The sequence below is a fragment of the Cebidichthys violaceus genome, unplaced genomic scaffold, assembly GCF_023349555.1.
Source record: "Cebidichthys violaceus isolate CVI_PGR_0920_01 unplaced genomic scaffold, fCebVio1.0.p SCAF_59, whole genome shotgun sequence".
NCBI classification, from domain to species: domain Eukaryota; kingdom Metazoa; phylum Chordata; class Actinopteri; order Perciformes; family Stichaeidae; genus Cebidichthys; species Cebidichthys violaceus.
The window spans coordinates 376,739-427,253 of record NW_027176805.1 but is presented as its reverse complement, the minus strand read 5'-3'; the positions used below and the strand labels follow the sequence as shown (position 1 = coordinate 427,253).

Here is a 50,515-nt window from a genome sequence, read left to right as displayed (position 1 = left end):
GACACGACATGTATCATTGCAGATGCTTGTGTATTCGCCAGGTTTTCCTCAGAGACTGCGGCCGAGAGCACTTGGCTGTAATCAGCCTGCCTATTGGAGGAGCTGAAGAGTGTGGATTCATTTTCATCCACACACTCTTGAAGTATTCAGTCATGTTTCCCTTACGGAGGCGCCGGCGGCGTGCTGCTGTCAGAGGAATTACGTTACGGGCTTCCACGGCCTCGCAGGGATAAACCCTTCCTCGGCTTTTTTTTGTTGTTGTTGTATTTCTTCTCGAAACGGTTGTTGCTAACAAGCTTAAAAGGGGGAAAAAAAAGAAGCAGAACAGGAGCTGCAGATTATTCTCCTTTAAGAGGAAACAACCTTACATTTGAAATAGCACTTATATGTATTTTAAGGACACTATAAGGGGCAAGATGAAAATACAATTCAATACAGAATAGGTTCTAAGAATAAATTCTTCTGGGAATAAACAACAGCATATGAACTCAACAAAACTAACTAACCGTTGTCTATTTTTTAATAATACATCACATATTAGAAGAGGACTTTTTCTGAAAATTAGATGAAATTACAGACTATAAAATAATTCATTAACATAAACTATTAGTCCTACTTAGGAACATTTTTGTAATGCTGGTGACCCTCTGACTTCAACGTGAGTCAATGTAACTTTTACTGAACAGTGAAAGGCTCCAATTGACATTCATGAAATTATGCTGAATGCCAAACTACTCAGGGCTTCACATTTTCAACCACTTGCCTGGACCAAAAGTTACTTGTCCAAAATGGAAAATGTGAGCCTGTTAATAAAAATAAATGAAATCATACAAAACAAAAAATGAACATGCTCTCCTGAAAGCCAAAAGACTCCATCGACAGAATCAGCCCCGCTATTCAGACACGCAGCACTGTGCTGCCCACTGTGCAATAACAGCAGCATACCGGTCATACCAGACCAAGTGAGACCAATATGTGAAAAGAAGAATCTGCCATTTGTTTCCCATAAGTTGCATTGTGTTGCTTTAAGTAATGTTATGACTCAGCAATACATTATGATCTACTCACAGGCCAGAGCCACAACAAGCTTCAGTAATGCTCCATCACTCCAACTCACACAGGAACAATTAACCCTCTCACGGCTCTTTTCATCAATGCAATTAATACTTTGTTTCCTTTAATTAAAATCACTCTGTCGACTCAGCGAACTTCAGATCCAAAGTTATACAGTTTTGAAAGTGTGACTTGTTGTGTTGATGGGGATCCTGTAAAACACGATTGCTGGTCATGCGCCAGTGTCTCTCCCGCAGCTTTGAGGAAGCAAAAGAAGTCTCTGCTGTGAGGTCGTGATGTTTCTACGGGGCTCCTCCAACAGCAATGAAGTCACGACTGATGGCGTATACGTCTTTATCAAATGAACTTCACCAACCCGAGGGCGGTTTCGTCTGGTGCGGTGGCCCTGCATTTGAGCTGAACTGAAGTAAAAGGAAATTATCATTTACATCCGAACTTCAGCGGTGATGGTCCGGCTTCGGTATTTCAATTTTCAAATGTTTTTCAATGTTTTTGCTCCTTCAGAAGCTGCTATCCCCCGTATTTTAATTCCTCTCTCAAATCTTAAAGGGTGGTCTGTTTTTGGCTCCCTGAGCCCGACCCTGCTCACCCTGCAGCAGCTGTCGCTGATGTCACTTTGTTTTGGAGCATTCATTTTAAGTAAGACATCAAACAGAAGCTCAGTGTTTGTTGTCTTATGGTGTTTTATAGCCACTGCAGGTGTTTCTTCTCTGGATGTGTCAGCTAATTGCATTTACTGAGAGTTGCAGGTGAAAATATGAAATGCAAAGTGATGCCAATTTTCAAAATGTTATTATTTTGTCCACTCATTTTTCATATTTTGCTTATTCAAAAAAATACACACATTCTCAAACAAATTTAAAAACTTGTGATGGATTGGTGACGCTTTACTTTAAGCCCCCCCTAAAATTAGCACTTATAAATATTAAATATACATTTAATAAATGAAAAAAACACTATTAGGTAGTTATATGCAGCTATAAGGATATTTTAAGTGTATCTTTCACAGTATATGACAATAATTGATACATTTTATATCATTACAACTGTGTTTTACTCTATTTTTTACTTTCATTCAGCAGTGCTCCACTTCTGGCCACAGGAGGCTGCTATTTTCAACATTTGTATGTGCTCACAACCACAGTAGTGTGTTATACATCTATTACATGTTTATATATAAAACCAAGCACTACATTTTCTGTCTTATAAAATTGAGGGGAAGTATTTGACTTACTATAGCAGGACAGTGATGTTGTTCGGGCCTGCCTGACCAACATTATGTGTCCAGAACAAGACATCAAAATATACATTTTTTTCTCCTTTTTACTCTTATCTTTGTATGTTAATTAATTTGCCTTGAGAGGAGAACCATTATTGTAGCTGAAGCTGAAACATTTTCATCTTGAGTGGGTGTGCCATTAGCTCATTAGCTGGTCAAATTAGTGTCTATTTGTCTCTTTCCATTGATTATGTAAGCAATCGTCTCTAAGATTCACTGAACAGCTAAATCATCGGTACGTTTGTTCTGTCCAAAACATAGCACCCTGTAATGAATATAGCAGCCTATAGGGGGCTCTAGTTGGGCTTAAAAGTTGTGGTCTTGCTGGACATGATCTGTCTAATTCTTCTCATATAGGAGACATAAATGCGTAGAAATGAATAATATTTTCACGCCACTGTTGATGTGATCACTGAGAGGGGACTATGACTGTTAAACAGGCAGTGAACATATCTCCCAGGGTTTGTTCATGAACTCATCGTGGTCAGTTCCTACATAGTGAAACCAGATTTTGAATGTTTAAATAACATCACAGAACATTTTAAAATGCCAAAAGCACAGCATCATTTGAAAACAGCGAGCATGTGTCACTTGGCAGAGCAATTTCCAGATGTCCTCACTCAGCGTTATTAAGGATGGATCAATGCATGACATTTTCCATCTGCCTCTTGAATCCGAAACCCAACTTTTGGAAGTTTGAGGTTTTGTTGTTCAAAGTTGAAGAAGATTTTGACTGCATGATTCCACTAGTATCTGAGATTTGCCTTTCTCTTATGGCTAAATATCATGCAGATTGTAAGATCACTATGTTAAAGGATAACTCTGAACATATTCCATCATTTTCTTACTGTCAATAAATCATATAAAAAGACCAAAACCACCCTACTATAGCGTATTGTCTGCATCAAATGCCTGATATATGTTATGATCCACAGGGGTTCATTGTTCCCAAAAGCATGAAACATTAAGCTTTAGATGTGTATCGTATTTATTCATATTAAACAGAGAAACTCTGATGGGATGAATGTTGAGAGACTAAAGAAATGTTATGCTGATTTGATCATGACAACAGACATAACATAGACGTGTGTATGTGGAATAATGATCAGAAAATGTGTTTTATATTGTGTTTAGAACTCTGTATCTTTGCCATGATGATAGAAAATATGTTTTTAACTTCACTACATTTAGGTGGCTGTGGTACATTTTATATAATACAAATTTCGTCCCTCAGGAGATGTGTCTATATAGAGAAATTAGTGGGCCCACGCATATTTATAAAATTTACGATGAAATATAAAACATAACGTCCGCATGTGCAACTCAATTGACGTGTTGGCATTAAAACTTCCATGGAAACTGGAGTCTTTAAACCGACAGTCCACAAACCAATAGGTGAAGTCAGAATGACTACGTCTACTTCTTGTATACAGTCTATTGTCTCAACTCAATAGTCAATCAAATTAAACGTACACTGACGTCATCAGGAGACGTCTCGCCTCCACTTCACCGTTTTACCATTAAAGGAGTTGTTTTGGTAGCAGGGGTGACGACACTGAGGCCAAATTGGAAAAAATGACCATTTCCTCTCACTGTGGCAGCAGAGATGAGAAGAGGACAGATGCAATTACCAAGAATCTGCACTTTGAGTCAAGTGCTTCTGGGTCATTTAGGGAGTCAGCATCAGATTGATGAACCAGCAGAGTGTCAACTATAAAACAAATCTGTTCCACACAAAACTGTACAACAAGGACACGCAGTTTAGTTAAAGGTATCAGGAATTCAGAGCACATCTATATCCTCCAGATATACTGCAGGACAAACCGGAACATTGACATCCACAACCAAAACTAACTTGGATCAAAAAATGTCACACTGCCCAGCATTTCCACAATAGATGTAACAATAAACCCCGACATTGGTCGGGAATAATTGTCCTTCATTTTGGAAAGTCTAATAGGAGTAATATAAGCTCTGCATAAAATGGTATACCGATTCACCTTATGTTTCATGATGCAGATTTCCATATTTTCCCAAAATGTATACAAATCCCATTCCTAAACTGGATGGAGAAGTGGGCGTTGGCGCTGCACAGGAGAATCATCTATACATTGGTAACTGTAGTTTTGAAGGCAGATGTCTTTGTAAGGCAGGAGCAACCATCCCAGAGTTTCTTCTCAATCATTGTTGATAATTGTACATAAATATGAAAAGGAGAGGAGGCGGAAAGAGACGGCGGAGGGAAAACAGCGCGTAGAGCCGACATATTTTCACATCTCACTCCGTGAATTAAGGATTTATTCAGACCAAACAAGCGTTGATTGTCGGAACCGTGGAAAGACTAACAGACTAATGGTCTTGGTGTGTTTAGATTTAGTTTCTGAGCAGTTTGAATGATGTGTGTTTTACAATGAGGTAGTGTCTTAGATCGTAGTAAAAGATCAACTTGAATTCTGAAGGTGTACGGTTGTATTTTTTTTGGTTTAGGTGTAAAAATATATTTTCTGAGTTCATTAGATTATTTATCAGGGCGATGCTTGTGCGCGATGCGTTACGCACTATGTTTAGCATCAGCACTGACTGACTGGACAGCCACATAAAAGGTGGTGAATTCTCCCACCAAAGAACGCTCAGGTGAGCTGCAGACGGAAAAACAGCTCCCTCTGGTGGAGAAACTGCAAAATGTGAATGGACGAGTGAGTGAGTGAGTGAGTTAGTTAGAAAACAGTTCTAATAGGTGCTTTAAGTTATACTATACATGCATGAATTGCATTTAAAAAATGTAATACCCACTCGCTTATGAGAACCAAATAAAATCGATGACGCTGTATAATTTTTACCGCAGTATGAAGAGTTTCTATGAGCATTCTAAAATGGATAAATAACATTTGAGATGTAAACCCCCAATTAATATTATTCAGATCCAGAACACAAACACATTCATATTAATCCTTCCATGACCTTCCCTCGTTTTATTTAATTGCAGCAGCCGTATATTGTTACAAATGTCTTTCCTGCTCAGCTTACAACCAATTACGAGACAATGCTGCAGTACATGCACAGATTGAATTAACTGGCTTTTAGTATGGAGACAGCGGCCTCGCTAACGGACTTTGATACAGAAGAGACTGAGGAGGAACGGCACACGAGGTCTCCGTTTTCAGCAGAAAACAACAAACAAGCGCCAACGTAAAACAGCGTCCCTCGTGAATTTACAAACTATTGTTGAATTATAAATGAGAGGCTTGCTGGGTAAACATTGTTAAATAAAAAGAAAATTCAACTTAACAGCTTGTTAGGGCCAAGGTGGATGCTCGGGCTGTCCTATCAGCAAAAGACAGATGTGGCCTGTGTGTCGGCTGGGCTACTTCAGAGCACGATCGATCTGTAAATGTCTCAGTCTGGTCACCGAGGAACACATTATTAAGATGTTGCACCTGTGCTAATTGTATCTTTGTTGTACTGTGATTTTGAATGTGTTAAAGAGACAAATGAACGATTTAAAATGCATGTCTGAGATTGTGAGAATTGTTTGAATAAAAAAAACAAACATCTTCTGAGTCATGATGTAAGACTGTCAGCGAAGGAAATGCAAAGTAAGACTGCTACAGAGAGAGAATCAGAGGAAACACAGAGAGTGGTGTGAAACGGGGAGGGAGCCTGCCATGGAAAAAGCGGCGGAGGAAATGCCTCCCATTTGGGGAAACAATGGGCTCTCCTACAATGATACCATTGAACAAATGAAGACAATACATCTCAGGAATATTAATGAATTCATAAAAATGAAGCTACGCCAACAAACCAAAGGTCAGGACTCTCTCACAGATAATATATTTGGTTGCGAGGCATTACGAAGAGAGAAAGTTTGGTCGACTTGTATTCTTTAGTTGCGGAATGCAGGAACACCTTCAGAGTTCACGCCGCATGAACTTCATATCAGGTTTCTCTGACGCTGCCCTGTGTTGCGCCATCATTTATTAATTCATCTTTCATCACTGACTCTTTATAATTACATATGATAAGTCCGGTCAATTCAAATTGTCCCGTTCTCACAAGAACCATTTCTTCTTTTCATTTGGAAAATACACATATTCGTTTGCTGGTGAAAAATAAAATGAGAAGATACCACTCTAATATTTATACGCATAAAAAACGATAGCCTCTCTCTGTCAAATTGTAAATATATATATATATATATATATATATATATATATATATATATATATATATATATATAAAACAATAGCTTGCCGATTTACACAAGGTTATGTACCAAGCTACTTTTTGACAACTTTCTGGAGTCTCCATTGGTTGCCTTGCAACTGCTTAGAGCCTTCACATCTAATCCCAGATCCTTTAGGATGATGAGCTGGCAGCTGGTCGTTGACTTAATTCATCAAATGAAGTTGGTAAAAACAATGTTAGCTAATTCCCGGCATGCACTGTATTGTGGTTAAAGTTCTCCAGAAAGTCTACTGTTTTACAATTTCTGGAAAGTTCCACGATGTAGGTTTCTCTGACTTAATTTAAAACAAACCATGATGAAGATTAGCATCTCTCAAATGTAACCAGTCCTCTCTCTACATAACACACTGGAGTGACAGGTGTAAACCTCACTGATCTTGGTCTGAAAGTGATCGGTTAACAGAAGAGCAAAAGCTGTGGTTACTGTATTAGGTGTTGTAGCACATGAGGCATCAGCCGTGACACGCTGTAACCCTACCAGCAACTACTGATAACTGACAATCTGTTCCCGAAGTTGCTATTAACAATATAAACCAAAACACTAAAGATGATACTGGAGACTGTGAGACTCTCAATGATGAGCACTTATCAAGGCAGAGCATATAAGCATTCACTTTCTTATATTCCTCCAGAACAAGTGTCAGAAAACACGGGAGATTGGAGAAGTTCTTTAGGGAAAGAGACTTCCACTGTAGGACTGTCACATACTTCTTCCACCAGTCTGAATCTAGATACAACTCCAGTCCCCAATGGAGCAAAACATAATTACAGATGTTTTGCTCCTATCTGTAATTTTCTTGCAGAGGTCTGGCACAAAGTCCAGTACTTGTTAAAGGATAGTACACAGCATACTGCAAATACAGCATAAAGCACTCTAACCAAACACTCAATCATCTACGGGAGATAATCAGTTCGTCAGCAGTGTTTCTGGTAATCACCATGTTGACGTCTCCAGTCATGTTCTGCCTCAAAGGTCAGAGAGATGAGTGCTCAAAAAGGATGACTTTGGATTGGTTGGAGAGGCTGGAGAGCCTGGAGGGCCTGAACGCTCCGATCCGAGAGTACACATCTGCGTCCGAGCAGGCGCCCCACGACAGGTGAGGGCTGGGCGGGGTGGTGTGGATCGCAGGCAGGGGGAGAGGGAAGGCCAGGACGGGAGGCGTTGGAGCGAGAGCGGGTGGACTCTGCAGCAGTGGTGGAGGCAGGACAGGATGTGGGGGGAGTGGCAGAGGGGGCGGGGAATGCACCGGTGGGGGCGGAAGTGGAGCGATGACGGCGTTTGTCACGGTGGTAACGGTTCGGTCAGGTGGTGTGGCTTCAGGGACCGTCCGTTCCTTGGTTGGCAGGTCCTGACACGACGCAGCGTGTTTGAGTGTGTAGGTGGCGGAGTGGTAGAAGCTGTAGTACTCTAGCGCGTGCCTCGCCCTGGCCAACATCAGCCTGCAGGACACAACACAAGTCAGACACAAGCCAGCACAAGTTTTCCTTTATTTATATACATAGACTGTATATAAGAAGTGGGCGTAGTGACCGAGATGTCTGGCATTTTAGATGTCGCCATCTTGGTTTTTTTTTGCAACCAGAAGTGACACGAGAGGGTGGAGCTCAGTGCAACCAACCGCTTAATAAGACGTTTTTTTGGCAACCAAAATGTTATAATTAACTTTCGTGAAGCCCAAAAACACACGACGAAAACACAGATAACTCCGAGACCGGACAACGCTGTGGAAGCAACCTGTCAATCACAAGTTAGCTGCTATATTAATAATGCCATGTGTGTGTCTCAACTATAGAGCCCATACTGTAAAACCTGAAAGCAAGCCAATCAGACGTGAATTATTCTTTGATTAAATGCACAAAAAGCTGTGAAGGAAACAGACTAACAGCAAAGAGGGTGTAAACAGCAGAACGGATTTGGTCTCACGGGATGCGGATGGAGTTGGTTTTGTTACATCACGCATTGCTCCGCGACATGCACACACCTGTGTCTCAGCTGTAAGAGTTTGTACAGCAGCAGCAGAATTAAAGCTGCAGCCAGAATCACCAGGAGCACGGCCACCCTCGCATCCAAGCTCCAGCATGACTTCCCAGTGAGTCCGGGTGAGCTGCAGGTCCTGGGGGGCTGCGGTGTCTGGAGGGGTCCCTCCATACCTTGCTTAGGATTGATGATGGCCTGGGACAAGACTGGCTGGAGGGAGTCCAGCAGGTTTGGGTGTCGGCTCCTGAGTACATCGGTCTCAGGCTGGGGAGGGATCTGGAGAGAGGTGCTGCTGGTTGCCCGATGACCAACCGGCATCGCTGCCGGGTTTGATCCAGAGGGGCTGAATGTAGTTGGATGCGACACACTCAACAATGAGAAGTCTCTGAGGAAGCGGCTTCAGAAGGCTTTAAGTGTCGGACGCTCTGTAACATAAAAGACTGCCGATCACTGCATGTTTCAAAATGAAGCGTCTAACATAAGATGAAGACAAATGTGGCTTTTGTGTCATTTTACATCTACTGTATACTCTATACTGAAAACAGCTGCCTGCTGTGGTCGAAAACGACACTATGAGAGCAGTGAGAGTGAACCAAAACAGTAAAGTTGTGAGCCGGACAGCTTTACAATAGTCTGAAAACTCACAAACTTTGTTAAGACGAGGGGAGCTGCAGATTCAGCTGATGGGTTCATCACTAGGCTGCAGGGTACCTAAATGATCATGATTTTATGAACAACCCTACGCTAAATGGCTAATAATCTCAATTTATTTCAATTCAACTGTGGTTGTTTTTGAACAAGTGTATTGATCTGTGTTTTATTCAAATGGGATTTACTGTCTATCAAGTGGAAAAATATAAGACAGAAAAACTAAATGCTACTTATAAAGGAAACCTGTCTTGAATTCAAGTAATGTTTGTCTGAAAATGCTACCAAAATTGAAACTTACTTCATTCAAATGTGACGGCGTTGTAGCAGGTACATTCAGAATAGAACGAAATAGAAAAACTGAACACAACAAGAGCGCTGGGTAAGAACTGAGTGGCTTTCCAGGACCAAATGCAAAGTCCTGAGCACACACCAATGAGAGGAAGCCAGTGAAAACAGCAGGAAACAGTGCACTTCCCTAACTAAGTATACAGAGACATGATTGGAGAGCACTTCCTATCGCCATGGATACAGGAAACTGGTCAAGGATGTCTTTTTTTCCCCCCCGAGGACTACATTTTGAGTTGTGTGGATCTGAAGAAAACACACACGAAAGCACTCACAAACTCAGATTAGTAGCGTACAACGGTTCTGCCCGTGAAAAAAAGTGAAACTAATTTTTTTAAGGCAAGTCTTTCAGACAAGCTCTAATCCCTGCTCTGTAATATCATCGCACATCATCCATCCATTTAAGATAACAAAGCAAATTGAGCCTCATATCAAGTATCAGCTGTTAGGATGAAAGTCTAAAACTTAAGCTACAAAAAGAAGTCTTGTGTTAAGGCTTCTTTACTTTGATGAATCAGGGAACAAAACACCAAATAGCGTCTCTGGAGTAGTAGAGCCACACATACAGATCTGACCTTCAGATCGGAGCTTTATCTGGGGGGGAAAATACGAACAAATTGAACAAAAGCAGTTTCAAAGCGAAAGGGAAACGGCTGTTTCAGTGCCACCGATGCAGCCCACATTAGTCCCCGGCTGTGCCAGTGCAGGTCAACGGATGCAGAGAGATGGTGGCTGCCGTGAAAGGCTGGCCTGCTATCTGATTGAGCCAGTATTCAGGGGACGAATAAATGACACGCGGGCACAGAAAAGAGGCCCGCTCCGACGCAAGTCCAGCTCTCATTTATCTGTCTAATAAGTTTTGATGGCGGGCCAAAGCCGAGAGGGACACACTCTTAGCTCCCACTCAATATCCCTGCCTGGCACCCTCACAATCCTCTGATATTGGAGAACAGAGTAATATTAAAAGATCTGTTATCAGAAGCCCAATTGTAGTACGGTGGGAGGGAGGTGATCCGCCCAGACAACCTGCTAGAAAGGGATTCTGGACCTGTACTGTTTCTTAAAACCACAAAGACGATAATAGCAACAAGTGTCTTCATTCTGATACCTTCAATTAGTGTATTTATTCTTCATGGCTTTTCAAATTCAGGTCTTTGGGTAGGGTCACAAGAACAGGGGATGGACAAGAGAAAATGAACATCTCATTGCCAGGGTTCTTGCATTAACAGTCCTTGTCATCTTCATATGCTATGTTAAACGACGAGCAGCTGGAAAGTTCACATTGCCTGGATTGAATTTGTTATTTTCCCAACACCAGTGAGTACTGAGAGGAGCGGCTAGTCACTAACATCGGAATAGCTCGTCCACCTTAAAGGTCAGTCCACCTTTAGTGAGCCTGGGCCCTGGCTTGAGGAATTGGAACATAAATTTAGCGACAAATAACTGTACACACACTGCACTGCTACGTTCACAGCTGGAATTCTAATTTCTAATGTCTCGAACGCACACTCGCTTACGTTACACACTCAATCTAGGAGCTATTCCTTAATGTAGTTATATTTTAGTAAAAAGAAAAAGGCAGATGCTACCCAGGTGTCAGAAGCCAACAACATTATTTGCAGCATTAGATACTGTGAATATGTAGCCTACTTTTCCTGAACCTAACTAAGTAGTTTTGTTGCCAAAACCGAACCAAACTGTGACTCAAAACTGATGATAATAATAATAATAATGAAACAAACTTAAATAATAAATCAACTGAGTGTAAAAACAAGCTTCTCCAGGGAGCAATTCCAAAGTTTGACCATTTCCTCGACTATACTCTCTTACACACTTGTGGCAAAAAGCCTTTCAGCTAGCTAACAACTGCTAAATTAAGTAGCATTTTCAACTTGGCCGGGTTAAAATAGCTGATATATACAAAAAGTGTTTAAATGTGTAGTCTATACATCTAATAAATCTTCATTTTAAAACCAAATTTAGCCAGGTTTTTATGCTTTTTTTTACAGATCACAAATGAATGCTTACTGGCATATACTCTATACATGTGTTGTATTATTATTGTTAGGGATTCCTTTTCTGTGTGATGATGACGATGATGTGGCGACGATGACAACGCACTAAAGAGGACGAAGGCAATGACGATGAGGACGGCGATGTAAGGATGATGTTGATGAGGAGGAGGAGGAGGAGGAGGAGGAAAGTGAAAATGAGAAAGATAGTGGTGATTGTGACAGTAATAAAGAAGAGAAGGACGACGATGCTGACAATGAGGAGGATGAAGATGCCGCTTTAACGTTGATTGCGCGCATATTAAAGACAGAGTGATGTGAAAGGAGTTGAGAGAATCGTCTACTTAATGATGATCAATCTATTCATGAGCTCTTCATGTGGAGAGCTCATGCGGCTGACGGAGCCAGCGGATGAAGTAGGAGTTCAGTGATTGGACTTTTGTTTTTCGTGTGTATGACTAAAGACTACCAGGGAGCTGTTAAGTGCTATTTGACTGGCCGTCCACCGTTAACCTACACTGTTAAATACAAAGCTGTTCATCACATCCCGCTCACTGCAAACACCTTCAAAAGTCTTTAAGTATAAGTGAGTGTGGGCGAGGAAAGATAGGAAATGGAGCTTGTGAGCATATAATCACATAATAGACCGTCCATGGGGGTGCATGGAAGTTTAATGAAGAATAAATCATCAATGTTTAGTTATGCAACGGCTTTATGTTGTTAATAGAACATGTGGCTTTGAGGGCTTGCACGATTTGACCCGTTGGTACGGTGTATATATAGGGGCTTATTAAGGGGATCGCATATTGGCCAGATGTGACCAATCCATATTAAGTACAGTTTTCTATTCTGCTCCTCAGCTAAGGTTGATCGAAAGCTGCTGATATACAACGTCGCTTCCTGCTCCCCAATAAATTCATCTGAATGTGAAATTCATAGGTCGTAGGCCTTTAAAGTGAAACTGGATGTGCAGACAATGGCATTTACCGATAATATAAACCTCACCAAAAACGTACTAGATATAGAGCGGCTGTTCAGTTGAATATGTCTCGTCTACCTGATCCTTTATGTGACACCCTAGAATCTATGGCCCCTGCCACGGCTCTGACATATTAGTAGCCCAAATGTGCTGCGTATTAATAAATCCATGGTGCTAAAGTGGCAAACGGATTTGTAATTGAGACTTTAAAATATATATATATATATAGCTGGGTGGGGTAATGTGCCCCCTAAACCTGAACTTCATGTGAAGAAGGAACTATGCACTATGTGTGTACTTAGCGTACATCGACACAACCATCCCTGACGGCAAAACTGCCACCAGAGGGGTTCGTGGATCTCCATAGTTTGAGGCTTAGTGCCACTGACCAAGCTACGTTGTTTGACGCATTGGTGTGAGAATGTGCTGCCATTGGGACAACCTTGGGTAGCTGTTAGACCATCTTTCCTTAAAAGGTACAAGGAGTCAGCACTTACCATGAAGCACCTGAAGATAACTGCTCATTTAAGCCCTAAAGACAGGACTCCTGAGCCATCCGTTCACGAAAGAAGACCACAACAAGTGATTGAAAGCTCCAGAGAAAAAAAAAGCTAATAAGTGAACCTTTAAGTTGAGAATATTCTGTTATACAAGCACATCATCCATTTTCCCAATGCATTTTTGTTTTGTTGTCAGAACAACAGAAAAGACAAGACAACCTTTCCTAAATAGAGAAATAGCATCACTAAATAGTGATGCCATGGCTAAACAATCAGACCTACAAAGTAAAAGCCTATGACATTTATTCTGAAAAACTGGAAGTTTTGAGTTGCATTCAAAATCTGATGTATTTATTAATAGCAGTACTGCATTTTTAATTAAAGAAGACTCAATTGAAGAAGTAATTTAGCGTACTCTTATTTCTTTTAAGTCTCAATAGAGTGATTAGGCATCATCGTGTCAAGTTAACCGCGAGAGGGTAACATGACTTTACGATGTAAAGTCCACCCCAAAAATAGCATCCAGCCTGACAAGCTGCAACGACTGCTGCATCAGGGACTGAGCACTGAGCTTTAATTGTTAATAATATCAAGTACAGTTCATAGATAGATAATGTGTTTGTGGAAGGAAATTATAAACTCCGTGATGCATCTGTTACATTGATATCAGGAAATTGAAGCCATTGCTGGAGCTCCGGCAGCTCAGGAGCAAAGTGTCCGTTAATGTTGGGCTCAATAACGAAGCGCAGGGCTAGCAGATTAATATCGGAGGGCTAAAACCGTTTGAGGCAAATTTGCGATTGAGGCATGTCTAAATTAAATTGACTTGACAGGATTAGATGCTACCTTCTTAATTAAAACATTATTGTTTTCTAAAACCAAAGCTAGATGATTCATAACCAGGAGAAATAACGGGAAATCTGCTTACATTCATTGTTCATATGATGTTTATATTGAACAAAGGGTTAAAGACACTTGCTGTTTTTGATGTTAATCCTAATCCTAATTATTGAAAAGCGCATTCCAATGAAATTAATACCTTTTTTGTGTTGCTTCCAGATGTCTGGTCTGTGCTGACCCACACTTTAGAGGAACAATGACGGTACTTTGCTGGTTAAGAATTTAAGATAATTATATTCTGTTTATTGCCAACACCAACCAACAATGGATTGATCCTATAGCTCGTCTGCCGGTATTCATGTTAAACAATGTCTTCGTCCATCATCAGGCCCTGCAGTGGGCTGTGCTGCATAAATCTAGTGGACCCCTTGACAGGCGACACTATTCTCTGACTGTGGCTGGTCCCATGGCTTGATTAGGCTGTTTCATCTGAATGCGTTGTCAGTGGGATAATACACTTTTCCATTCCTAAATGATATCCCTTTGACCTGTCTTACCGAAAAAATGGTCTCAATATATATTTGTGTGAGTGCTAGAGTGAAGGCAAGTCTACAGGTTGATGAAGTGGGCACCCTCTCAATAACTGGTGTTTTGTTGAGGTGGTCCTATACGTCTCAACAATGCGTTCCAGCGTCCAACAAGCTAATTAGCATGTTGTCGTCTCTGGCAACTAAACAAAATGTGGTTGTACCAGGGCTATGGGCAACCCCATGGTAACCACATTTTCGTATGCGATATAGATATGAGATATATAATACTATTTTTTCTTTTTATTAATTCAAACTTTTCTAATCATATCTCCTGTAAAAAGTATTTCCCCACAAGAAAATTATGTTTCTTTACTATGGTATGTAATTCTATTGGAGGACAATAAATCCCATTAATTGTAATCTATTGAGTGTCTGCATTAAAAAGAGCATAATTTTAAGATACATAGCCAAAAAAAACGATTAGAATCACCTTTAACAATGTGATGTTATCCATTTGATGTTATGTATGTAAATTGCCAGAAATATTACTTACAACATGAACTCAGAGCGACGGCCCTGCAGCCTGGTGAACTTGTCAAAACCTGCTGACGAAAGAAAGAAATGCAAAGAATATATGAAAAAAACTTCACTACTATAAATTAAATTATAGGTATTTCATTGTTCAGTAGAATTCTTCACCAGTGATACACACAGAGATTAACGCTGTCATCACAGTGGCGTTAAGCAGAAGATAAAATGGTTTGTATCTTTCCATCTGAGCCAGCTTTTGACGGGCAGGCAGAGTCAGGGCTAACACCTCACCAGCTCAATATCTCGCTCCCGGACGTCTCAGCGCTGACTGACCGCAGGGACTCAACTTGACCCGCCGAATGCGTCACACCCGCGACTCCCCACCAGACTAACTCTGCACTGCCGGTTTTTTAAAAGAGAGCACTAATTGCTTAATTGACGTGCAAAGTGCCGCTGTTAATGGCACGAGGCTTTGCACAGTCCTCGCAGTCCTCTTAACGCCGCGTCTGTCCGTCAGTCGGTCTGAGTCCTGGTGGCGACCCGCGCTCGCGCGCGTGTGTCTGGCCCCGGGCCGCGCGCTGTCAGATCAGCTTTCCACGGCAGACAGCACAAGGTCATCCGACGACGACCCTCGGCCGGGGCTTCCCCGCGGTCGCTCAGCTGTCCAGATTCATTGTCAGTCAGCCGGCGTCCTGCACTCATAGAGCAGCCGTCAGGGTGGCACCATTCTAAAGCCACACGAACACACTCACAGCTAAATATCTTCCATCTAAAAGCCCCCTCTCGACATTTTGGGAAATTCACTGATTTGCTGTCTCACTGACGGTGAGATATCGATATTTAGTTTCATCTCTTAGCACTCAAGAGACAGCTGAGTGCTGTAGGAGCTGATGACGGTATCGCTTCTTCTATTATAGTTCTGCAACTCATTATTTTCATTACTGATTAATTTGACTAATTGTTTCCACACAATCGTTTGATCTTTAAAAACAATGCCACGTCACAGTTTTCCTGGAGACACAATTGATGTCGTTGATGAGGTTGCTTGTGTTATCCAAAATCCAAATATATTAGGGCTACTGAAATATAAGACAGAGGAAAGAAGAAGAGCTTCATCATTGATCATTTGGAACTATAGGGAATGATTTTGCCTGTTGATCAACTGGTCGATTCATCGACTAAACATTGAGCTTAAATATTTGTGTCAATACAGAAATGTACACAACCGGCCTGTCACACATTGCACCATCATGTCTCTTTTATGTGTTAAGAATTGTCAACTATTATTAGTCGGAATATAATAGTACGTTCCAGGTAATTGTCTGACATGTGGACGTCAACACAGCAGTGAGGAGTCCATCTCTGATCACCGGGCCATGACCCTCCCCCCTCCCACACCAAGAAACAACACACAGGGAATGAACAGACTCTTAATAGACCGGTAGAGGACAAAATGCGAGCCGTTTAGGACTCTTGATTGCAATCATTGGACAGCTTGGGCGGAAATTGGTGCCGCCGCTTAATGTGTCTCCGTGTCAGACAGAAAACACTGAGGAGGACTGAAGAGGTTCACCTTCCAAACCCTTCAACCCACACAAACAACCCTCACATACACACACACACACACACACACACAGACAGACAGACAGACAGACACAGACACAGACACAGACACACACACACACACACACACACACACACACACACAGACAGACAGACAGACAGACAGACAGACAGACACACAGACAGACAGACAGGACGGGCTGCTAATGTCCCCAAGAGGCTGCTCTGGTCATTACATCCCAAGATGAGAGACATAATGAAAGAGGTTCAAAGCAGAATTGATCGTCATTTATTCCATTCACAACACTCAGCATGGAGGGGAATGGAATCCTGTACCTTCAGTGCTCCGGTGTCAGCAATAAGAACAGATACAATGAAACACACAGACAACAGTGCAAGTTATTTCATTTTGATTGGCTGTTTGCCAAGTACTGTTCTACATAAAGTTTGAAGAAGATAGTTAATGGTCACCATGAATGATGTGGTTTATATTTTACAGCATAAATTAGAAAGTCTGCCTTGGTGCCAAGAAACCGCAGGATGCTGTTGTTAACCAAACCTCTGGTAAAAAAAAAATAATCAGATTTAGTGCGGCTTGGTTCTCAGGATCTCAAAGGATCCTTTATAGAGGATTTTCTGGTTTTGCATCAGTTCAAAGCAGTTGCTGTGATATTACTTTAACACTTTTTTTTCATAGTTTTTGTCCAGTGTTTGAGTGAAATAGTGAAATAATCGCTACCAAGCAGAATAACATGCAGGAACGTGCTCGCACCAGTCAGTCACAATAGCTCTCTGAGCCTCTTGTTCTTTCCTCTGTACTGGGCTGCTTTGCTCTCAGGATTGTACATCATTTCATTCAAACCTTTACGTCCATTTTCTTAAACGCACTTTCACTGAAATGAAGAGTTTTTTTGCTGTGAAGGTTTAAACAGATTATCCAAACATTGTATTTGGAGTTTAAACTGAAAAGTCTGGTATGATTACTCAAAATCCACAGGAAAACTCTGTGATGGGTGGTCGTTCTGTTTTGGAGGTTTTTAGTGACCTTTGAAGAACATCATTTCCCACAATATCGAGACTGCAGTGGTTACTCATCACCACCTTTGACACGTTGAGGCCAGGTCGACATTCTTTTAGACGGCAGAGATTAGAGCTGATAAGCTGTGAAATGAAGGATTAGTGGTGTTGCCGTGTTGCTCTATTGGCTGCTTTTTTTGTCATTGTTGCAGCCTGGTGTGCTTCATAATGATTTCAATGAGGATTTGTAGAAGTATGAGGAACTATAAAAACACACATTTACAAATGTGAGAATCCATTAACACAACTTTTATACCATGGTCGGGATGAATACTTGATCCTGATTGGCTGCAGGGTATTACTTAATTCCTAGAAGTGGACACCTAAGTTGTTTTCAGAAAATATTGATATTGATTTGGGGACGATGACATGGCCAGATAGCTAGTCTTGTTGTTTAACGTATCAAATTATTTGTACTGTTTGTCAACCATTTGCAATGTTGCTGACTTTGAATCTTGCTAGCATAACAATAACTTTCTGGCTCGTAGCTGAGCCAAAGGGTTCTATGAGCTGAGCTGTTAAACATCTCCCAAGTCGTATCTACGGTCTGTCCTATTTACTGGAGCAGTGAACGTTTCCGTTGCATAAGGACCTTGTGTGATGGTAACGATTGTTCCAGGTAGTAGCAAACCCCTTAGGGTTACCAGGGAAAGTGAGTGTATGGCTTGAGGAAAAACATTTTTGGTTGGAAAACGTATGAAAATAAAAATGAACAATGTTAACCGCAGTACAAATGAGATAATGCCCTTCAAGGTGTACATTATCAGGAATTAGCAGACTTCACGGAGGCAACCGTCCGGCATTATCCCTTAGGATGATTGTCCCGATGTATGGTCACAGTAATAGTCCACATTTGTACACTTCACAACTCGATAAGACGGTTTAGTTCCACAATTTGTTCAACACTTAGAACCTTCGAGATCTGAGTGTGTACTTTGGGATCAGATTTCACGCCTCGTGATTCAAAGTGGACGTTAGTGTCAGACTTGGTTTGGCGTGAATGTGGAGATGAGGTGTGGGTTAAAAGGCTTTCATTAGTCTCTAACCAAATGCTTAATAAATGCTTCACACTCATTTAAGCTTTGGTTCAATCGACTTCATCATTTAGAAAGCTTATTTCCATATTCATGTTGGCGACGTAGGGGTGAAGGTTTGAAACATTGTCAAGGTGCCTTTGGACAGATCTTATGTTGAGGATGTCTGGTTAGTCTTTACTGTTCTGCTGCGCAGTAACAATGTTTGTTCAGAGAGGTGAAACAATCTCAACTCAAACTGTGATACGAATTCTAAAAACTCAACTAAACTTTTTAAAATGTTTCTTTTATGTGTTCCCAAGGTTTAAGGCCAAGGTCTAATTACTAGATTGTGCCAGAGCTTTTGACCGTATCACATGGTTGTCATTAGTGGATGAAGTTTGTATATGTTCAAACAGACGAGAAGCCCTGCATTTTCATAGTTTCATAACGAGTTAGGAGTTACTTTGTAGTACCTTTAACAATGTGTTTGCATTACAAAAACGCCAGTAGAATCACTTGGTATGTAATTCAAATTAGTAAAATAGAAACAGCAGAAAAGCACATGAAAACAAGAATTGTTGGCTGCTGAAGGATATACGACAGTGAATGATCAATAACCCTAAAAAGAGCTGAATTCAGTGTAAAATACAAATGTTTGCTGTTACATCACAATACACACAAAACGTATAAAATATACATAAATAAAAAGAAAAATGGTCTTTTATTGGGAACATTATCAATTATTGATATCTTTATTTCTATTTGTAAAGCTGTCAGAATAGGCTATATCGGTAATATCGGTCAGACAAGGTCGAAACTTAGCGTTCAAACTTTCCAAACTACCTCCTGTCCTTTGTCGTGCATGAATCACCCGATCACCAAATCACTTCCAACAAGCCTCTACAGTGTGTCTGCGTGTCACCGAGGCGGGCTGCCGACCGACCTGCAGTCACCTCCACGAAAAACAATTAACGTTCTCATTTCCAGCCAGACGCATCCTTCTCACTGAATGAACTGAAAAGCTCTGAATCAAATGGCTCTCTGCGGATCTGACTCATGACTTTCATAACTTCAGTGGCACTTTCAGTCACGCAGGTGGCCGAGCGCCTGTCGGCTTCTCTGTATGCAGTAGTACACGCTTAGCGATTCAGTCACAGTTACATACGCAAAGGTTGAGGGGAAAAAAATAAAACTTTTTTTTTTACCTTTTACCCAGCAGGTAACAAACTTTAAAGGTTGTCTTAACGTCAACAGTTTTGCCCAGGACAAAACCAACGAATCACAGAGTAACGCACAGAGTGCTATGGTCACCAATACATATATTACAATACATATATCCATGACAAAGATGTCACAAACACAGGTTGTCAATGCTGCCTAGTTTCTATCACTGTCAGTGGAACGCTGGCTGTTGCCCTGACTTCAGCCGACCGGAGGGTGTAAAGCTTGGGGGATGTTTTGGAACAGAGCCTTTGGATTTGTCACAGTGTGCCGCCAGCCTTTTGCTTGAGCCAAAGCAACAGGGTTGTTTTAGCAATTCAGATAATCTTCAGACGAGTCCAAATCAGTTCAGCTGCAAAAAAAAAAGATGCCCATCTGCGAGTATAAATACGATAGGAGCACTAATCTGAATCTAGCTTTGTAAGCCACAAAAAAACCCAACTGCTTAAGAGAATAAACATATCACCTCACCGCATACTACCGCATACTAAAAAACATCCTCTCTAATCCTTTTAACGGCGTCTCTCTCGTTTGCTGAAAAGAGACATACGGGCTATTGTCTCACCGAGGGCAACATGAGGACACAGGAAGAGACGGCCCAAAAGCGGAGTGATTACAGTATGTTTGGGAGCAAACTCAATCATTTTCTCTGGATGCATCGTAGGTGTTGAATTTAGATGTGCGCCTCCTCCTCCACCTCCTCCAATGATGGCTACACAAAGTGAGGGAGTGGGGGCCGTTAGAATTAATGCAATTTAAAAAGCCCACTTCCTGTATGAGAGATGAAAAAGGATAATTTTGTCAGCAATAGTCACTGTTGGAATATTGATTCAACGAACACTTATAGCTACTGTATAGCTATATTAAAGGGATGCTCAGGTGATTTAGTGTTGCACTTCCAAATAACTTGGGGGCTTGTGAGAAAAAGAGAATTCTAAATTGACACATATGCAGAGAAATAGAAAAAAAAACTGAGGCTCCAAAAATAAAGATATTTTATGAAAGCGTCCCTAAATTTCTCACGTGAGACTTTCATCTGAGGGAGCTCATGTTTCTGTCAGGGGAGCCGGACTGCCCGTTGCCACGATATACAAATAAAGGACGACTTTGAAGAAGGGCATAGTCTGAGCAACAGTGCTGCAAGAAAAGGAGTGGAAAGTAGGGAAGGGGCCATCACTTTACGCTTTACATACACTTTCATCTCAGAGAATAACCACGTTTTTTTCTCATAAATGTACAACTTAAATCTAAAGTTTCTCTGATTATTACCACCTCCTCTGGCTCTGTAATTATTGTTTCTTGCTTGTTTTTGTTTTTTTACCCTCAATGACCTTAATACGCCTTCGTAGGTTTGCATCCAGACAGCCTTGTTAAATCTTAAAATATGCTCTTTGTCCCGTGCGGAGTAGGAATGTAAATGCACTGACAGAGAGAAAAAGTCATATGCTTTTAGTCGCCATGGTTACGGTGGTTACATATATTGAACTTGGGTCACGTGGTTCATAATGCTCGGAACAGAAAACGTCTGACAAACATGGGCCAAGTGGGGAAAAGTAGGACAGCACATGTTAAGTGCATCCATTTAAGTTCATGTAGCCACAAGAGGCCTGGAAACACGGCCTCAACAGCAGTTGTGCGAGCAGTGAGGACGAGGGAGTGTACCGCAGACTTGGTCTGAGGATGAGGAGAACAAGGCTCAGGAGGAGAAAACGCAAGAGAGAAAGAGAAAGAGGGGGAACGGAAGCTCTAATAACCCCTTAACATTGAAATCTTTGAGGCAAATGATGTACCGACAGCGCTGAGAAATAAGCATAGAGGTGTTATTATGGGACGAATAGATGGAACCATACAGTTGCTAAAGTATATAAACATCAAGTAGTTATACAGCGTCTACAGAGTGCAGACAAATTAGGTTTGCTTGAATACTGTATGGATTGTACAATGAATTATGTATAGATGTATGGTCACATGCAGTTATATTCAATAATGCACAGGGATATGTATATATAACTTATATTTGCTGAAGTCAATTTATTTATTTATTAGGTCTCCGTCTTGATTGGGGGCCATATGCATGCGTGCCGATGGTGTCACATGGTAGCTTAACTAATAAGTGAGCAGGAGAGGTTTTTGGAAATGTTGCCCGTTTGTCTGCTCCTTGCCAATATGAATGGAATAAAAATACAGATCTGTTGGAGAATGAAATTGTTATGTGGTGCCACAATTAAACTTGACGTTAACCTTAGTGTTGATTTGGCACACTGATGAGCAAGAAAATTGGAAAAAATGCCACTTCATATCAAAAAGGTCGCCCACTTCTGGACTAGACAGAAAATTAATAAATTACTATTTTTAGACAAAAAGGGAGAAATGGAGGTGCATTGGCAGCAGACAAATATAATGTAACATAAATTATGTGTGGGAAATATGATGAGCTGTAGTTCTTCCTGAGGGGAGGGGTTCATATAAGTTGTTCAGATAGATTGAGGGATGATGTGCAGTGACTTTTATTTTTGAGTCAAACCAGACCGTGATGACTGGGCTGGATCCAGCAGAGGCTCGTCGGACAAATGGTGCCCCAGGCAAAGACCCGCCTAACCACCGCCCCACTGTGTGTGCGCGTGTGTGTGTGTGTGTGTGTGTGTGTGTGTCTAATATGCTATACCATGGGGGAGAAGCGCTGGCCTGGCACCACGGTGTGTGAGTGATGTTGCCTGGAGTGTGAGGCTGCCTTTTTTTGAAAGACGAAAAATCTGTGCTCTCTCTTGCTCCATCTAACCAGTCTGCATTCAGCTGCAGTGATGAGCAAATTGTTTGACGTTTCAGCTCTTCTCTCAAATCTGAGAATGTATGTACACAATGTCCATGTAAAGGCCTGGTCCCTGAGAGTGGAGGGAATCCACGCGTCTCGACCGAATATGTGCTTCTAGACGAATGGTGAAGTGACTGCACACAGGCCAAGCTGGCGAACGAAGCGCTAACACGCTAGCCAGCCTGGACATGCTAGCACTGGACAGTCACATTAGACATGAACAAATTAACAAACAAACAAAAATAACTGTATATAGAATCCAGACATCCAGACACAAATCATTCAAAACGACGAGTTTGTCTTTATTTAAAAAAATATATATATGTTAGTTTCCTGTATCCACATTCCAATAGAAGGTTTATTCATGGTCTTCCATAATAGTGCAATTAACCTTCTGGCTTTTAAAAGCCCAAAGTCAATGAGCAGTGACTGTTCCACTTACAGCAAAGTCTTCTGGGTATATTCCCAGTACTCAAAGTTTGGCTCATAAAGGAATTTCCTCTCCAATAATGAGGCTTGTGCATTCAACTACACTCTTCAAGAATCTCTGCAGCGTTGTGCACTCCCATAAACAATAATTAATGTGCCTTTTTTCACTCCGCACTTCACACGGAAATCCGGAACAATAGGGAACATTTTACTTTTGCGTGGACCATTTTTATTGTAATAACCAACATTTAGCATAAAAGGACTCTGGGCCTTAAAAGAAGCCGTTTCCCAATCCGCTTCATGAATATCCTCCTTTAAATCAATTCTTCTTTACTCCAGCTTTCTGCAAGAATCATCTTTTAATATGACAATAACAGAGTAATCATAAAACAAAGAAGACTGACATTCATCATGTATGTGGATGAGAGTTAGTTCCTCAATTTTAGTCACCTAAATCTAAAATGCTTTGTTATTATGACTTCTATTATTCATCAGTAAAATGAGTTAACCTAATTACATTGATAAAATAGAGGCAATTGGATTGATTTTTTTTTTCTTGCTCGTATTCAACTACTACATTCTTTGAGTTTAAAAAGACAAATAATACATCCAACCAAATACGTTACATGCATGATTGGAGACAATCCATTAATAAGTAAAACCATTGAGATTTATCGACAATGACCATTGCTGCCAACGAAAACAGTAAAATCATTTTCCATTAATTTAGAGTCACACTGAGACTAATATGGTCAATTAGAGAAAGACGAGGCGAGTTGGATCAATTACCAGTATGAAAAAGAAACATCTCATTAAGACGGGGTGAATGATGGGTTTTCATGCAGTAACAGAGAGGATATTGACACAGTGACTGCATGTGTATGAGGTAGTTCCTTTGCAACTGAAATAGATGTGAATGACGATTCTCACAAAGGTAATTTACTTGATAGCTCAATAAAGAAATCTTTTAATTATCCTGTTTGAGGTCTCACTCCCAACCCATCAACGTATTGATTAGACACAGAGCAACGGATGCAGGATTAAGAGCGAGAAAGTCCGTTAAGGGTGGGAGGTGAAGAGGACAAACAAACACAGGAGGACCGGTGTTCATGTCCGATGTGAAACCAAAAGTCGAGTGATTTTTATTGATGTCCTCCAGGGTCAAGGGACGCAATGCCAACGAGTACCATGACATTACGAGCATACTTCTCTAAAGCCAAACTGCTGTATTTTCTAACCCGAACTTAAGGGTTTTATCTGCGACCTTTTCACAACATTAACCACGTGTTCCAACATTAATCACGTGTCCCCTCAACCCATTTGAAATCGTTGATCGTCGTGTGGATGGACGAAAGCAGATTGGATTCAATTTGCCTAATGTATTCATATTTCCTTCTGCTAACATTAGATATTTAAAAAGTTAACCGCTCTAGTTAGCATTACAAAAATGTGTTAGCTAGGGCGTTCTTTCTTGCTAAAGTGTGTTGCCGAAACAGAGAACAAACTCTATTTTCTGTGGATTTGTATATTCGTAAAATACTATTTTAGTGTCAGAATGGTCAGAAGACTTGTGAATTAACGGTCCAATAATTACTTTGGTGGATACAGAGCAAATAAAATCGGTCAGAATCTGTGTTCACTTTCACTCCTCCTACTGGAGTTAATAGGCTCAGTGCAGGTAGTCTCCTAATGCGGCGGGGCAGTGGTGGAACCCACGTGACACAGATACAGGAAACTGAGTCTCAGTGGGCCATCTTTGTTCTGAACTGTCTCTGCTTCAGACACCTGCGTTGTGACGTGTTCACTGTCTTCATGTAAAGTTTGCGTGGGTATTGGGACACCAGGGGCTGAACAATGCTGTAAGATTGGACTTAAGACTTTTGTCATTTCCCTAGAAAAGAATTCAAGGTCCTGACGCTGTATCCATATAGCAAGTGTTGTTCTGAAAGGTTCTTCAATTGGTGTGGACCATAAATTGTGATATGAAGCAATTAAATCCAGCAATCCTCAATTCCTCAACAAAAATTCACAAAAATCAAGTAATCAACAGGTGGCCGTGCCATAACAAGAAACACACTAATGCAGTGAAGAAGACAACATTGTAAAAATGGATGTCAGGAGATGCATTTAACACCTAGACCTCAAGGACACAAACAATGTGTCTTTATAAGGTGACGCTGAACGTAAACAGAATCTGTGTTAGTTTACAAGAAACCTCCACAGGTCACCTTTAAGATCATTATTGCATGCTTACCGTACGGATCTGACTGTGAGGACAGGTTTATGCTTTCTTGGAAAGCTCAACTGATCTTGTATTTGGCCATAAAGTGCATGACCCCTTTGCAGTTTGCAAGACTGGCGATGTTTGACAGAGGAACCATCACAAATCTGCATAGATTATGTGATTGGGTTCAGACTAAAGCTGTGCTGAAGCCCGGACAGGGTAAAACAAAGAGCGGGTAGCAGATTGAACCTCCTCTGCTGGATCTCAGACAATCTGACAATTCCAAAATGTAGAGCTGATTAGAGACATGGAGAGGGTTGTGTAACACTTAATATGGAAAATAAAATAGTTACAAAAGTATTTCAAGAGCAGCTTCCAGCCCTAACAGGCTGAGTTTCTTCCTTCTTCCCTTTTTAAAGAATCAGTGGAAAAAAAGAAGCAAGAAGTGCAGACAAAGATATAGACAAGCAGAGCCACCAGCTGCCAGTGTGTCTTTGACTTTCCACCTTCTGGTCAGGACTAGAGTTGGACTTTGGACAGGAGTATATTTGCTCAGGACCCCCACAGCTGATTAAAACCCTGTGTGATTATGTTGTGTGAGCATCAGGCTGCGAATGAGTTCTGTGCGCACCCCAGGGTGATGCAAGTGTGAACGACATGTGTGTCCTCCTCAGAGGAGACGACACACTCGGATAATTTCCCAGTGTTCGTCCAACAGCTCACATCAAAGAACCTCCACTGAGTGATGATTGGTTTTTAAACGAGCTGTCGAAACTGCTGCCTGCTCAACATGATGATGATAATTCTCATTACCCTCAGGTTATAAAATCGCCGTGCTTTGTTATGCCCAGTGAGGCTTTACACTGGCTGCTAATTAACTGTCATTACCTATGACAGCGTCTGCCACTTGATCACATACAGGATGTCTCAATCTGAAGTGACAAAGAAAAGTACAAAGCAATAAACAGGAATTATGTCCCATAAACCTCTGTTTATGTACATTTCGAACATGCGCATGAATTTTGCCTCATTTGTGTCTTCATTTTTTTTGTCTTTTCGTCTTTAATACTGGAGCACTAATGACATTATGACAGAGTACCCTCATCGAGGACGCGTGGGGATTGGATTAATTTGTGGGGAACCGACCTTGAGACGATCACCGCCCACGGCTGACCGCCCAGCAAGACCTGCTGGACCCAACGCCACTGAAAGGGGAGTCGACTGCCCCAGAAGCAGAGGGAGGAGAACCGAGGTGGAAGCTAAGTCTATCAGCTAGGACCTAAGGATATTCCGGCATCCAATCTGCTCCCGGCTATCCGGTCGCATAAAAAATTCAGGCTAGCCGAGCAACGGCAGGTCGGTGACCGTTGTGCCCACATCTCTACAGAGCCCTGGCTTCACCGTGGCATCGTGATGGACAGTGTTTCTCCGATGTCTAATTGTTAATGTAATGATGTTGTTTAGGGAATTGTTTTGTTGCTGCCGTTTGGATTCCTCCTGATGCACATTCAAAGAATACTCTTCGAGAACGCACTACTGTTTTCCTTCTGTTCGTCGTGTTTTTTCTTGCTACATTTCGTCGTGCAGTCCCAGTGTTGCATAATGAGAACAAATGTCCAAACCCAAAGCTGCGTTCACACTACGAGCGACACAGCAACAAGCTGCAGGTCATTACCAATGGAAGGCATGAAGCTACAAACCCACGCACAACGCTTGTCGCTGTGTGACTGGCTTGGCTTCAATGACGCGACGAAGCGACAACCAATCATATGCTTTTGTTTTTGTAAGGTGGTGCGGTTTGGCTAATGGGTCTGACCCCGCGCCTCACTAGTGGGTTGAAATACGTAATCGCTCACTCGAACCCGTTTGGTTGTTTGAGCTGGTCAGAACGATTGGATCTCAATGGGGACACTGGAGACACATACAGTATTAATACTAAATGTAATCACTTTAAATCATATACAGATACAATCTGGATATGAGGCACATTTTAATGCAAGGTCTAAAGGGGTTCATGAAGACATCCAACAAAACATAGGGAGGTTATTCACAAGGCTGCAACTGCTGTATGTTTTGGTCTGTGCTTTATGAGAGCAGTTTTAAAGTAGAACAGTAAAAAAAAAAAAAAAGGACTTGTGGCAAAGAAAATACTGATCAGGATATCATCAGTCATTTGACAAAACTAGACTCAGCTTTTCGGGCACTTGGGCACTGAGAAACAGCAACAAATCAATCTGGCACAAAAGGTTGTGTTTGTTGCTTACGGACACATCTATGATAGCTTGCTGAGTCAAACCTATTTCCTTCTGAATTATTGCCTTTCAACCAACAAAAACAATAAATCCACAGGGGTGAAGAGAATACATTATAACAGTCATTTGAAATGGGATGATACAAAACATGAGTCGATTTCTTAGCACATGTTGTACGACATTTAACCATAAAGTGCTCCACGTTTAACGTTCGCCTTACACGTGTGCGCACACCACATGGTGTGTTTTGCTGTGACACCTGCAGGGTACATCACCTCTCCCAGCGTAAACTGGGAAGATGGGCTCATTTGAGAGAGGAGAGTTATCAGGCGGCATCTCTCCCACACAGACGCTGATAGCTGCAATCAGCAGAAGAAGGAAGAAGGGGACTCGAGAGGGCAGCTCGTCAGCTCTGATAAGGCCTTTTTGTATCACCTCTGATTGAGTTGGAATACTTAGAAGATGCACTGTAATGATAGTCATCTCGGCTATAGTGCCTGTCTGGGTGTGTTGTCTGAGGATCTCAGGCCGTTTTGTATTCATGTGTGTGTTTGTAATAGCGAGGGAATGAAAAGAGAAAGCGAGGACGTGAGAGTGTTTGCATAAGTCAAGAATTCGTGCGGGGAAAATGTAAACACGACACGGCCGATCGACCTCCATCAAGAGATTCAATCTAATGTCATGTGGGATGAAATGTGAATGCAAATGGAGGCCTGTTGGGAAATAAGATACCACACATCTACATTTACATTGTGGGTGCTATTTAGAGGGATGTAAAGTGACTCTATCAACACAGTAAACCTAATTCCTCTTCTGGATCAATTGACAATTACCTGGAAATTACCGGGGAACCTTTTGTGATAAGTAAATGTATGTAACTAGACAGAATATATTTCTCCAGGGGCAGCTGTGTGACTTAGGCATTTCATTGGTCAGTTATTCTTATGCCAACCACAACACTTGATTTTCCTCCCCCTCCCTCAGTAATAACGTGTTTCAAGTTAGTGAAGTCACAATACCAAAATTATGACTTTGATATTATAACTGCCTAATTACCTCGATACTGAAACGATAACACGGCAAACATCAGAAAAAGTAATGGAATGAGATGACAGAACGTGCTACCTACGCTACCTTTTTTATTATTATTTAGGGTATTAAAATACTTTTCTAGTATCGGTATGCAAGAATGTCAAAATAACCCTGGTTGCAGCTCATCACATGTGAATAACAGCTGGTTTTTCTTTGATAGTAAACTAAGTATCTTCAGGTTTTTGGACAGTTGTTCAGACAAAACAAGCAATGTGAAGTTAGGCTCTAAGAGATGTTGTGAATTTTTCGCAATACTTTCTGAAACTGATAATGATTAACAGGGCAACAGAGAAAATAATCAAATGGAACCTCTAAAACTTGTTGTGTTACCAAGCAACTACCTGCCAAATACTACAATCCCAGCTCACTGGCTGACTTGCTAGCAGGCTGACAAGTCATAGACCAGCCAGAGGCAGCCTTCAAGGAACTATAAAACCACCAGAGAGAAGGCAAAGTGATCTACCTCTAAGAAACGAACCAACCCAAAAGGCAAACTGAGGCATGCGCAGGAGGATCTGTTACACGAGCTACAAATTGTCATACTATCGGTAGTGACCCAGAAGGGTTCTTCACTGGGAGATAAATCGAGATAGATTCTGACACTCAAATGCTTCAGTTGATTAACTTTTATTGGCCGTAGAATAACAGATATCAAAGACTTAATATCCACAGAGGCCATTAAATTCCTTTCACATTATATGAAGTCATTTGATCCATTGTTAAGATGAAATTATTGATAGGTGCAGCTGTAATACTTACCTCACCTGGAATATGAATCCAGGCCACAAAGTTGGAAACACAATGTTGTTTAAAATATAATTGTATGGTGTAGCATTAAGGCGTACCTTCACTGAAACTAACAGGCCCAAACCATGATAAACAGCCGCTTGTGTGCAGAAGCAAACGACGTCCATCTATTTTGAGTGCCACTGTTTGTCGGACCTTATTTCCATGATTGTTGGTGGGAGTGGTTGTCTGGTGCTTTTTGACTCGCAGCATGTTGACGGTTTCCCAGAAAGCTCTTTGGCATCATGGAGCTGTCAAAATGTAGGTCCAACGCAGCTGAGCATGCTGCAAGCAATCATACCCGCAGATGACCAAGGCCATCCTAATATTATCTGATGTTGTCATATGAAGCTGGTATGGTGTATTCTCATAGTGTGTGTATGATGTTTGTTGGAAGATTAGATTTCTTTATTAAGCACATCTTAAGCTTTTAAAAAAGCATATACATTCTGAGTATAGTGTCGCATCCAGAAACAAAGTCGCAACGAACACAGAATGCAAAGCACACAGGTGGGATCACATTAACCTGACGAGCCAGATGGTGTGTTTCACAGAATCATCTGAGAAGTCGTCATTGGAAACTGTTTGGGAAAGGGCAAAAGATACTTGGCAGGGGATTGTATGAACCATCTGTCAATCAAACTCTTGCTGAAGCCAGTCATCTTTTCCATCGAAGAAAGCCTGCTGTTCATTGCCCATCTTGCAATGAAGAAATACTCTCCAGTTCTGATACAACTCATGCTATTGCAGCATCTACGCTAACATCTTAAGTAGCCGTTGTTTAGTTGTTTAGAACTAACAGTTGCCTCACACATAAACCATGCCCATAGCTGCCGGTAGCTCCTTACAGGATGCTGATTGGTTTGATCACAAACACATAGGATGTATTTTCGTGTGATCTCATGATCCTGATGGATGGATGGACGGAGATGGACGGAGATGGACGGAGATGGACGTACCGAGTTGGATGGATGGATGTATGGATGGATGGTTGGACGGTCTCCATTCAAAGCTGCTGCCTTTGTCAACTGCGTTTTCAAGCTCCAACTCTGTTCCCACACCCGTGTGAGCTATTTTCTCCCAGTTATAAGCCAGAGCCCAGCTGCCGATTATGGGGCTCTGCCTGTGGTGGAGAAAAACAAAGAAGCCTGTAGCTCCTTTCGGCCTTGTAATATTAACCTGCGAGGGCTCTATGGAAAGCCTCTGCTTGTCCCCTAGAGCTTCATTCTCTCTGGACCAAAACTCCACTTTGAAAAATATGAAAATGTTTATCTGCAAAACCCTCTCCATTTCACAAGACAAAACATCCCAAATAGTTGAAAGCATGCCATTGTCTACACTTTCAAGAGTGAGGAATAAATAATCACATTTATGTCATATTTGTGTACTTTTAAAGTGCTTGTTTTGCTCCTGTTATTTCCTCAGAGCTCTGACTGAACTAGTTCATGAAGCACGGAGCAACTGGAGCTATACAGCGCATCAGAAATAAGTCAACGTTGACTTTGGTTTTACACGGGACAGGAATGCAGGCTCCTGGGTCAAACAAAGACAGGATCTGCCCACCTTAACCTTCTCCCTGAGCAGAGATTCTCTCTCTTTATACTACATCAGTTGCTCTGACCGTCTAATAATGATGTGGATGGGTTTACACTGGAGATAGTAGAAAACCCAGTGAGTCCCATACTGTAGATGCCAAAGTGTGCCTCAGTGCGTAAGGTATCAGACGCAGAGGGCCACTGACCAAGCGTTGGTATATGACATGTTAGGACTGAGAACTGGTTGGTTCAGAAAAGAGTCTATTAGGAAACATTTTGTTAACTTCATGTCAATGTTTTTTTTGTCTTAATTGAGGTCACCAGCATATTAAGTTGAGTCAAGATCCTTTCAGGGCAAACAAACTCTTGAGGGCACATTTTGTCTTTGTGACTAAAAGTCTCCTCAGAGTACACTCTTTAAAATGAGAAAAAGACTGAGTGTTAGTGAATAGTATAAAGGATCACAAATATCCCAGGGAACCAAACACTCATTACGAGTTTCTTGACAAAGAAAAGAAAACTAAATGTGACTCAGCATTCCAGCACGTAATACATTCAGCCAGAAAGTGATGCAGTAACGCATTTTTAAAACAAAACATATTCTGTATGAATTCATATGGTCGTCCATTGATCTATCACCTCGGTCAATGTCAACATTATGACTACGTTTTTAAGAATCTATGCTCCCCGCCTGTAGATCAAGCTTTCTGAATAGCTAAATTGTTCTGAAACTGTCAGCTCATTTAAATTAGGGCGTAAGCATCATTGTTTCCTGTGGGTTTCCAATTTATTAGACACATAACTTACTATTCATTTTGTAACTATTATTTTGCTTGCTTTTTCTTTTAATCGTTTTTTTTTTTACTACTATTTCTTTCTCATTTTGAACGGCTTATTTGCTTGTCCTCGCTTTATGTTTTTGTTTTCATTGTCCTTGAATTAAATTTGTATGCTTTCTTAAAGTATGTTGTTGAATATATTTTATTCCCTGTAAGGCACTTTGAATTGCCTTGTATCTAGATAGTGCTCTATAAATAAAACTGCCATTTGTTTAATATATTTCCATTCCCCTGTAAAACACTTTGAATTGCCCTGGGTCTAAATAGTGCTCTATAAAAAAATGTCCCATGTCCCATGTCCCATGCCACTGTAGCATTACTGGTAGTATTCCTACATAATGTCTAAGTGGCTTTATATACCCCTCTTGGCCTCACCCTCATTTAACTAAACCACTGCATTGGGGTTACCTAATTAAGGATGCACCGTTACCGACACCAGTATTGGTATAATATATATATATATATATATATATATATATAGATAAATAAAACCAAAGCCATGCTTTCATTGATATTCCTTTTTTAGTTATTGTATTTTTGCCAGGACTGTGGCATACAGTGAGGCAGAATCCTGAAGTGCTCAAGTCCATGGGGAGGCATAAATAAGTAGAGACAAAAGCCTGTGACAAATGTCTGTGACATTTCCCAGGTCTAAAGTTTTTCATGTAATGCAGGCGTTCTAATGGTGCATGATTCTAACGGAAGAAACAAAGTGATTACCTGCCATTTTTCACTGGGAAAGCCTGACCTCTTGATAATCTGAAAATGTCGCAGTTCCTGTCATTCACAGATCCTTGCTCCTTTTTGCCTTCCAGTCATTTCTGCAGTGGGAAACATACTGCATCACCCACTGCTACCATCTGCCAGTCTGCACCGGCCTGACACGGGTTAGCAGGTTTTCACATTAACCAGAAGCCCACAAGACCCATCTACTTCCATATGGGGAAAACCACTGGAGCAATCATCTGATACCTTTGGTACCATCTGGTGCTTTCACACCTGTGCTCGGGTTCAAGGATACATTGTTGCATTTTACTTCTGGTCCGGTTCCTGTTCACACTGACTCTTCACAAACGAACCAAGAGGAGTAAACATGACGTTATCCCAGTTATCAAGAGTCACGTGGGGAATCAAATTTTGTTTATGCAGCACTTTAATGCTTCTGATGTGTATTTTTATGTGTTTTGGTTCCAAACCTAACAAAGAAATAACTGATGAAAGCATTATTATTATTATTACCATTATTAGATGCAGGTTATGAATAATGATTAAAAGAGGACGGACTGGCAAAGTATAGAACTGACGTGCATATGCGTTGATTTGCATAAATAGATTATATACATGGCCTGACATAGATCAATTATAAGATTGTTTCCTGAACAGATTTAATGATCAGCAGATGGACTTATTAGTAGTTTAGCTTTTGAAATCATGCTACAATCACTTATCTGCTATCATAAAACCCTGTGGTTGATTCGTTTGCTTTCACACCATAAACAAACTGCACCGGAGTCCAGCTGGAAGCGGACCGAGAGCCACTTTTTCAAGCGGTCTCTGTTCAGTTGTTTGTTCTGCGCCAGGGTTTTATTTACAGCTTTAATGCCAGCCCAAACGAACCATACTGGCCAAGCAAAAGGACCTGACATTGTTTAAACCGAACCAGGCAGGTTACAGTGTGAATGATCAAACTTCTAACACATGAGGTTACCTGTCTGTTTGTCAAAGGAATCAAACTTCCTGAAAGTCATTCAAGAAGAAAGTCAAGTAATTATGAGCTGTTCAAGAACACTGAGAGTAATTAAAATGGAAAGCAAAAATAACACTGAGGTGTCTGTGTGTGTGTGTGTGTGTGTGTGTGTGTGTGTGTGTCATCACTTGTGAACCAGCAGGTGTACAGGATTTGTTTATACAGTCCTGGGGAGAAGAATCTCATTCAGTCAATTAAAAGTACCATGTTAAAGGTAATTGGGTTAGACTGATATCACAATATGGGACTTTAATTAAATATTAGACATCTTTGATAAAGATAATGATATTCATATATCATTTCAGAGCTACCGATAAAAGAGGATTAGCATAATGGAGGTTAAATTAATGAAGATGGCGCATTTAAACAAAACTATGTAAACTTTAAAAAAAATTCAGAGACATTGGTAATGAATATTGGTAACAAGCAATTATAATGTAGACCTTTTGATTTTGATGACATTTTAAACTATATGTATGCTTAGTATGGTCCAACAGGCCAGCAGGTTTATTTTCAATATTGATTATTCTGAAAAATCAGGGTTCAACGTCAATGTTTCTTTTTCCAGAAATCTACTAGAACATAAAAATGATTTTATCTATTAGCGTGTTATCAAATAACAACAAAGACCACAATTTCTGGTCATTTTTAATCTTTACTTAAGTAAATGCATTTCGGAGTCACATCCTTTATTAACACCACTCAACTTTATTCCTGTTTCCAGGATAATTGAAATGCTCGCTTGTGCTTCAGCTAATAAACTTTCTGCGCGTTCCAATACCCATGCCATACTATTTAGTATGCCAGATTAAATGTGTACCAATACCATAGTATGTCAAATGCCGAATCCCAAAAATACCAGGATGTCCTATTGCATCAGGCTGTATTCTACAGCATTCATACGGCATGCCACAGTACATACGTGGGCAGCTGCAGTATGTTCTAAAAGTACAAAGTATGGGATTTGGAATGCAGCTTTAACTGCCGCCATATTGCTGCAGAATCTGGTGACAATTCTCTCTCGGTTCATTACTATGAGTGACCTCTTTGACATTGTCACAATGTTTTCACACTGCCACTGCTATTGTTGTTGTAGAAATATATAGCTACTTTGAGGATACTCTGTATTATGTATTGGTCTAGTTGCTGTGTCACTGATTAAAACCCTTTCTTCGATTGTCATTACCAATGTTAGAGAGAGCAAAACTCTTCAAAAATGTCTCTATGTTCTCTCATATTGGTTTCTCCACCCAGCAGATATTGATTGAGCATCGCCATCGACCCCAATCTTCACGACGACCTTTGGGACTTCATCAGAACAATGTGTGAGACAACATGAAAAAAAGTTGTCTGGTTTCATCTCGGCTGGAAAGACCAAATGGCGCCCAGATGATCCAATATGTCATTTTATCTGACTATGTCCAGGCTGCAGCGGCTGCAACCACCACTGCATCAATCAACATATTCCTCCCGTCAATATAAATGCAAATCATACAATCTGGAAAGGCTGTGTGGATTATGACTTAGCAGTAGACTGCCTGTGCAAAATGATGCTGTGAAAGGTCACTGGCTCATTAAGTTCGGGCGATTGCCAGAACCGGAACAGCGAGCATAAGGGGATGAGCTGACTCGTCTGGACACTGTAAAGAGCAACACTATTGCCGGGCCGTTTCAAGATGTTCGGAGCTGGGGCTGCTGCATCGGCTAGCAGCTGTATGATGTGTCTAATCACTTACAGTGGGGCGAACCTGCACACAGAACTGTGTGACCTTTTACCATTCGATTCATTGTTCATGTACACTGGAATGGAAAAGTTTGTTCTCCATCTCGTTTTATCTTTAGCTTAACTTTTCATACAAAAATTCCTGATTTTGACCTGATTCCTGCCGTCAACATATGGCGCTTCGTTACCTTGGTTTCAAGAAAATTCTAAATCAGGCGATAAGAATTCAAGAGGAGAGATCTGTCGGGGGAACAGTTTTTACACGGCAGAAATGTATAACAAAAAGTACATGACTTGAATGACTAATAACCCAAATACCCACTGCATATTTTCCAGAGGCCAGATTACATATTGCAAATTTATATTTCACAACATGACTGGGCTTTGAATGCAGTGAGACACACACAGACACAAACAAATGACCAGATGGTTCTCATTTCAGGAGGTTTATTTTATCTCACTTTCTATTTTATTTTTGTATTATCTTTATTTTTTTGATGTGGGTTTGGTAATTGTTGTTTGGACCAGTTGATTTTATTCTGCAGAAATGAAAAGGAACCACAGGTCCTTCACTTGGTTGGTCACTTGCGCCAATAAATAAAGTGATTGTCAGTAACCGATAGAGTGCAGGGTTTATGGTTCCTTTTCAGTTGACAGTTTTTTGCCCTATTATTTTTTTCACAACTAACTTTGATCTTCATGGAAACACTCTCTTCTTCTGAAATAATGAATGGCTCTTAGAAGCCTAACATACTGGTACAGTGTGCGCCCTATTGCCAGAAAACATTGGCATTGGAAGATTTAGGAAACCCACAAATGCTCTTTGTGTTTTCTTTGTGTATGTAAAATGTAAACGCAAATGTTTTTAGCAATGCTAGTGGCATGGCTGTAAAGATGGCAATGCATGCCAGAAGTCTGAAATATCTAACTAACTACTTGCTGGATTCAATTTAGAACAGACAATGACTTTTCTTCTAGCGCCACCAGCAAGTCAAAGTTTCTCCAAAATGTCATGGTTCCCAGAAGATGTATCCTAATAACGTTGGTAATCCTCTGACTTGTCCCCTGGCCAAACCATGAGTTTGACATTTCTGGTTTTCAGTTAAATGTCTCAACAGCTATTGGATGGATTGCCATGACATTTAATAAATAACATTCATGTTCCCCTCAAGTACCTTTGGTGATCCCTCCACTTTTCATCTAGAGCCATCATCAGGTCAAGCCGGGGGTCCACCAAAAATTGTGGCGATGGTAGAAAAAATAACTTAAATGACTTTAACTCCAGTCTGTGATGGCATGCTCCAGTCTCATAAAAAGCACATTATTTCCGACATTAGCACTGCAATTAAATCATGAGTTACAGGATCATCCAGGAAGTTGGTTTATTGGGTAACACCTTGGTGCAAGATACCAGTTGAGCTATTGTCATTCAGTGGGATATGGATATTCATGGTGCCCCGGGGATGATTCCAAAAGATTTTTGTCACTATCTGAACTTTCCTCTAGTGCCATCATGAGGTTTGCTTAAATAACACTTTGTTCCATGACATTGTATCTCAAAACCTAATTGCTTCATCTGATTTCTCTGTTGATAATCCTGCCCCCTTGAGAAAGAGAATGGATCTTTTACACTCTGAGTTAACTCTGGCATCGTTTGCTGATGAAAAAGTCAAGTTTGCACACAGATTTTGCATTATTTCAGATTATCAAAAATGCTCATGAGATTCACTAAACACATTCATAGGAGGATCTTTTTTTTATTTAGAAGACCCTGTGGCATTTCCTCTAGTGCCACCTAAGGCTACAGGAATAGCAACATGTGTTGTTTTGTTCTGTCCAACTCTTTCATGTTAGTGTACACACACACACACACACACACACACATACATACAGAGAAATAGACACCTCCATTCTGGACTTAATCGAGTGGTTGCTAAACTCCAGCCTCAATCAAACAGTCCATTTAAATTGCAGACCTTTCTCCACTCCAGGGATAATTACCCCCATTATTTCATTGATGAAGTGGCACCTGAAAAATCCCTTTAATGTTTTACCCTCTTGCAACAGCAACACACCCCTGTGCTGCATAAAGCAAAAAAAGTTCTTTAAAAAAAAAAAAAAGGTTGTAATGACTGTGTGGGCGCTGGTTCAACCTCCAGAAGAACCAAATGTCCACCTGTGTCAAACTGCGGTGAAGGAACACTAACCTCCAACAGCTGTAAAATATCAATGCAACAAAGTCCTTGTCATCCATTGTACCTTAGATGACTATCAATATAAAACAGTGAAAAAAATATTAAGTTATTCCTCATATATTAGAGATGTATAGGTCTTGTTATTCATTCATGCAAGCCCCTCCTTCACTGCCCTTATCCTCAGAGGTTTCAGTGGCACGGCAGCCGTCCTCATTTGTTTTGCAAACTAATTCAGGGCTATCAGCAGCCAGGCCGATTAATTAGGCAATCGTTCGGGAGCAGAGGGAGTTTGTCATGGAGAGGTCACTGTATGAGGTGTCCATTATTCCCATCTCCCACCGAGGTGTATTTAAACCTCTTACCGTTGGTCTTTATCAGTGAAGACAATATGAACACACCGTAGAAATGTCTTCAGATTACTGTGTTTAAGGATTTTAGTGCAGGCCTTCTTCAAAAAAAATGTTCTCAATAATTTGGTTATGACATACAGGTCATTGTTGCAATTAAGGTACATTGAATCCGTTAGCGCCAGATTGCAACTCACGTCAAAATCATACTTCTTAGAGTCATCCCTCAGTCAAAATTGAACACCCAAACAGTATTACACATATTTCTAGATTCAGTGTGGTTTGCACTTTTTGAGGATATCACTATCTATATCGAATACACGTCCATATAGAGGTTAGAACAGTGTTTTTCAACCTTTTCTGAGCCGCTGTACATTTTTTACATTAAAAAGATCTCGCGCCACACCAAGTTTTGTTTTGAAGTGACGGGTGTTTCGTTTGGAGAAGACGTTTAAGCTTGCTTGGGACCACGGCACTGTTGGATAGCTTTTCCCCACACACCAAGCTTAATGGAGTCGGTGCAGTCAGATCCAAACGAAAGATAACTTTCGCTGTATTGCCTCGAGCTTACCGTTTTTTCTTTCTTTTGAGAGCACCAGTCTAGGCTTTTCATCTGGGTTAGAATTTTGTCCAGGGCCCAGCTCAGAGTCCGCATTTTTCCTTTTCAAATTTTTCTCCATCGCTGTTCGTCTTGTCACCGCAAGCTCTCCTGCGCATCATTTAATTCTACTGTCTTAAATGAACAATGTCATTATTGCGCTACCCACTGCCACCCACTGGCACGGAAGAGTATTTAATTACATAGCCAGCCACTATATTGCAGGCTCAGACGCTCAACAATGGCAAATTATTTGCAGCAACTAAATCATATTTTCCCACGGCACACCCGACGATCTCTCACCGCACACTGGTGCGCCGCGGCACAGTGGTTGAAAATCACTGTCTTAGAAAACATTGAAAAAAGATGCTCCTGCTGAATCGTCACATTTCAAAGTTTTCTTTCATATCAAAGGCATCCAGTGATAGTTTGGATAGGTTTGCCTCAAGACTTAGGTTGCTGGCAGGCCTCAGCTAAAAACTTGGACAAAGTAGACCTCTGAGCTCTTTAAAGTACAATAAGTACATTCAGACATTTCTCTATTTGACCAATAGTGATGTGGAATGTCATGGTGCCTTTAATCTCCTATGACTTCACTGGTTTTGAAATCTCTGGCTACATTATACATGAATATGCTGCTCTCTTCTGGCTTACAATATGAACTACAGATAATAACAAACAAAAAAAAAACCACAGCTGGAGAACTGAATCAGGAAATATCTGAGCATTAAAGCATTCCATTTGAAAACACAAATATCCAGCACCAATGTCTGAAGCTTTACCAGCTCACCACAGGGTCATCTGTGTTTCTGACAGACTGAAAGACTGACACTGGGGAATCGTACCAATACACACAATAACAAAGTTACTCCAATGTGCTCGATCTTCAGTCATTGGTCTTGGGCTGCCATCATTCCATTCATCAATAAAAAAAAAAGAAATAATGAATTGCACTCTTTCTAGTCAAGTTAAATCGGTGTTGAAGATCATTTTAGCAGCTGAATTCGGAGACAGCTGTACAGCTGCACTGCTCTACCTAACAATCAATCAATCAATTTACAGAAAATGAATCAACTCTTTGATTTGAAAATGAATAATTGAAGTCAGACTAAACAATTAGTAGATAATGAAAATAATCGTTAGTGGCAGTCCATCTTTCTGTCACCAAGACGTCCAGATGGCCATCCCCAGACTCATATGGCTAACTAGACGGCACAAATTAGTGATTTTCTATTTTATTTGCTGTGTATTTACCATCAAGCTATCAATTAAGGAAGATCAATCGTCGTAGTTACCAAATACTGCCTGTGTGTACAGTACTAGTTGACTGATAAACCACCAGTGATCATGCTGTTAAAGTTAGTTAGCTGCATGAAAAGCTCGCTCGTTATATTTGTGTGGATATACCACTAGATTACAATTCTACCTCTCACACAAGTGCATCTTGAAGAATATCTTTTCCTCAATTATTCTTTCCACTTTGATTCAACAAATATATATTTCCAATGGTGTGATTAACAGACAGCTGTTGACTTCTCAGGCTGTTGTTCTGCTGTTCCCCAACAGGACAGAGTGTAGCTCCCTTCACCCCACTACCTTCATCATCAACACCATCACCATCCTCAAGTACACTGCAAAACTCTCTTCCTTCCACCGCTGTTCCTCTATTGACTACTGAGGACAATGTCACCACCACCGACTCCCAGCATGCACCGGTCTCTGTTACTGAAAATACCGCAAGAAGCAACACAACAGTGGACCTTAAAGTCTATGAAAACACATCTGAACAGGAATCTTCCGCTGCAACACCGACCACAACTCTCCAGTCCTCATCCGCTGCAACACCGACCACAACTCTCCAGTCCTCATCCGCCCAACCTACCCCGTCACCTGCTGAGGTGACCACGACAAATTCAGCTCAGTCCACCAGTGAGGCTGAAGACACCTCTACAGTTTCTACTCAATCCACCGAGAGAGTGACAGACAGGATGGGAGAAACCAGAGACACCAGTACTGTCGTCCATCCAGCTTCATCACCAGTGGACACCTCCTCAATGTACTCTTCTTCAGTATCCCAATCCAACTCTACTTCAGGGCCTGACCCATCATCTGTGACCGGGACTACACAAGCCACCATCACAACCGCCTCAGCTGACAGCAGCACCAGCAGCAGCTCTTTAAATAAGGACAATGTCTCCGTCATCAACAGCTCCTCAGGTAAGTTCATCTGAACACAAAAGATTTTAGTGTAACAAGTCTAAGATTCTACAGACATGCTAGAATGTAATACCAATGCTGGCAGTGACAATGTTAGCATGTTGATATTTGACACGCATAATGTTCACCTTCTTGGTTCAGCATGTTAGCCTGCTAACATTTGCCTAAGTACAGCTGAGGCTGATGGCAATGCCATTAGTTTGGCCAATATTTGGGTATAAATGAAAGGATTGGACAAATTCAAATGCCGACCTGATGATTGATTGAGCATTGCATTCATATAACAGTGTTGGACTCATGATTGAGAGTTGAAAGAGAGATCAGAAACAGATATTTTCTTTCATTATTCCACACATTTGTCTTCCTTGTCAAAACCTGCCACGGTCAGATATGTGTGTGTGTGTGTGTGTGTGTTATGCTAGTCGTGGCTCCATTTAGCCTTGGGCCGATCACCTCAAGCAGAGGTGAGGAGCAGGAAAGAGAGGTCTAGTAAGGTCACTTCTTTCTGACTGCTTTCTATTAACTTTTAAACGTGTTTAACTCCAACCAACACTGCCTGAAGGGAAACAGTTTAACAGATAAATAATTAATGAATACTTTCATCAATCTTTATTGTGTTTCATGGACTCCTAGTTTATCTGTGGGCTGTAATACTGTGTGTGTGTATATATATATATATATATATATATATATATATACAGTGTCGCTGATTTATATCAATCACACACTTTTAAGAACAGCATTCAATTTAAATTGACTGTACCTTACACACATGACACTAAGAAGCTGTACTTGCTAACATATTTTATAATATATTACATGATGTGTATTTTAAATGTTTTGCTATAAAAAATATACATAAATACTGGTATTTTTTGACATATTACACCGATAAGGGGTGAGGAATGGAATTAAACAATATATAGACCCTGTACTCACTATATTATAGCACATTATAATCACCTATAGGAATATTAGTGATACAATATCAAATACTATTAGGTACAATAAGCTCACTAGTACTTTACTTTCACGTCCTTACCTCAACTGAAAGACACCACAGTACTCAGACACCCTTGGAAAGGGAGGCGTGTGCGAAGGGGTATTTTATTTGAATGCAATCTGCAGCCTCACCACTAGATGCCACTAAATCATACACACTGGTCCTTTAAGTCATCATTAAAACAGCTTCATACTATGACCGGGCCACCCCCCCTTTTTTTTCTTTTCTTGCATCACTCAGTCATCACGTAGCCTCGCCTCCAGGCTCTAGTAATCAGTCACCTCCAGTCACAGGCAGCCGCACACAGTACATCTGTCCTCAGGGAGCACAGAGCGCAGAGCTGCAGCTACACACGTGTTTGTGGAGATATACAGGGAAAAGAGCACTATGATGAGGGTCAGCCTGCAGGCTGTGATATCATGTAAGTAAACACTGACATCAATGCATGCTATTTGATGTGGTGACTAGCCTTGAAATCTGATTTCTCTCACTGTCTTTTTATGTACAAGACTTGTCAATGTCTCGAGCAAGTCAGAATATGTGGAAGAGCACGTCACAACTTTCAAGATAATTCAATAAATTGAAGAAAAGTTTTGCCGAGGGAGGTGGAGGGAATGCAGACATACCTCTCCATTGCAAAAATGTCCCTCTTACTATTTGGTGTCATGTAAAAAATCTCTCCAAATTTCATTTAAGTCGCTGTTTGCGTGAGATTATTTCCCGTTTACGACTAAGACAGGCTTGTTTCAAGACATTTTTTATTCAATTGCAACAGTTGAAACATCTCTTAAGATCAGACTTTTTTCACTGGTTTAAAAAAGATGTTAGTTATTTAGTATTCAATACAATAAAGTTAAAATCACAAGCCGGCTCTTCCTGATGAGGGTTAGCGTTAAATAACGGAATGCTTCTTTGTTGTGTAACATTTGATTTGGTGCTGAGCTGTACAAACAATATTTAACAAGTGAGAAAGTACATTGGATATTTTCACTTTTTCAACTTTGGGATGATTAAACACATGTTTGTAGGTGCCACTAATGCTCAGGGGCGTGACATCTTTTTTTGTTCTTCTTAACTTTGACTTTGGTTGTGAACAACACTGTGCAGTTTTGAAACCTGGGGGTAGTAATGGAGCTCTTATACATCACAGGATAATGTGGTGAGTTGAATCACTGACTTTCTGTCAGAGGATGATGTTGTTATTCATTTCCAGTAGAGATGTGGAGTGACGTTGAATGCATCATACCTTATCTCTTCCTTTTTATTAAAACACTGAGGACAAAACTCTGCCTCTCCCCCTAAAGCATTACACGGGTCTCCGAAAACAGAACTTGATTCTGTCATGACTTTGAACTGTAACCTACTAGTTCTAAAGGTGAAGTTGAAAGTTGGTGAACTGCGTGTTAAAGTCTCAGCTGTTGCAATACCCTGATAGACTGCATTGTTAAAGGATAAGGCTGGCATTATTCAATATTTTTCTTAGTGTCAACAAATCCCTGGAAAAGACTAAAACCAACAATGTGTTCGTCCATCCCACAATATGTCATCAATTTATTTGTTCTGCCTCGCCGTCAAGGCGTCTTATTCTGTTGTATTACTGTTATTATTGGTAAAAGCCCCAAAACCTTCAAGTGTTTCATGTGTACCGCTTGCAATTTAGAGTCATCAGTGATAGTATTAATAAAAACGCACACACAACATGACATCATCATGACATCTTTCATGACATGACATCATCAGGGTTATTTTTTGGAGTGCTCATGCTGAGTAAACCGTAATGTGTTAAATACCTGGAGTGTAAGATCATTATCATCCCTCTATGGTGTCCCCAGAGACTGTGGGGCCTGTAATAGCTGTTGTATGCTCTTAAATCTGTTGAAACACATTGCCGCCGGAATGTATTTTAAATTAAAAAAAATGTTGTTTTAAATCGCAGGTCTACTGTTGTGTGGTGCAGTATTATCTGAATCACCATCCCCAACAATAGAAGTCGCTCAAAGAAATTCAGTGAGGCCTATCACGTCGAACAGGGTCAGCTCCCAGGCTACAACCTTGAAATCATCAACTACTCAACCACCCACGTCAAGTGCTTATGTCACCGATATCACTTCCACCAGTACAACTCTGTCTACCAACAATACAGCTACCACCCAAAATGAAACCGGCACTGAGCAAACAAACACTCCAAATGCGACAATTTCATCAGAATCACAAACCACGTCCTCTTCATTGTCTTCCTCATCTCCATCTATCACAACTGACCAGGACTTTAGCGTCAGTACCAGCACAAGCCCCAGCATCAGTGCCAACATCAGTACCAGCACAAGCCCCAGCATCAGTGCCAACATCAGTACCAGCACAAGCCCCAGCATCAGTACCAGCATCAGTACCAGCACAAGCCCCAGCATCAGTACCAGCATCAGTACCAGCACAAGCCCCAGCATCAGTACCAGCATCAGTACCAGCACAAGCCCCAGCATCAGTACCAGCATCAGTACCAGCACAAGCCCCAGCATCAGTACCGGCATCAGCACCAGCACCAGCCCCCCCATCACCACCCAAAACACCGGCACAACAACTACTACCAGTACCACCACCGCAAGTTCCACCCAAACCACCACACTGGGACAAGAAGGACATAAGTCCGAGGGTCTGAGCTCAGGTATGTAGCGACAACAATGCTAACATTTGATAATTATGACTAAACACAAAGTAGGTGAGACCGCCATTAGTTTTACAGTTATCTGGTCATAAACCAAAGTATTGGGAAAATTAAAGTTTAGAACAGATGATGGCGCTAGATGAGAGGTCAGGGGATCAATTTTATTGAAATTCAGCTTCTGGGCACCATGCATGTCTGTACCAAATTTCACAGAAATTTACGCGGTATAGCTGTCAAAATAGTTCAATTACAACGAGAAATGTCAACCAGCTGGCAGCACAAGAGGAAAAGTCACCGTCTGACGACAGAATGCATCATCTGGGGACCATGAATGTTTGTACCAAATGTTGTGCCAAACAATCAAGTAGATATACAACATCACAGAGATATTTTACTGAGAACTTTGACCTAGAGTTGAATATATGTAGCAAATTTCATGACAATCCATCAGCATAATTAGTACAAAAAATCTGCCTGTTAGTTACAGGAAATAATGTGGTTATGTCAAAGCAAGCAACTAATACGTCTAATTGGAAATTATCTGCATTATGTTTTTTGACCACCATTTCACCAATGTTTCTAAACTACTATTACTGCACAGTAAAACTCCTGTGTACAAATGTTTAGTTCAAGTAAAGAGTTAAAAAAAAGGCTTTATCAGCACAATGTACTTGTGAGTCAAATCTGAATCTGTTGCATATTTTTAAGTTCTTTGGGCGCCTTTTGTTAGTTATTTTGGGATACAATGTATAAGAATAGTAAAATAATTCAATACTTTTCATATCCGAACATCATAATCTATTTATAGCTGTTTGGGGCCCCCAGGCTCAAGGTGCCTACCTCTCCATTTTTTATAAATAATTTCTATAAAAGCATAGTCAAAACATATTGCCAGTAAACTGCATGTAAATGGTCCATCTGTCCTGAAACTGAGGGTCTCTGAGTGAAAAAAGGAACCAAACAACAAAGCACCAGTGACCACACCTCTCTGATTAAAGAGGTCAGTGTAAACAGAGTCCATGCATCCGTTCCTCCTTCTCTTTGACCTATTTAAGCAATGTGTCGATCTGTGGTTAATATTTGAACACAACAATTCACTCTCACACTTCCTTGTTTACTTTGAAGTTGAGTCTTCACTAGTTGAATGAGTGAAAACGAACGGCATCAGTTTGAAGACAAATGGCTGTCTGCCAATTCTTTCCCTGCTCACCCTATCATTCACAAAACTGACCTGTTTTTTCAATGGCATCCAGTCGTTGCAGAGACACGTCAAGCAAGTCTCTCAGCTCTATAGATCCATCCATTCTTAATACGGATTTCTGTGTATGTTATTTTAACAGAGTTTGAACTCTGTCCCTCATGTGCAGGAATGTGAAAAGACATTCCCGTCATCAGTAACCATTGAATCTGATAATGCGTCTGACTCAGAACTTTTATGACATACCTCCAGGGCACGGTTTTTGAACTTTGACTGTTTCTATGCTAGGTGTCCAATTATAAGTGTTATGAGTACAATGAGTCACCCAGAAATAGTCCCAGAAACTTAAGTCAGGAACTAAATGTGAAATTATGTCTCTGCAGTTATATGCTTTAGCACACCCAAAAGTTTGATTTCTCATCACATCTGAAAGCATCAATGCAAATTTCCACTGTGACTTATTTATCTGTTTTTATTGTCGGACCACTCAGTGTTTTGGCCCTTTTTGTCTTGTGAGATACAACTTCAAGATTTTCGGACTCCCAGTTATAAACAAGGTTAATGAATGTCAGACATGGTCAGTGAGGGTCCTCTCAAGTAGAGTAAAACAGTGTGTGTGTGTCTTACTCAAGGAGATGATATGTTCAGCTTAGAAAAGGGGCTGAATGGGGATGCAGACAGTTGACCATTCAATAGTTATCCACAGAATGGTCACTGTTGCCCAGATGTCTTATTGACTCTGTGCTCAGGTCCTTTAGAAGTGGTGCACAACCTACACCTCTGTATGACGATTGAACCTTCTCTGCGCAGAGAATAAATACTTCAAAGAAAAACTTCTTTTCTCAATGTTCTTAATTTCAGTATCATAGGACTCACTCTGTACTATTAAATCGTTTTTTCCACCACAACTGGTAACAGTTAAAAAACGCAATTTTTTTCACTTTTTTCTCCATTTGTTTTTTAACGAAATGTCTCAACAACTATTTTGTTGGTTTCCATGAAATGTGTTGCAGACATCCATTCCCATCAGCCTCAGCTGTACTTTGTGTTGCTATTTGGCTAATGATAGCATGGTTACACAACAAACAAAAAGGTTTTACAATGTTAGAACACAACCAAGTGAGCAATTGCAATTGTCTTGACAGCTGGTTTCAACATCTGTAACTTATCATTTCTATTATCATTATTATTGTCCATTTTATGCCTTTATTTGACAGTGAAAGTAGAGAGGTGACAGGAAGGGAGTAAGAGATGGGGAATGAGCTGCAACAAAGGTCCTTGGCCTGACTTCAACCAGAGAAGTTTTGGTTCATGGTCGGCGCCTTAAGTGGTTTAATTGATTTAATCGGCCCTGGTCAGACCATCATGGTTTCTTTTGTTGTGGCCGGTGAAAGCCACAAGAAAGTGGAAAACAAGAAACTTTTTTTAAATGGCCAAAGTTTTTCATCTAATATTTGCATTGTGACGCAACTTTTCTGCAATTGTTTCCGTGTTTGTGTATCACAAACCTCGATCTTCCACTCCACCCACCTATCGCCAAATGAGTTCAAGGATCGGACCGCTTTGTTCCATGACGAGTTGAAGATTGATTTGATAATCTACAGCAAACGGACAAAAAAAAGGCCATTTTGTCAGAGCATCCAATGGAGCCCTCAATTCCCTAAAGTGTCCTCCCAGATCACTGTTGAAACTCAACAAAGTTATCTGTTACTTGGTTGTCTGTCAGCCAAGCAACTTAAACTTTGAACTTAGAGAGAGATGTTGGAGACAGCTTAATTTCCCATGGTGGTGTTTATTGATTGAATTCTGCTTCCGAATAAGAGGAAGCAAGTGAAATGTTATGTCTCAAATTGATTCTGAAGCTAGATTCTCTGCTGTGCTTTGCTGGTGTCATGGCTGTATGGATGGCGATGTCTATTGGTCAGCCCATCAGCCAACCATTGCCAGATATCTATTGGTTCCCAGACCGTCAATTTTAATCAATTTGTGTATCTCCTGAATGTTCATCTCCCACCACGAGTTTGACCTTTGAGGTTTGGTGTAGAATGTCTCAACAACTGAAAGATGGATTGCCATGAAAATCGAATGCAGTCGTCTCATTTATTCCAACGTGGATAGTGCGTTTGTGTTCCACCGGAGATGCAGGCAAATAACGCAGAACATTTTAAACAGAATACATTTTTGCAGAGCCGACTGAGACAACTCTGATATTTCCCCAAATACCTTTTTATTCCTTCCTTTTAATTATTAAAAAAACTAGCAATACATTTAAGAATCACATATATATATTTCAGTTGAACATAAAAGGCTCCTTTGACAGAACTGTTCTGAGTAACAAAAACTATGTAATGAGTAATGCTAAAGAGAAATTAGTAAAGCAGTTCCAAATAACTTGCACAACACTGTCGATAAGCAAGCTGAAGATATACAGTTTGAGTTCAGAAGTACTGAAAGGCGGAAAGGAAGTGATGTAGGAAGAAATGTAGGCAGCAGGTACTTGGAAAAACGTATTACTTGTTTGCAGGACTAAAACCGTTTTTACAAACAATGGATCTTATGATACTTACTGTCTCTCTCTTTCTCTCTCCAGGAAGTATTGTCATTGTTGTTATTGTGTCCTCAGTGACTGTCACCCTAGTGTTGGCTGGGCTTTACCACTGCAGGATCCGGTGAGTCCAGAACTCAAACAAATCTATAACGAGTGCATTGACGTGTTATTGTTAGTGATGACATTTTGTGGGAAAGGTAATATAAAATAAACATATTTTGCCGTGAATTTAGGTTTTATTCTTCAACGTTTTTTTGTTTTTTTAAAAGGTATCTGTCTCTGAGATTTCTGCCGCTACAATGAAGATGAATGGAATTTTATTAGTTAAATTTTTGTTAAAAAAAATATCAAAAACACTTTTCATGAAAACACCTGTGTACAGATTTCAGGGGCTACTCTTACTATTGTAAATTAATAATTATGTCAAGCATCAGAGTAACTCTAAAATGTTTGTATAACCAAAAGAGCATTTTTTTAAAGTATCTTTATTTCATATATATATATATATATATATATAGTTTTTCTTTAAAGACTACTGTCATCGTATTCCTTTCTCTCCATTCAACTTCTCTCTCACTGTTTCTTCTCTACTTCCTCTCCATTACAGACGTAGATCCTATGGCCCTCTTCTGGACAACAGACCTATGGTAAATTTCAGCAACCCAATGTATGACCCATGAATCCTTACCTTAGAACCTCCAACTCCAGAAGTGACCCCCTAAACCCAGAGCCCTCAGTCTGTGGCTGGAGACGTTCTGATCAGAGTGCGTTTTTCGTGTGTGCGTGATGAGTTCAGCGCGGTCACATTGTATAACTGTGACCTGCGGCCTTACCGCTTGATTGCCAAAATGCAAAGCAAATGTGATGTTTCTATTGATCTTTGTTAAAGTAGCCTCATTTGTTTTATTGCTAGGTAGAGTGAACATGGAAGGAGAAACATTTTAAAACGCTCTTGCTGCATAGACTTGTTCTTAATGAAACTGTGAAACGATGAGGTTTCTGTCGCAAAAGTAGAAAAAGGTTCCGCTATCAACCTGAATGTAGCCAGCCAGACAAAGTACAAAGCTCAGACAGCACTCATCTACAAATGTCCTGGTTTAACATATACGCTTAGATCCGAGGAGAGGAAGAGTTGGACATTTGCATTCAGAGAGCAAATTTTGAGAAAGGCGCTAAAAAGGATGATGATGACCGGCTGTCTTAGCTTTTAGCGAGGATGAAAGTAGGAATAAGGCAATAGAAATAGATTTTTAAGGCAAAAGAAGAAAAAAAAGCTGGCATTAGCGGAATTTTTGAGGAAAATGTTTGTAGCTTCATTTATTCATTTTCAAATTAAGTGTGTAAAAGAGTGTTTTTACATGAAAAGATTTATATCACATGCAGTTAAAATGAATATGAATCGTTTTCATACTACTGAATGGTGCAGAGAGAGACTGGCCTCTAGGATGATATCTGGTTTAAGCCCTATGCGTATTCATCCTACTGAAGTTAACTAAAACACTGGATCCTCTCCTGCTCCATGTGCTCCAGGCTGCATTTTGTAATTTTCATTCCTTCAGTATTATAGTATTGCTTGTTTGCATTCAGGTGAAGAATGATGTGACAACATTTTATGTTGTGATATGATTGTATTTAATTTTTTGTGGAATAAAAGTGATAAAGGAATCATTTGAGTCCCTGTGATTGTTGTGTCACAGAGACTCAGAGAGAAACTTTAAGGTGCTAATATGTACACAATTTTAATGAGTGGCATATGTCATGACATATCGATGTTTGTTGGATTGTAATAACACAGTAATAAGCAGTTACACACATAAAACAAAACAAATTGACATACAGTTCAGCTACAAGCCTCTCCGATAACAAATGGTAATAAAAAGTTAAAATTGGTCCTGAAAGTCGGGCTAGAGGAAAGATTGTGAGGTCAATAAAACCGAAGAGGTTCATCCTCTGTGGAAGAGGAATGGTCAATGAAGTCACTTAAATCTGATCCATTAGGTTTATATTTATTCATCATATGTATTTGTATATTTATTGTACATGTTATATTTGTTCATCATATTTCATGTGAACAATTTGAAATTTGATAAAAGTGCCAAACAAGAGATCAGAAGTCTCCAAAAACATCAGGATTCCTCCTCTGGAGACCATAAATACCAACAAGTAAATGTTAGAAAAATGCTGTTATTTATTTGTAAAATATTTAGCTTTGGAAAAAAGTAGTGCCATTTTTGTATGTAAGTGAGGGATGCACTATTATGAAAATTGTTCATACCAAAAACAGATTGTTTACAAAAATATCTGCAGATGGCAATACTGTCATTTATGCCTATATGTGAATACAAAAGAATACATGATATCTTTTGAAGCATGTGAAACAGATAACGTGATATGACAACACAGCGTGTGCGTAACACACTCATGGATGCTAAGGCTCAGCACGATGTCTTCGTCTCTGCTCCTCAGT

At 40.5% G+C, this 50,515-nt stretch overlaps 2 protein-coding genes across 3 annotated transcripts; one reads left to right on the top strand and one right to left on the bottom strand.

Annotated features, from left to right (window-relative positions):
• Positions 1 to 6,607: 6,607 nt before the first annotated feature.
• On the bottom strand, positions 6,608 to 15,339 carry LOC137888939 (uncharacterized). 2 transcript variants are annotated; one of them, XM_068732461.1, is made up of 4 exons: positions 15,256 to 15,339; positions 14,987 to 15,035; positions 8,581 to 9,001; positions 6,608 to 8,038 (listed from the first exon to the last, which is right to left on the bottom strand). In XM_068732461.1, the coding sequence occupies exons 3-4, from the start codon at positions 8,892 to 8,894 to the stop codon at positions 7,573 to 7,575; spliced, it is 780 nt and encodes a 259-aa protein (XP_068588562.1). In that variant the 5' UTR covers positions 8,895 to 9,001; positions 14,987 to 15,035; positions 15,256 to 15,339; the 3' UTR covers positions 6,608 to 7,572. The 2 variants fall into 2 exon arrangements, with proteins under 2 accessions (XP_068588562.1, XP_068588561.1); XM_068732460.1 differs by lacking the exons at positions 14,987 to 15,035; positions 15,256 to 15,339 and adding an exon at positions 9,526 to 9,608.
• Positions 15,340 to 41,932: 26,593 nt separating this feature from the next.
• Positions 41,933 to 49,713, top strand: parm1 (prostate androgen-regulated mucin-like protein 1). The gene is made up of 4 exons (XM_068732484.1): positions 41,933 to 42,061; positions 43,577 to 44,302; positions 48,091 to 48,169; positions 48,656 to 49,713. The coding sequence occupies exons 1-4, from the start codon at positions 42,028 to 42,030 to the stop codon at positions 48,726 to 48,728; spliced, it is 912 nt and encodes a 303-aa protein (XP_068588585.1). The 5' UTR covers positions 41,933 to 42,027; the 3' UTR covers positions 48,729 to 49,713.
• The last annotated feature ends 802 nt before the right edge of the window (positions 49,714 to 50,515 follow it).

Excerpts from the sequence above, each read along its gene's own strand:
- LOC137888939 (XM_068732461.1), bottom strand. The coding sequence starts at position 8,894 with ATGCCGGTTGGTCATCGGGCAACCAGCAGCACCTCTCTCCAGATCCCT. Across the intron at positions 8,039-8,580 it reads CTCTTACAGCTGAGACACAG|GCTGATGTTGGCCAGGGCGA; the intron begins GTGTGTGCATGT and ends TGTGTCCTGCAG.
- parm1 (XM_068732484.1), top strand. The coding sequence starts at position 42,028 with ATGATGAGGGTCAGCCTGCAGGCTGTGATATCAT. Across the intron at positions 42,062-43,576 it reads CCTGCAGGCTGTGATATCAT|GTCTACTGTTGTGTGGTGCA; the intron begins GTAAGTAAACAC and ends TTTAAATCGCAG. Across the intron at positions 44,303-48,090 it reads GTCCGAGGGTCTGAGCTCAG|GAAGTATTGTCATTGTTGTT; the intron begins GTATGTAGCGAC and ends TTCTCTCTCCAG.